General features: G+C 38.5%; 2 protein-coding genes across 3 annotated transcripts; both read right to left on the minus strand.

The window, feature by feature from the left end:
• Positions 1 to 7832: 7832 nt before the first annotated feature.
• BLOC1S5 (biogenesis of lysosomal organelles complex 1 subunit 5) lies at positions 7833 to 26203 on the minus strand. The gene is made up of 5 exons (XM_080364290.1): positions 25889 to 26203; positions 24574 to 24656; positions 22266 to 22395; positions 18652 to 18710; positions 7833 to 9894 (listed from the first exon to the last, which is right to left on the minus strand). Exons 1-5 carry the CDS (start codon positions 26001 to 26003, stop codon positions 9715 to 9717), a joined length of 567 nt encoding a protein of 188 aa, XP_080220416.1. The 5' UTR covers positions 26004 to 26203; the 3' UTR covers positions 7833 to 9714.
• A 7185-nt stretch (positions 26204 to 33388) lies between these two features.
• On the minus strand, positions 33389 to 49889 carry EEF1E1 (eukaryotic translation elongation factor 1 epsilon 1). 2 transcript variants are annotated; one of them, XM_080339847.1, is made up of 4 exons: positions 49736 to 49889; positions 47826 to 48026; positions 40721 to 40816; positions 33389 to 34047 (listed from the first exon to the last, which is right to left on the minus strand). In XM_080339847.1, exons 1-4 carry the CDS (start codon positions 49835 to 49837, stop codon positions 33907 to 33909), a joined length of 540 nt encoding a protein of 179 aa, XP_080195973.1. In that variant the 5' UTR covers positions 49838 to 49889; the 3' UTR covers positions 33389 to 33906. The 2 variants fall into 2 exon arrangements, with proteins under 2 accessions (XP_080195973.1, XP_080195974.1); XM_080339848.1 differs by lacking the exon at positions 33389 to 34047 and adding an exon at positions 40296 to 40426.
• Positions 49890 to 72089: the final 22200 nt, after the last annotated feature.

A 72089-nucleotide genomic window follows, 5' to 3' on the forward strand; every position in this document is an offset into this window, starting at 1 on the left:
TTTGCTTTTATAGAAAATAAATTTTGGCCTACATTACTCAGTTATTTGCAGTGTAAGAAAAGGTGAAAATCCTGTTTTTTTACAGACATAAAACCAACAGATAATCAATTCCATGTTGTCTTAAAAAAAAAAAAAAGAAGAAAAGGTTGCCTAGGTTTTCTGGACCATATATCCATATATCCTACAATATGCTTTGTTTTCAAGCAAGCTGACACGTGAGTCTTCTAATGTAATCTTTAGCTGGTTACCACCAGGTTAATTTTTTTCTTTTATCAAATGGCTTAGCAAAATACCATTATTATAGAATATCAACATGTAATATTGACTCTTAGCTTGCTTATGTGACTCTCTGGGTCTTTTTATTTTGTCTTCCTCTTCTTCACAGATCCATAATGGAGTGAGGATGTGATTCTCATACCAGGCTTTAGCTAATAATCCTTCATGCACACCTAATTGCATGGGGTCACAAACAGAGTATTATGTAGGTAAACAACATAATTTTAATTGTGAAAGGTAGTAACTGAAATCATGTTCCACATTGTAAATTATCTGACTGTTCAGTTAAACATCTGTTACCAGCTTAATGGCCACTGAAAGTGTTTTAGTAATGGAGATAGTTTACTACATTTTGCTCTTAAGATTACATTGCCAACTTAATGAGCCAAAATCAAGCTGAAGCAACAGTACCTGTGAAAAGCAGAGCACTGAGTCCTACAGGAGGCTTGAATCCCATCATCAGTCACAAACATCTCTGAGACCATTTGGAGAGGATGGAGGGGTAAAGCTTGTTAGGTTCCAACAAAAGAACCATGGAACCTATGAGCATGTCACCTCTTTACTGTAAGAGTACAGAAAGCAAAATGAGAACAAGAATTTCACCTTTATGTAGTCATGTTCATGCATCCAGGGCTGGCAGGTAGGAAAAGTTCTATTTAATGGTAAATTAAATTTAAACTTACTTTTTTTTTTTTTTTTTTAATAGTATAAAGTCACTCTATTACAAAAAATCAAAAAATCCAGTAAGTATATTGTGACATGTGGGTATTCTTACTATCCACACTTCATGGGTAGTCCCAATACAGTAGGATGTTCACAAGGTGTGGTATGAGTCATGAAATATGCTAAAGGTGTTTGGCCACACAATTGATGAGATGCCTATCAATGTTGAAAGCTTAGAAAAAGCTAACATTGAGTTGTGATGGATTATTAAAGGCTGATACAGCAAGCAGCATCATAATTTTCACTTATTTCATAAAACAGAAACAAAGTAAGTAAATTACAAACCAGCAGCAACAGATCCAATTTGAAAAAAATCTAAATAGTATGGGCATGAAAGTTAAGTGGTGTGAGAATAATGAATACATTAATCACATTCTTCTTCATCAGGAGAGTGTTGAGGCACTGGAACAGGCTGCCCAGAGCAGCTGTGGGTGCCCCATCCCTGGAAGTGTTCAAGGTCAAGCAGGATGGGACTTTGAGCAGCCTGGTCTAGTGGAAGGTGTCCTGACCCATAGCAGGGGATCTGGGACTAAAGTGTCTTCAAAGTCCCTTCCAACCCAAACCATTCTATGACTGCTTGTGTTCATCCTTGAAGAGGCATGCCCAATTCCAAAAATGCTAGCTAAGGTCTAGCTGCAGTGAAACTGATGGAGTTTTTGCTGAAGTTTGCTACAGGAGCAAGATTTCGTCCTTCTCTTTCCCTGGAACAGAATGCACAGTGGATACATGCAAACCCCTTTGCTGAGTTCGGGTCTTTCTGGCCAAATGATCCCTTGTAAATGCCGAATCCACTTCAAGATGTTAACTACAGAGCTAGACTTGGCAACCTCTGCTGGCATGTGCCAAGTGTTGACATAGGAGGCTGGTAGGACTACTCAGTCAAGTTCTCGCAAGGGAGTAGCAAAAGAAAAACATCTCTCAGAAAAGCTACATGATGTGCGCATCTTCTCATTAAATCAGAATGATCACTTTTCTAAATCAATTACATATAATTTATATATTTCCCATTCACGACCGCTTTCTTCAAACTTCATCCAGAAGCAGGAATAAAAGCATGTGCTATTAAGAGCTTCTGGCTAAATAGTATTTTATTCTAATGTGCATCATTTTGCGGTCTTCTTGCTAAGATTTTGAAATTTTTTTAATAGTACCTTGCTAAAATGCTTTGCTTTGTATCCAAAGATACACTTCTTCAGAATTATTTTCCATCTGCTTATTTAGTACCAAAAGTGAGCTCCTCAAAGACCAAGAGCATCAACTCTTTTCCCAGGAGCAGCATTTCACTTTTCTATATGCCTATATAAGGTCTGTCGTATGATCCGAACTTAACAGTCCCAGCTAAGAAATATTCAAACTTGAATTCATGGGTAAGCTGAAAATTACGTTTGACAGAGAACCTGTGAAAGCAGTATTTGACTCCTCTTCAGTATATTTACTCTTCTTTCCTACATACTAAACGAAAAATGCACAAAATGAATACGGGCAGCAGATGTACCTGGTCCTTCCTGAGTGACAGAAATGGGACCAGAACAAGGCTGGTAGTAATTGCTTTCTTTGAGAGCACGAGAGAAAGTGCTAAGGATGCTTTTTCACTACTCTTCCCCTTCCTCCCCCATTTATTTTCCTGTTACAGCGCAGTTCTCAAACCATATTACTGACTTTATTCCACAGAAGTGAAAAAATAAATCTTTATTATCATTTCCTATCCCTAAACAAATTTTGTTCAAGGTACTTGCTGTCAGGTTCCTGTTTCTTCTACGTGTAATTCAAGCGATTGCTGCTAAAGCCCATTAAGAAAGAAGTCGAGCCCATCACCCGACAAAGGAGGATGTAAAAGCACTTTGTTGTTCCTGCTCTGAAGAAAAACAATTTGCCACAGCCAGACCCCCCTCCCAGCAGTGCCAAGTGCCCGATAATTTATTACCTCTGGATGTCTGATTCCAAGTGAAGGAAACTGAAATGTCATACCTTCATTCATAACACCGTCTCATGGAATTATTTTTTCCGGATTCCTGGGAAGTTGAAATATTTGAGAAGAATATCAGGAACTGTTGTTTTAGCCTGTTTGGCGAGTAGATAATTGCCTTCCAACTCTATTCTTTCAGGAAATGATGTGAGTGTTGTATTGTTCCTAGACGGGGGCAGCAACGTTTTTTAACGAGACACATACATATATATTTTTAAAAGAAACAAAACACAACAAAAACATGCAGTCTAAGCCACTGTACTGAACCAGACTTTTTGAATCTGGTGTAGATAAGAGGTTGGCCCAGACAACATGTCCACGTTTCACATAACTAAAAGCATTCTTTAGAAGGGATGTAAGCAACCCTTTTTGTGGAAGAAGAAGAAAAAAAAGCTAAAACAAAACCCTTTATGATGTGGGAGTAAGAAGCTCATTATGTTAAGTGATATCAAACATGACCAGAAAAGACCCTAGGGAGAAATTACACCTTTTTATTGGATTCTGTGGGACAAACTAGCCTGGGAACTTGAAAGCACTGAGAAGACGCACGTTGAAATCACATCATGTATGAAGAATAATTCCTTACCGTGTGAAAATTATTTGGAAATAGTTTTCAGCTAAAGTTTCTCTTTGTGGCAGCCATTTCAAAGGGAGCACGCTGAGGCAATGACCTACAGTAGCACTAATACAATAGCTGCTGGATAACCTCTTTGAGGAGGTATGTGGTCTTAGTCCAGTTCTGTGCCAACAAGCAAAATATAATCAGCACCGAAACCATTTAACACCAGAGGCTCGGTTGGAGCCACTCACTCTATTTTGAATGAAGATAATGGCAAAAGTTAAACTCAGTTTTTGAATTTCAATTTAAGTTTGGATAAAAAGTAAAACTTACCCTGAAAAAAAGAGTAAAGAGGGAACTACTATTTCTTCTTCAGGAGGGGCTGCAAAGAACAAATGGGCAGCGTACAGAAACTCTGCTGTGACTTTTCATGCTCCAGTTTGACCAGGACATACTTCTCTAGATCTTGTGTCCTCTAAAACCATACAAACTCAAGAAAGATTTTGCATTTTGTGATCCTGTGGTGATGGCGACTGCCACCTCAGTGACAAATGCCAACCACCATCCTACAGCAACCTGATGTGGTGGGCTGCACCACCCATATCCTCCCTACTTCAACACATGGCTAGGAAACAAAAAAAGCCCATAATCAAACAAGCCTCATTACACAAAATTCTATCTGCTCACAGATGTTTCAAAGTAGATTGCATTTGCTGGACCTCCTGCAAATCACAGCCACAAGAAAATTCCATCCTGGTCACCCCAGGAGGGAGTGGTGGTGTGCAGGATGTAGAGTGGGGTTTTAAACCAGAAATGGCAGCCGGTCCTTGTGCCCACTTCTGGACACAGAGATATGCAAAAAGCCTTACACAAAATGAGAGGAAGGTCCTGTTCTACACTAGGTATCTGTGCAGTGTTTGTATTCTGCACTGGAGGTGTCCTAGGCAATGCATTCAATAAATTTACCTAATACAATGAGCACCTCTAAACTTGCTCAGGACACAAATATCTAAGTCCTGATACCTGTGAGTGCTTCCTGTTTTCCACTCTTGTGATATATTGTGAGCTGCTTATTCTGAAAAAAAATTTGAACCATTTAGGCTTTGATAGTTTAAAGGATAATTGCTCCTTAGGATTCCAAGTGCTAATTAGTTGTTTGAAACCCAACTGCTATCTAGGTGTACTACTGTACTTCTACTTTACACTTTTTAACATTGCTTAGTAAATATGTTCTTAATTATGCTCAATTTTCTTTCAAATCTATACGTTGGATGGATGCACAGTATTTCCTATTTATGTAACTCAGCTTAGAAACTTTCTAGGTGACATAGTAAATATTGGAACAGATTTAGAACCATCTGGAGAGGGGATTTTCAGGAACGGGAATTTATTTAATGAGGGCTAAAAACATCTGGAAAGGACAAACTTGGGTCCACTCATAAAGGATTTCCTATGACCTCAAGCAATCCGAAACTAAATTTCCCGAAGCTACAGCTACTGAAAAGTGCTCTTGCATATTCTAGAACACATTACAGCAAGTGGCATTTTTGCATATCCTAGTGTGGGAGAGCACTGGCTAGGTACCACCCTACAAGCTTTGCAAATGTTTTACAATTAACTCAAAACAACTAAAACTTCTTCTCCAGGTCCTGCAGTGTTTGCTGTGGCAAGAACAAAGGTTATTTTTCTCCTGGTTACAGAATATAGGGTCCATATGTCATGAAACGCTGGATAAATTTATAGGTTATATGCATCACAAAATGTTAGTAATGAGTAACAAGTGAAAGCCATAAATAGTGCTTGGGTTCTCACTAAATTCCATTACACCAAGTTAAATGCAACGTCTTAAAAAACACAATGATACTCAGTTGCAGGTCTCCTTGTATCCACCCAGTGAGTCATTAGCAGAGAAGACTGAGATAATGTAAGATATTATTTTAAACTAGAGTTTTAAAATACAGTATTATCCCTCCTTCGGTGCAATCGTCTTGAAAGTTCATACTGAAAGGGTCAGCTTTTTTATTTAGAATCATTTTATAGACCGTGAATAAAATCTGAACCAGCCAGGTTCTGATTTGGTCCAGACAAAGCATTTAAAGCAGCCATTTGAAACCTAGGTGGATGGCTCTACTAGATTGCTAGTTAGGAAGCACAAATCTGAGCCCTGGATTTTCAAAGCTACAGCTTTAAGCCCTACCAGGACTTCTGCAAGCCCATCTTTTTTCTAATGCTCACCACTGTCTTGAATAAATGTGTTCCTACTTTGCTCATTATGATACAGAAAACTGCAAACACAATGCTAGACACTCTTCAGAACGGGAAGATACATATGGGGAGAGACGAACTTCTAAAATATTTCTTTCAACCCTTATAAAACTCCATTAATTGCCCAAAAAGAGATTCACAAGAGAAGGGAGAAGTCAAAAACGCTTAAGCGTCTACGTTATTTGGAATTTCTGAATAATCTTATGACTAAACTATTTAGGAAGTTGTGTTATTCATTAAAATCCTACTGCAGCAGCTGCACTCCCATCTTCCTGCAGATTCTGCTGTATCTTGACATACAGAGTAAACGGCAGACCAGCAGCACTGAGTATTCTGCTTCTTTACTACTTTGAGAAGTTCATTTAACTATAAACAATTAAAATAACGGGCCTATTTAAAAGTGCATGGCATGATAATTTTGTTCACATTTTTTTTTTTATTATGGTACAATCTGTATTAACAAGCACAGACTTTTGCCTCAGACCTTCAGAAAACCTGATCCGCCAAACTGAACAGCAGTACAATGCAGCTCTTGAAGGTTTTAATCTCTGTCATCGAGTATAACTTCAGATTATAATAAATCTTAACTAGAACACATAAATATTGTGAATGACATTGCTCAGATCAGCAGACCTTCCATAAATAATTCTAAGAGTGACTGGTTATAAGATTTTTTGAGAACTAATGGGGCAAAATGCTGCTGATTAGTGTCATCTTCTATTTAAAAGCATGTGGTTTCATCCACAAAAATGTACAAAATACTGTATTACAACTGAACATAAGCATTTACATTCTGTAGCTCACGTAAAACCAGACGGGCAGAATTTCTAACTTTCCTTCTCAGGCTTCCACTGACACCTACCGGCGAGCATTTGTAAATCTCAATATCCACGGGCTTGAGATGGGAAGCTTTTCAGCTCAGGAGTGAGCTATACATTATTCAATTTATTGCCTGATTATGCTACATACTTGGTATTTGACTACCGAAAAAAAATCCACAGTTTTTGAGGAAAGATTTAACCAGCCATAAATTAAAATATCAGAAAATGAAATGCTCCAGCTCTAATTAAGGAATTTTTCTATAAAAAGTATTACCTAGCATCGGGAGAGAAAGAAACAGAGTAAGAGCGAATGCATCAGCCATCTCTCTGCTAAGATTAAAAAAATCTGATAGGCATTAGATATAAAAGATTCCAAGGAGAACAACATATATGTCCATTGTTAAAACAAGGCAGTTAAAAACAAAACAAAACATTAACTATTTCTTTAGTTCCTCAGTTTGTTATTACTTCTAAATTCAGCTGAAGATTTTATATAGCAGTTCCAAGGAAGATAACAGTTTCTTGCTACGTATTCATTAGAATAGAAAGACTAAGAAACTATTCCAGTGATTACAGGACATCCAAATCCACTTCCAGTACAATAAACAGCACACTAATAGTTAAGCAAAAAGTTCTATGCATAGTCTGGTACAAAGACAGATTTGTAAAACTCACTTGCCACACCAGAAGCTGACTTAAGTGTTGAAGACCCTTTTCTAGCTCCTGTTGGAATCCAATGCAAACTTCCATTGAGTTTAACAGGGATTACATACATCTCAAGGTTTTTAAAACGATGAAATTCAGTCATGTAAATATTGCAAGTATAAAGTAAAACACTCCCTTCATGCACCAATGACATGAACCCAACTTTTAAACTATTAGTGTTTGGTTTTGTTTCTTTGTTTGTTTTCCCTTAGGCATTTGGACAGAATAGGTTTTCTTGCAAAGTTGGGAAGTTGCTTCACAGACAATTAAGCATTTCCAAGTACCTTAAAACCTACAGTGCATCATATGAAAAAAGTGAAAGTCACTGAATAAAATAATTTAGCAATGGATGGTTTTCAGGCAGTCCCCACGATGAATAAGAGTAGGACAACAAGCAGACACAGACTATGCAGAAAAGAGTTTTCAAAGGCTCTTCAGCATAGAAACACTTTTTCAGCGTTAATATTTAGCAGCTTTTCAAAGAATCAGGAGCACACACCCCAGACAATTTTGGAAATACAGCTTTATTTTCCAGTGAATATCCAACTTGCAACACTTGTATCATTGCTTAAGAGCCCTCAAACTGATGAAAGACTAAAATTTACAGCTCCAGTGCACAGTTAATTAGATATCTTAATAAAAGTTATCAGTGCAAAAGTAAAAAATAATTCAGTATGCAGTTAAATGCATTTTGTTATAAAGATATTCGGGCTTTGAGCGCATATACATCAAATAGTCTGGTAAGATAGAAGCCATCTTCACGCAGTGCTCAAAACAATCAAAACTATTCCAGACCCAGTTCTAAAGACGGGCAAGAACTAACTTTTTCTTTTTAAATTAAAGTCTGAGCTTAGTTACCACATTCATCATGGGTACATAAGCTGAAAAATATTACAGAGGTCACCTTCTATTCAAACAGAGGTTGTTCTACAAGAGGCTTTCCTATTTTTCATGTGTGGGATACTTTTGAGACATCTACATTTTTTCCATCCACAGCAGAGAATAAACAGCATTCCAGCGTGCCCCAGTGTCGGCAAATCCTCTTTTCAATCCAGATACAGCATGATGATTGATGAAGCTGTTTGGCCTACAGTAGTGGGCAGAGCAGCTTGGCAAGAATTCAGTGTTATTGAAAGAAATCTCAAATACTTATTCCACCTCGTCTACTAACTTTAATCACACTATCAACGTGCTGCCAGGAACGGAGCCTTGACACCAAGCCATAGACTCAGACAAGCAGCCACTGTTGGCATATTACTGTTGCAAGACAGGTAAAGCGCAAACTCTGTTTATTTTTACCTGTTTCCATTCTATATTGGACACCAGTTAAATTATGGAAAGATATTTCCTGTAGTACCAGTTAGCTTGCAGCAAATTTCATTAAGGTACTGTGTCTCATTTTGCTTGGTTAATGAGCTGGTTAAGTTAACTTCTTCAGTTACGTTGGTGTTAACTGCAAGTTGTAAATAAAGGAAAGCAATACAGGAGCTTCCATACCCCGTTAGGAGTAACAGTTAGTAAGAAAACAGATCAGTACTACAGGCATTTTACCACTAATCTGCTCACTTGTTATGCTGACAAAGAAACAAAAATCTTTCCTCACCTGCCCTATAAAGCTCTGACAAGCTTATCCTAAGTAAACCAACAGCATGTCAAATATTTAAGGTAAATACTGTACTAGCTACGAAGCTAATACAAAGCCTGATATGCTTCTCATGATTACTCTTGAGTTTGTTTTGGCTTTGCTTAGAACAGTGAAGCTTAAAAAGAGAGGTCCAAGACATTTACAGGGCAAGAAAATAAATGCAAGTTGTTGTCCAAGCTCATTTAGCCATTTCTATGTTAGCAAAAACCATTTAGATCTCAACTCCAACTCTCAACCCAAAAGTCGGAATTACAACTGGATTTGAAAGTCTGTAGAGACCTTTCATTGCTGAAGCTTCAAAGTAAAGTATTCCATAAAACAAGTTGGTTTTCCTGAAATCTATGAATGGGAGTTGCAGTTTTCCAAGTGGCTGGAAACTTTTACACCGACTTTTTGGGAAAGGGCTGTGGCTGTACACTGGGATAGCTAACGTTACATTAGTCTCTGTTTTCCCAAATGATACAATGGAAGAGAATTCCAGTTTGCAACTCCCTGAGCTGATGTAGTCACACAAGGTAATTTCCAGTCCCACCTTTCAACAAATGAAGAAATACTGGCATTCCACTTGCCCTGAACGAAACAAGCATAGGGAGGCACTTAAGTTGAAAGTATGCAAAACTTTTCTTCCCATACTAAATCTGTAGAGGAAATTCTCCTTTTTTCTTCTTTGTTTCAGCTTTCCAAAAGAATCTCAATTCAAGTCAGAAGCAACAGAGTATTGGCACAAACCCAGCATTATTAAAAAAGAAAGGTCTTAAAAAGAAATGTATTTGGCCAGTTCCTTCTCCATCTCAGAATACTGCTCTTTGAGGCGCTCCATAGCTTTTCTGTGCTCCTCATCCACCTCGGCTCGTTTGTTTTGTTGTTCTTTCATGAACTCCTCCCAGTGGGCTGCGCGCTTCTCTTCACGAGCCATCAGCTTGTCCGCCTCCAGCTGCAAGGATGAAAAGGTAAAGTTTTAAGAATCATTTCCATACAAAACCAGAGGGTTTAATGAGAGCTATACAATGTTATGGTATCAGAGAAACTGGACTTTTAAGTTCAGTAGAGGAAAGTGAAACAAGCAAGAAAACATACAAAAAGGTGAAATTAAAAAGAAAACACTGAATTTTATAAAGCATACTCCATCCAAAACAAATGATAAAATATCTATGATACTATTAACGTGATAGCACCAGTAACAATGGTTTTCCTAGATAAATAATTTTCTAAATAAATAAATAAATAAGTAAAAAGACACTTAAACGTTACTACCTCACTTAGTTCGCTTCTGTTAGTTTCTAAAGATCATTTCTTCTATTATTTGCTCCTCTGATTACTGACAATGTTCAAAGTATTGTAAGTAGCTGATACAAATCCATATTATAACACAAACATTTTCTTTCAAAATGAACTTCTGATTTCAGGTATTCAGTGTTTTTAGCCCCTTAGTTATGGGAGGGGGAGGGAAAAACAATCAGCAAATGGACACTGCTTTTTAATTTATTTTTTCTCTTAAATTTTTTTCCTGCCTTTCTTGTGTTCACACAGAAAGAAGCCGCCTACTGTCATGAAGAGACTCAGAGTCCACTGTACTGAAAGTAACCAAAAGAAAAAATAACTTTAATAAAATACAGCTAATTTCTGGTTAAGTAGTCTTAAAGAACCGACAATCTGCATCTAGTACAAGGAGTACGGGCAGGCCTGTGTTATATATGACAAAAATGCACTGGAAGCATTACACAGTCTGAGTTACAAGGAAAACACCAGGCCCACTATATTTCATAGTTGTGAGTGCTAGAAAAAAAAATTTGAGAGTTATGTATGTCTAGTATTTAGGACTAAATACTAAAGAGACTAAAGGATCCACTTCAACACTCAAGACAACACCTGAGATTTCATGTCGAGTACATGCAAACAGAATGCTTCTATGTTTCAAATCAAATTATGATAGTCAATAAAACTCCTATAACTTATATGTCAGTCAATCCTGCAACACATTGTTCCTCTTTTATTGATATTCGCTACTTTCCCCTTGAATGTCTTGTTTGTTGAAATAAATTGTTTTCTACATTCTTGAACACATTTTTAAAACTAGAAACAAACCTCACTTCTATTTTACCACAATGCTTAGATTCAGCATAGTCATCAGATACTAGTCTTGATGAAAAGCCTTTAATACAAAAAGGAAAGAATGAAATAGAATATAATGACATAGATATTCTATGTTTTGAAACCAGCAGTTAGTGTTTCTGCTTTAGCCAGCTAGCTCTCACTGTGATTGTCTTCCTTTATAAACATGTTATTTTTCCCTTCATATTTTCATACTGCTTGGCTTCTAGTAAGTCTGATTTCCTTCACTCTCTGATCTTGAAAAAAGAAATCTAGCTATCTAGAAAGAGACAGCATACATACATTGAATATACATGTCAAAATGAAACATACTTTTGTGGATTCCTTGCACACAGTATCAACAGTCTGGCCTCCTCCTATTATAGATGCTGAAGTCACAATAAATCTAGGCAATTGTTCTTATAGTTGTTCCATCTTCCAGCAGAAGAGAGGATTAATTTTTTATTCCCCCCCCCCCCCCCTTTTTTAAAACATCAGCAATGACTATTTTCTATGTACAGTATTTCTGTGTAGGAACAAATATTATCATACACCTTTAATAGACATCTGCCATTTTTGTCAACTCAAGGCAATGGAAACCCATTTATGTATTCTTCAACACTCTGTCAGCGCTGCTCTGTAAGATCACATATGGTGGGTTAAAGACACTATTTTGGCCATGCAGCATTTTCTGTACATTGTAACACACATTTTTTGACAGGATGAGACAGCAGCTACCCAAACCACACTTCAGCTGGACTAACTCATGGCCCTCACAACATGAACAGTTTGCAAGGAACATGGAACTCATGTTACTACTTTCTATTTTCATTTTCCACTGCACCATTTTTACACCAGGATTTAAATTATTTACCTGGTAAAACAACCAAAGACACTTCTAGAACATGAGATAGCAAAGTTTAGTTTATCTAAAGTCTGCAGTCTAACTCCTTTCTTCTCTCAAAATACCTCTTGCCTCCCCCTGCTCAGTCTTTAGCTTGCTGTGGCACAGGAGAAGGAACGTGGTGAATTAAAGGGATATTAACAGCCAGGCTATGTATATTGCCTAATCTATGCCTAAATAAACGTGAAAACAGTTGAGTAGTGAGAAGCAATTGCTCTAAGTACTTACTCTTTAAATACAAAAAGGCGAGCAGCATTCCACTTAAATAGTAACTAAGTCTATAGAGTAAGACTTACTGGAAATAAAGTAACTCCAAATAATTGCAATTTACACCTTGAACAAAAGTAAAAAGTTGCAGATATTAATAAACACTTTAGAAATTAGAAAAATAAAATTAAGATATGCTAGAGCAAACAAGTAGGAGTGACAAGAAAACCAAGTACAAGACACCAAGGATTTGAATACTGTTTTCACTCCCCCATCCTGGTAACGCTTTGGAAAGCCCCACTGTAGAAGCTCAGTGCAAACCTAGGGCACTGCACCTCCCTCCTTCCTAGAAAAATTCAAACCCAGCTGTTCCCAGCAGCACCTCCAGATCATTGACATTGACAGCTGACGAGTGGCTATGTTTGTGTGTGCAAGACAAGTCATCATCTTGAAACCAATATTCCTGTTCCTACCAGCTGAATAGCTGCATGAACAGCAAAAATAATGAAGTGTCATTCTTAATGGATGCGTGCCTTAGGATACAGACCATTCCGCCAAAGCATATGTTACAGTGTAAAGTTGCTTCTTATTAGAAGTTAAGAATCCATGAGGGAGAGACCTGTGGATGCTATTGCTGTGGGATAAACTTCAATGGGCACTTCAGTCTCATTAGGCATCACAGAACAATACGAGAGAGAAATCCTGACCAAAGACAGGTTCCTCCTATGCCCACATCCAACTGCAAGACCCAAGCTACAACAGATACCACCCCTGGAGCAAAGGTGCCAAAAGGTTTCCCCCATCCAAGTCTTCTCCAGTGCCTCGTAACAGCTGCTACTGTGGTACAGCCTTTTGCTTAGCAGAACATCACTAACAGTCTCTTGAGGACCCAAGCTCCCACACAAGGACACTGGCACCTAGCGCTCCAGCCACAAAAAGATTCAGTTTCTCAGAATAGAAAAATGGCTTTCACAATGCAGGGTAATGACTCAGCTCTGCAAGTACCCTTCAGGTTTGCCCTATATTGTGCTTTCTGACCACGATGCTCCCTACTCCTACCACATCCTCTTCACCCCCAGTGCTATTAACTTCATTGCTTTATCACACAGGAGGAAAAAACCTAACAAAATCAAGACGCTATGCAAAAAATACTGTGCCCTAACTGTAGTTGCAGCTGTAGCAGAGCTAGAAAACACAGAGGTCCACACATGTAGATAAACAATCTCTCTTGTTAAATATGCCACTGACAGTAATGAAAAAATGTTTAAAATCCAAAGTTTTTCAAGATGTATAGACATCTTGGCATATATTTGTGTTGGTTAATCAAAAGTTGCTCTCAAAAAGCAATTTTCAAAAGTCAGCATAATTACGTATAGTAGTGATCTGTAGAGACAATACTGAGTGTAATTTATACTATAAATTCATAATTTCCAAAAATTTGTTTTCCAGAAAACAATACACATAGAATTTGATAGTGTGCCTGGCAAATTAATATCCAGGGTGATTGCATAAAAGTGAGGAAAATAACATCTTCATTTTAAGACAACAGAACATCAGGTTATTTTCCATTGATTTGTTATTTAGGAAGCTTTCAAATATCATATCAAATTTCTCACTCATCAAGGTCTGACTACTTAAAACCAAAGAAATAACCTCAATCAGTTTAAACATTAATACAAATTGGTGCTGCTATCTTAAGCATTAGGATCCCTAGTTATAAAGCATTAATCCACTGCACACTTAAACTCATGCTGAGTAGAAAAAAGCATGTGAACATCATTTAAGAGGAGCAATCTTTGAAATATATACCTTCTCTTGGTAAATATGAACTGAAAATTGGAACAAAAAATTAAGGCTGTTGGTATCTCCTACAGCTTGCTGACACAAGTATGACAACATTAAGAACAATCAATTTCTAGAGATCTGTATCACCTCAGTGAATGCTTTTTCTGAAGTCCACTTGCAGTAGTAATAAATAACTTCAGATCTGTTGAAAGGAATACTTCTTTATTGTAATTAAAAAGGAAATAATTCCTGCATGTTTGAAAATGAAAGTACATTTGCATGAGAAAGCAATTAATTTTTTTCCTTTAAAAACAAACAAACAACAAAACCCCACCACATTTGGGTGAACAGTAATTCAGTGTTGATTTTCATTGTTTTTAAACTTGTAACTTTGCAAGTGCAACCCAACTTTGTAAAATATAAATTGAAATAAACTCTGGCCCATGCAGAGTCAGAAAAAAACTTAAAATGAAATAAAGATTTATACGATTTGCAAATTGATGAAAACTAATCACAAATTTTTCATTGCTGGTACTCTCTTTCCCTACCTCAAAAATATGCCCTAGCATAATTTTTCAGGTTTTTTGACAAGGCTCAAAATATAAGCCCTACTCCAAAAATAAGCCCTAGCTACAGTTCATTAAAAAAAAAATCCATTTAAATAGTGTCCAGGCAGCTGTACGTGTAAAAAAGTAAAATTAATTGGCAATAGAATGCAACAGGACAGACAGACCCTTCACCAAGAAAAGATGACACCTGATAGACAACTGACAGTTGCCAATGTGCTATGAGCAGGCTACAAGGACAAGAGGTGCCAATGGTTCTAAAGGAAATAAGAGTCACAAGAAATTCATGATGGAATTCAAGGTTTGGAGAGTTATGATGATGTTCCAGAATGTGATGACATGACTGTATTTGAATAAATGTTGATTTTTTGTTCAAGAATAAACACTGACTGTTGTTCATGGAAAAATAAGACACCCTCTGAAAATAAGCCCTAAAGCATCTTTTGGAGCAAAAATTAATATAAGACCCTGTCATATTTTATGGGAAACAGAGCAATGACTCAAAAACCAGAAACAGGTGAATTTGTGGTTTTGGTTTTCAGTTTTTTGTTTTGGCTTGGTTTTTTGGGATGTGTGTGTAAGTTTTTTGTTGTTGCTGTTTTTCATTCTTCTGTTTCCAGGGCTGCTAACTAGAGAAACTGAAACCTGTAGACTAACAAAATATCACTAAGAACAGCACATGCAAACATGAAAATCAGTATACTTTCATAGAACAATTTTTCAGAGGATAGCCTAATTTTAATTCCTACCTTTTGTCATCTCAAATGACTGCTAAAACAAGCAAACAAATCTGTAAAATAAGTAAAACCCCAGCCAAACAGACAGAAGTCTCTTCAAACAGCCTTAATTATAATTTAGAAATAGCACCTAATCAACCAAACACAGGCACCTCAGAAAACATGTAAGTTTCCACTGGTCTCCTCAGACACTCAAGAAGTGTCTAAAAAGTTATTTTGGTATTTAATTTTATAACTAAAGCAATGCAAGATAACAGAACAGAAGCCAGTATTATGATACCACACCCAGGCTTCAGAACACCACATTTTATTCTTAGGTAAAACCTTTGTAATGTAGGAAAATTGCTGAATGAACTAAAGTGTGTAGACAGATGTACCTGAACCAAGAGGAAGCCTGAGGCAATTCATAGTATCAGGACAAAGGAAATTACCTATAAATTATAATGTTTTAAGCATTAAACAATCCAACACTTCTTGCCATGCTGTAGATTTCTATTTGAACCAAAAAATGGTTAAACTGTCAGCAACAGTATATTATGCTTTAGGCTTTTATCGTGTTACTGACTGGCATTTACTATCATCTACTGCACAGAAAACAAAACAAATTTACCCCACCTGAAAAGATCACCAAGGTAGTACAAATGATATTTCTCCATGACTGTTAATCTGACAAAATTTGGATAATTTGTTTGTTTGTTTAATCAGAGAATCATCTCCTCACCCCCAAACATTCTTAGAACTCCAGCTCTATCCTCCAATAGAGTTTCCAGCTCTGGACCTCACTGATAGAGCTTTTGCCTGCCTTTGACTGCTGGTTACCCATTCTTCCAGCAATTCCGCTTCTCCAAAGAGCATTTTAGTTGTTCTACTGCAAGTTCCTGCAGTCACCCAACCAAACGCAAGCCATAGCAAGCTGCTAAACTTCACTTTTCACACACTACCTGAATACTTGGCCTCACTGTCTTTTAGTATAACTACATAAATACAAGAGTTTGGGAAATTCTAACTAAACTGTGTTCATAACAATGCCTATTACATTTATGAGTAGTTGTTTTCTAAGTTATTTAGACATTATTACATTTTCAGCTTTCATCTTCATATAAAAAGATGAAATAAGTTTTGATTTAAAGTTTCATAATTTGGTTTAGATATAAATCAAAGCTTGTCTAAATTACAAACATAGCTATTGCCTTATTAATTCCTGTCCTGGGGATTCCCTTTGGTGTGTTAGCAAGTTTACATATTTTGGCAGTGACATCTTTCGTATTCCTTTTATACCAACATCTAAGTTCAGACATTAGTTATTTGGAAAAAATCTAATCTGCTTATGAAACTATTTTTTCACTCAATAGCACATACTGCTTGAACTTGCAAGAAAGTAAAGCCACCTTGTATATAGGACAGATTCACATGAATTGGTTGCATTTATTTATATCCCTGTTTTATTGTCGTTGGTTATGCAAGAACTTAACATTTGTAAAATCATAAAGGCTTTCAGTAAATGTTGTTCTTAGTATTACTTGGGCTATTTTTCCTGAAACTAAAAAACACAAAGAAAAACCAAACACACATCAGAACCCAAACCAAAAAAAACACCACTTGAGGCAGACACAGGCTTTGAGAAATGCTACCATACTAGTTCATGCCACAGGCAATTCAGAGGTAGGACCATATGACAAGTGTTAGGTAGCTTCCAGTATAAGTCTGTATCCTTCTACATAAAAATATTTAAAGTAAAAAAACAAACAAACAAACATAAAAACCCACCTAGTATACAAAACCATGTTTACAATATTTCTTTAAGTCTTCTCTAGTTTCTCCCACAAGCTTAAAGTAATCCACAGCTTGAACTACTAAGTAAATATCACTGATCTGGATGGGCAGACTAGTCAATGAGACAGGGGATTCCAAGAACACTTCTTACACTGACACTCCTGTAATCTCAAATTACTTTACACCATCAGTGAGAATATTGTAGGGACAACGTCATTTCCCTTTTGTTACTTGGCTGATACTAGCAGCTGAAAGGAACTGCAAAGTAAGAAAGAATTAGTAAAACAAATAATCTTAAACCTCATTCTATTCAGCAGAGACTGAATTCATTTCACTGAGGGCTGCTCACACTAATCACTTGATACTAGATCTTACCAAGATAGTGGTACCCCATAATTTTTTCATAACACATGATTTTAGAAAGGAAAAAGTATTTATCCTCAAGTGGCTCCACTATCATGACAATTCATATCTATAATTTCTATAATTCAAAAAAAGTTACCTACCTGTTCTGACTCACATTTGGAAAGTTTCAAGCCAAGAAGTTTTACTATACAAGCTTAAAGAAATGCTACAAATCCTGAATATCTCTTAGTATTCCTCCACTGCATATTAAAAAAACCCCAAAGAGTGGAAATATACAGCTAATATTTAAAAAAAAAGAATAGTTACAATTCTTATTGAGTGTTCATTTTATAAGTTATAATTCAAACGGTGGCAGAACTATAAGAATTTCCTATTTAACTTCTCTACCAATATCTATGCTAGTGTTAGACAAAAGCAAACTTTGTCAGGGTTCAGCAGCATGCTATTTGCACAGTACCAGTATTCAATGGCAACTGGACTGCCCATCTTCATCGATTACTAAAAGGAAAGAAAAACATGACTATCGGCTTACATAAATCAATGGGCAGCCTGTTTCGCATGATGGCCACAGAAATGTCTTTGGTTTTTCTGAACTAAATGATTATAAATAACATTTTGCAAGTCAAAAGATAACACAGGAACACAATCATGAAGGAGTAATGGGAAAACATAATTTCTTATATAATTTTCCAAATTTTAGATTCAGAACACATGTATTTCAAATGAGCAAAGTGTAGCCAACTGAAAAGATTCCAGTGATTCACATGTTCCTGTAATATAGTCCTTCATTAAATAACCCATCCACAAGTGAAAAACACACTTCCTTTTCAGCAAGCAATATATATAGTATGGTCAATGTTCTTAGCTAACTAGGAAAGATTTACATTTCCATTCTGGTAGGTTAGTAGGTGCTTTTTGTTCCACAGAAAATAATTTTTTTATACTGAAGCTTTCCCTTTTTGTGACAAATATTATAGTCTGAGCTTGGAGGGAAAATAAAGCAAAGGAAATAGAAAAAAATAGTTTCCATACACCAGGAGATTATAGGAAGAGCTAGCAATCCCTTAACTCTGCAGTTGAATACATATATGGTGCTGCAGTATGCATTTTGTAAGTGCAGAAATCACCCCAAAAGAAATTTTACTGCAAGTATATAAAATATACTTTTAAGTTTTGGTGTACTGAAGGCAGATAGACTTGCTGTAGAAGCACAAGACTCTTAGTTAGATCCCATTATAAGAATCTAGCCATCCATCCTTTACCTTCCTCTCTTCATGCTCCCTCTCTTGGAGTCTATGCATCATTTCATTGGCAGCTTGCACTGAAATAACAAATTGCAGTACATCAGTCTGTTGTTCTAAATCAAAGAAACTTGCCTGAAAGGGATTTAAAAGACATGAGGCAGTTGCAAGTCAAAGACTATATTCCACTGTGTCACTTAACTCTGCACAAAAAAGATTTGTCAGTATTTGCTGGAAATGCTTTACACTGATAACTGCATGAGGGCATAACACCAAGTTCAACTCTTGTGCATTCTAGAAGCCAAAAAAAGAAAGGCAGCTATGTCCTCTTGTGCCCATACTCCTTAGTGTTGCTGATGAGCTAGAGTGTACTACTCAGCACCTCAGAAGACAGGAAAAAACCCTCAAATCACTAAGCAGAAACAGGTGACCAGGCTCTATGTTCAGTTGAGTTTTTTTCTTATTTTTTCCCTATCAAATGTAAGAAGTGATTTAGTATAAATGATATACACGAAGAACATCTTTATGATGGTGCCAGTCTCTTCTCTTGTGAGACTAAGCCTAGGAAAATTTGTCAATGGAAACAGGAAAAAAAAACCTGCATAGGAAAACAGTTCCTAACTTATTTAACACTTAACGCAGAATTAAATAAACTGATTTTCCCAAAGCAGACATTTCTCCCACTAATGCATCCCAGTATTGAGAAATACTGTACATCATCTTAAAGCTGGTGATTTCTCACACCGGGAGGCAGCCCTTGTAGCTGATCAGGAGCTGGGAGCACCATGAACTGGAAGATCTCTGCTGGCTGACTCTGAGCCACTCAGGACCATTAGAAGACAGTTGCAAGTGACAGTTATAGCAGACTCCCTACAGCAAAGGATGGAGGCTCCCCATCTGTTCATGTGATTTGTCTGTCATCTAGAGAGGCTTGCCAGGATGTTGCAGAGAGGCTACTAAGGCTTGGACTGGTGTTCTTCCATGTAGACACCAGTGGTACTCAGGGTGATCTGTGAAATATCAGGAATGACTACAGGGATTTGGGTGCAGCGGTCAAAGGCACATCGGGGTCCAGGTAACGTTCTCCTCAGCCTTCCTGGTGACGGGGACTCGATGGATCTTTGGGGTTAAAAGCTAGTTGCACAGTTGGTGTTGGCAGCAGGGGCTAGTTTCTACAATCATGAAACCCATTCTGAGCATCAACGGTTGCTTGGAAGAGATGGGATCTACCTGATTAAACAGGGTAAAAGTATCTTTGCCAACAGGCTGGCCAGCCTAGTAGGGACGGCTTTAAACTAGAAATGACAGGTCAGGGAGTGAATAAAAAACAAAAACCAACCAAACAAAAAAACATAGCACCCTTTCCAAGGATCACCTCCTCCAAGCTCAAGAAAGGTCCATTCCAACCAGTAGGTAATCAGCAGAGGGAACAGGAGATCTGCATGGATGAACAAGGAGTTTCAAACTGAATGGAAACTTAAAAAGGAAGTGTACAAGAGGTGGAAGCATGGGTAGGTGAGCCAGGAGGAATATAGAGTTGCTGTATGATCATGCAGAGACAGGGTTAGAAAAGTCAAGGCTGATCTGGAGTTGGATCTGGCAAAGGATTCAAAGGGCAACATGAAAGGAGTCTACAAGTACGTGAACAGCAAAAGGAAAACTAGGGAAAATACAGGTCCTCTGCTGAAAGGGGCAGGAGAGCTGGTGACAAAGAACATGGAAAAGGCCAAGGTATTCAATGCCACCTTTCCTTAGACCCTACCATAAAGACCAGGCTTCAAGAACCCCAGGCCCCTGAGACGAAAGGAAAATTTGGAGCAAAGACAACTTACCCTTGGTGGAGGAGGACGAGCTTAGGGAACACTTAAACCAGCTGGAAACATTTGAGTCCACAGGGCCTCACAGGTTGCATCCATGAGTGCTGAGGGAGCTGCCTGATGTCATTGTAAGGCCACTCTCTCTCTCCCTCTCTCTGAAAAATCACCGCAACTGGGAAAGGTTCCTGAAGACTGGACTTCGACCCTTAAGAAGGGCAGAAAGGAAGATCTAGGGAACTACTGGCCAATAAGTCCACCTCAACCCTGGGAAAGGTGATGGAAAAAATCCTTCCGGAAGCATTTCAAAACACATGAAGGGGATAAAGTCATCAATAGTAGTCTGCATGAATTTATGGATGGGAAAACATCCTTAACTGGCCCAACAGGTCTTCTACAATGCAGTGACTAGCCTGACAGATGAGGGGAAAGCAGACAATGTTGTTTACCTCAGTTTCAGTAAGGCTTTTGACAGTGTCTCCTCTAACACCCTCAATAGACCAGCTAACAAAGTATGCATTAGGTGAGTGGACAGTGAGGTGGACTGAAAATTGGCTGAGCAGCCCAGCCTAGAACCTGCGATCAGCAGCACCAAGTCAAGTTGGAAGCAAGTCACCAGTGGTTTACCCCAGATGTCAGCACTGCAGTCGATACTGTTTAACATCTTCATCAGTGACCCAGATGCTGGAGCAGAGTGCGTCCTTAGCAAGTTTGCAGACGATACAAAACCAGGAGGAGTGACTGACAGATTATATGGTTGTGCTGTCCTTCAGAGGGTCCTTGAGCAACTGGAGAATTGGGCTGAGAGGAATCTTTTGAAGTTCAACACAGGGAAATGACAAGTCCTGCATCTGGGGAGAAATAATCCCAGGCAGAAACACACACTGGTGACCAATAACATAGCCTTGCAGCAAAACAAAGTGGCCAAGAGCATCCTGGGCTGCATTAGGAAAAGCACTGCCAACAGGTCAAGGGAGGTGATTCCTCCTCTCTGCTCAGTGTTGGTGAGGCTGCACCTGTGGTAGCGTGTCCACTTCTGGGGTCCCCAGTAAATGAAAGAGATGGACTTACTGGAGTAAGTCCAGCACATGGATGACTAAGGGAGTAGAGTATGTCTCATATGAGGAGAGGGTCAGACTGTTCAGCCTGGAGAAGAGAAGGCCCAGGCAGGATCTCATCAATGTGAATAAATATCCGATTGAAGGGAATAAAGATGAGAGACCCAGAATGTTTACTACACTGCTCACTGACAGGACAAGAGGCAGTAGGTACAAACTGAAACACATGAGAATCTATCTGAACACAAGAAAACACTTTTTTCCAGTGAGAGTGGTCAAACACTGGCATAGGTTGCCCAGAGAGGTTGTGGAGTCTCCATGAGTAGAGATATTCAAAACTCAACCAAACATAGCCCTGGTCAACTAGGTCTATCTGCCCTTGCCTGCACAGTGATGTTGGATAAAATGACCTCCAGAGGTCCCTTCCCACCTTGACCATTCTGTGACTTTACTACTAATGATCTATTGCACAGCTGACCATTAGAAAGTCAGGTAGTACTCCATTCAGAAGGCATTAGAACATACATATTAATTGCATAGCCAAACTTTAAGTTTCAGATATATTCCTTCCATTGTTTTATGTGCATAGCATTATCTACCATTTGTAATTCTGCCAGATGCCATACAAACAAGTTATATGAAATTAAATACTTATTCAACATGTTCAACATAAAATATAACAAAATCCACACACTGTCATGTTTCAACTGCATAAATTTGGCAGCTAAAGCTATAAAGCCAGAATAAGAAGCAATGTGCTTACATCTCTTGAATATTTCATTCAAATTGCCAGGCATGGCCTGCTCACACTTAGGAAGAACGTGTTCATTTGTTTCAAAGATTGTGTTCTTTAGATTTTCAAGTACTCGTAGTTCTCGGAGGCCCCGTTTTTCCTGCCAGAAGAAATGAAAGAAAATGAGTGGCTAAGAAGGAACTCTACTTTCCAAAATAAGATAGTTTCCCAGTTGATAAACAGATATCTTTAACTCAAAGACTAAACAGTTTTCTATTAAAGTGTTACTCTATTTATTTAGCACAATTGACAAAATTAGTTTTGTGAAAAAGTAATTATTCACAACGAAATACAGTAATACTTTGAAAGACACTTCTAGCCTTTGTGAGAAAAGTTAATATTTACTAATGAAAACATTATCTATACAAACCTGCACATTTTTCCACACAATGTAGAGCAGTGATGCCAAACTCATTTTCACCAGGGGCCACATCAGACAACCTTTGAAGGCAACCGCGAGGCTGATGTGGCGCCCAGTGAAAATGAGTTTGACAGCCCTGATCTACAGGATATCAAAAACAACAGAGAGAAACAGAGCTTGAAAGTATTACATTTTGTAACTCAGCTGTTACAGATAAATAATACAGCAGTGATTTTGCTTGCTTGATGTCTGACCTTCCAGATATAGCATGGTATGAAGTTAAAACAATGCAAGTAAAATTATTTTTACTGAAGTAATGCAATGAAGTCAACATAACACAGCTGACTAAAGAGGCAGCCCTTCTTCTGGCTCACTGCTGATCATGATTAATTACATGAAGAACAAGCTTTGCTTTATTGTTCTGAAGCTATGGCACTACTTCCACTCTAAATTTCACCTGTACTTTCCTTTAGATAACGAAAAAAATTCTGAAATCTGCTGCAGGCTGCTGCCTGCCCCCTTCCCCTTCTTCAGAGTTATGAGTACAATTACACACAAGCATTCCTGCACTGAAAGTTACTAATCATAATGCAATTCTAGATGATAAAAAAAATGCTTCAGCACATGAAGTGGGCAACTGGATCACCACGCCCCATTTTAAAACTTCACAGAGGCACAGACAAGTAAAGCTGCTTAAGTAAACAGGTTCCCAGCTTCCTTGAATGCAAATCTACATTCTTCACTAGATGCTGATCACTGAAAGAAGGACCTTACATCCTACTACAATTAAAAAATATCTGATGTCTCAAAGTTAGAAATGTGTGTATTTTTTTGAAGAAATTCTAAGTTGCAAAAATGTAAATAATTCTCTGGTTTTGCCAAAAAAAAAAAAAAAAAAAAAAAAAAAGAAGAAGATCTAATATATGAAATCTGTCTAAGAAATACAACAAGATTTTGGGTACAATGACAGAAATATATGAATTATAATTATAAACACATGAGTTATAATTCTGTGTCTGAGTTTAAAATTTTCCTTTCTATGAAAAACCATGTGAAATTATTTACTCTATCCTCTAACTTATATAGAAAAGTTTAGTTCACATACTTCTTTTGTACAGAGACAAATGAGACGTGCTTGAAATATTAGCTATGGGGTGGGGGGAAGACATTTTAATGTCATTTTTCATAAAAAAACAGCTCTGCACATTACAAGTTTGAGGTATAACTGTATTTTCAGGACTAACGTTAAGATTTTGAATTCCGCTTTCTGTAAGAATGAAAATCTACTTTGAAATAGCCTTTTGTTGACACAAGATTCTACTTTTCTAAACTTCTGCTGCCATCTTGTGGAAACCATATTACCCTTCCCAAGCAAATTTGGATATAAACACTTTTACACCTTCGGTACTTCAGCCTTATTTGCAGCCAATCAGAGAACATTCATTCCATTTTTAATCATTTTCTCATTTTGCATAAATTCTTGCTCTTCTCTTCTAGAACTATTATTTTCTTTCACAAAACAAAAGTTGAAGCAAAATTAAATCACAGCTATGCCAGCCAAGGCAGAAAGCAGTTTCTTAGTCAAATGTGAACCTGTATCAGCCAACAATATTTTCCTTAAACCAACTAGATTTCTCTAAGACATTAGAATTACATCACTCTCCTACATCAATATTCTTCCCAGACTTTCACAGTCTGTGACCCCTTCAAAACTTTTTAAATAAAAAGACTTAAATTACTGCCTTGTTTACTAGAGTTGTAGATATATACCATAGGTGTGTCATTTTTGGCAAGAAATACACATCAAGTGTTTCTGAGGAAAATTACCTGCATATTATAATCTCTAAAAAGATGCTAACACTGTTTAAGGTCTCAGATTCTGAAAATTACAGCACCCAGTAATATACAAATACTTACTTCAAATTCTTTAACAAAGTAACGTATTTCTCCCTGAATTACTGGTCTGTGATCCAGTAGTCTTGAATAGATTTCCCCAACATCTAGAAGATTAATGAAAGTCAGATTTTTAGTTTCTCTCTCACACTACATACACTAAGCCAAACGACACCAGGTAGCATGACATACTTGCAATGCAATAGGCACTACTGCTCACTAAATACATGCAAAATCAGAAGAGCACCACAATAACATTTGTAGGCTGCTCTACCTAATCAGTAATCTAGCGGTTTAGATAAAATGCAATGAAACAATGATTTAGGTGCCATAGACACCTTTCTGTGAAACATTCTCCTCTGTTTCTCAGCACCCTGTGTTTCAGTCCTCTTTAGTACAGCTTCCATATCTGACTGTTAATGGTGGTAAAAATTGGATGCAGAGCAGAAATAAAGGCTACAGCTCAACAGAGATTCACAGTTTAGGATATGGGAGTTTTCTGCAGTGAAAGACAAGAAGAAAGCTCACTACCAAGGAAGCCTCTTAGCATTTTTTTTTTGTATTCCAGGGTCAAAGATTTAAAACTTACTCTTGAGGAAGAGTATTAACAACATAAATATACATATGAAATAGTCTTGGCTATCACAAATTAAAAAAAAAACAAACCTACTCAATTTAAAAGCAATCTGATAGCATAGCATTTAAAGAAATACACACTGTAGTTCAAAGAAGCACTTTAAACTGATGCTGAACTGGTAGTACCATCCGAAAAACAGTCCAACTTTTTCTCCTGCCACCAGCTGTCTATTCCGGCCGTGTGGCTCTCCCTGTCCGCTGCACCCATGAGGATTTCTTCAGCAACCTGAATCTCACCCCATTCCAAAAACAAAGTGCTGAGCGATGACTTCAAATTGGGGAAACAACACGGTTACAGTAAGCAAAGCACAGGCTAAACCACTTCCAAGTTCGAACGCTCCTGTGTACAGGTTAACTAGGGCAAAACACGGGTGCTTAAGTGAACAAGGCACAAGAGTTTCCCAGTGGCGAGGACTCAGCTTCCCGAAACAAGGCCACGCAGCTACTCGAGTGTCAAACCAATAAATAGGTTAAAATAAAGCCCGCTGAACTTCTTAGGAGCCTCACGTCACACTTCGTGGCGCCGCGGAGGGCCGGGGAGCGGCTGAGGGGCCCGTCACCGCCCGTCTGGGCCGGGACACGCCGCCCCGTTGAGGGGACGCGCTTCCCCCCGGGCCCGGCAGCCCCTCAGCGCCCACCCCGCCCGCGCACCCTGGGCTCGGCCACCGCAGGGACTCGCTACCGAGCCGGTCCCGCTCCTCACCCTTTATGATGGGCTGAATCGGGGATCCGGCCGCCAGCGTCTCCCGCTTCCTGTCGCTGGGGGGCGGCGGGGCCGCCCCGCTCCGGCGGGGGGACGCGGGGCCACCCTCGCTCATAGCGCCCAGCGCCCCGGCGGCGGCCCGCGGGCAGCACGGGCCTTTCCCCGGTCGCCGAACTTCCGCCTCGCCCCGCCGCCTCGGTGTGAGGTCATCGCGACGCGCCCGCCGCCCCGGCGGCGGCGGCCGTTGCTGCGGTAACGGTGGCGGGACGGGACGGGCGCGGCGGCGCCCGCCGGGCTGCGCTGGCAGGAGGATTTTCACACGGCCGCGGAAACAACGAACCCGCGAACGAACCGAGCAGACAAAGCCCCGCCGAAACAAAACAGGGATGGCTTGCTTGCTGGGTTTGGTTTGAGCAGAAGAGATGAGCGTTCAGATAAATCAGTTTGCTTCTGGGTGTTGAGAACGCGAATAGCCACTGTTGGACTTGTGGTCTACAAAAATTAAGAGCAGAAGTTTTTTAGTAACTATTAACAAACAAACAAGGCAAAAAGTACTTAAAAGCTCTATAGGTTTCTTTTAAAACCATTTGACAGTGTCAGGGTATTTTCAACATACTTCCCTCCCTCCCCTTCCCCCCAATTACAATATATTGACTTTCTTTTAGTGTTGTGTGTTTGCTTGTTTGTTTGTTGGGGGGGTTGTTCTATTTGTTTGTGGTGTTGTTGCTGGTTTGTTTCTTTGTTTGTTTTCCCATGCTACACATACTCAATAGAACAGTTTGATCTGCCTTTAGGTCATTCCATCTATTGTTTTATTTATTTAGATATTTTTACACATTCTTTGTACTTGCAGTTCAGACCCTGTTTAGTGTCTGTGGTAAATGAAGGAAGAACTGGACCACTAATTCAGCTAAAGCTGCTACGACCGACAGTGTCATGACCTGGAAAAAGCCACTTCAGCTGGAACAATTCCTGGTTTATTAGTAGAACACAGGAGTAGTAGTATTTCTTTGTCAGAAATTAGTTCTGCCCATGTTGTATTCTGCAAAACTTTTATAAGTAAAAGCAATTGCCCGGCTGAGGAAAATAAAACAAACTTTTTATGTTTTAAATTGTATGAAGCTATTATGACAGTCACAAAATGATCCTATGATTAAATCGTGTCACATCATCAAAGCTCAGAAACTGTTCACTGAAATCACTATAATGTTTTTTGACAATACTTCTAAACTCAGCCTTGAGAATGAGTGAACTAGTTTTGCTGAAATGCTTTCTCCCAAATCAGTCAAAATATGGTTACAATCTGAATAAATAATAAATGAATTTTACATTGGCAAGTGTTGAATGCTTCAGCAAACATTATTAAATTAATTATAAACATAACCCAAAATAGTTTTTCATTCCTTCACTGTTACATAGTTCGCAAATACTAAGTTAAATAGACAATAATTAACACAGAAAAAAAATACTGTTCCCTTTCACATATCTTTTTGTCCCCCAAAGTAACCATCTTTTGCAATCTATAGATTAGTATTTATATTTTTCCACTTCGATCTAAAGTACGTACGCACCTGACAATCACTAATAAATGGCATTAGTGCTCATATATTAGTAATATTTGGAGGACATTCCAGCTGGCCTAAGGATCACTAGTAATGAGGGATAGAATTGTTCAAATGTTAATTTTATTCCCTTCCAGTGTAGCTGCCATCCTTTGCTAGTCTCTCTCTCAGAGAAGTTATTTCCCCCTCTAAGCCCTGTACTCCAGCTATCTTTTTATTTGCTAAGGAGGAAATCCTGTGGCGAAGGGGGTTTATAACTACTGCGTTTCTAGGAAAGATTTTTTACATCACGAGTAATGTCAGGTTCAGAATTACGGGACTGCAACAAGGGCAAATCCTGTGGCAGATAAGTGCATTGGTTTCTAGGATTTCTGTCCTGAAACCATTTCTCCTCTTTGTTTCAGTACTGTTTGCTTTGTTTTTTTTTTTAAAGGAATATGCTTTATTTGCTGCATTTATGCAGTTTTTTGTTCTCCCCAGCTTACACTCACTGCCCTGTCAAGTTTATTCTCAAAACATATTTAGAAAAATTAAGGAAGACTTAAAGAGGTGATGGCTATAAAAAGACAATACTTGCGGAGCCCCTAACCTGTCAGTTTGTAGGAAGTAGTGATCAAATCACAAAAACATGGAAACAGCTATGGCTTGGAGCATGAAAATCAACATATGTAGTCATCATGTATTTTTTTGGAAGCTGGGCTAAACAACCTCTGTCACTTTTGCCGTGCAATGGAACCCGCTTTCTCTTTGAGGGATCACCCTGCCACTCCCCATTAGCGTCAGCCACACTCCAAATTGCAAAAATCTCAGGCTGACCGTGCCGAGTCCTGTCATTTCCCCCACGGGCTGTCTGGCGACGATAATCCACTAAAGGATTGTTTCCTCCCAGTGGCGGGGTCCGAGTCAAATGCCGGCAACAGGCAGGGAAACCCAAACCTGTTGAGGCAGACGTCTGCCCGGACAGAAGGAATCGGAGCGATGGACCCTTAAGAGGGCGAGGAGGGGGGAGGATGGACAGGCTTTGCGCCAGCAGAATAATTCCATGGGCTGCATCCGAGATGGGAGACTGAGGCCGCCATCGTGATGGCTGGAAGTTTGCAGGCTGCGATGCCGGCCAAAGTGGGCCCCAGGCTGGGCTGTTTGGAGGAGGTGCCTTGTCAGATTAGCTGTGCGGCCGCTGTATTTGATGCTCGAGCTGGACGGACAGGCCTGCCAGGCAGAAACTGCTCAGGCAGATGATGCCAGGGAGGACAAAAATTATCCAGCGCCAAGACTAAGAAGACAGATGACACCCAGCAGGAGCAGCAAGCCAAATCTGCAGAATCCACAATGCAGCTGGCTAGCCCCGGGCTACCTGCCTCTTTGAAGTGGAATAGACATCAACGACGAGCTGTCAAATTAGATCACCAGCCTGGAAACACTGAAAAAGGTTTAGTTCTTCCAACGGAGAAGGGAAAGTTTAATAGATGAAAATCTTCCTAAAGGAGCCAAGGTAATGTGGGAGGGGAAAGGGGAATCCTTCAGATGCAGTAACAATGAAAAATTACTCACCATGCCTGCCTGCCGAGCGAGAGACGGGACGCGCGGTGTTCTGCAGAGGCTGTATTCACCACCAGAACCAAAAATAAAGGCCATGCCTGCAGGAACGTGCACAGAGCAGCAACAAGTGATCCTTGCTACAAAATCGATTCCCCTTCCCTCCAAATCTGTGATATCTTGATATGTCACCCTGGAGCTGGGCTCTGAAGTACTATAATACTCAAGATGTGCAGCGGCAGGATACAAAGACCCAGCCTGAATCCAACAGCTCGGCGCAGCAGAGGCACACGATGGCATCTCCCCTCACACATCTTTTGCAATAACATCCAAGCACAAAAAAATGTGTGAAATACAACTCAGTTTCGATAAATCCAGAACAAAAATTAAGATTACCAAGTGAGTAAGCATGCGCTAAGGTGTATGGTGAATACGAAACCTGGCGTTTCCATTAGGGACAGCAGCAGCGCGATCCAATTATAGATGCAAAGAAGAAATATTGCTCTTAGGAGGAAAATATTAAACGTATGAATCCATTAAGCAGCTTCATCATTGCAATTACACTTTGAAGTTAAAGACCGTGAAACAGACCGGAGATTAGAAGTGATAAAATAGAAATCCAAAAGAAAAAAAAAAAAAAAAAAATCAAATAGGCTTACAGATCCCTCTTCCTACCAAAAAGCCAAAAAGGTAAAAAAAATTACATGAGTCTCTCTATACACATACAATTATAAAATCAAGATAATGTCTCCATTTCCAACTTCAGCATTCATACAGCAGATAAACCATAAATCACCTGCAAAGATGCAAACAGAAGATGGTAGCAGATCAGAAAGAATATGAACCAGACCTCTGAAAAAAAGAGTATTTCTTGATAATGATTTCAAAGGTGTTATGAATTCCTTTATTTTAATTTCTCTCAGCTAATCCCTTTTTAAGTACCTTGTCTTTGTCTCTTTCAAATCCACAGCACTAAGGAGCAACGTTCCGAACCATCTATTCCTTTTTCACCAAGAGGAAAATAAAGACGTGCAAGTTTTAGAGCTCTCATCTGTAATGTAACCTGGGTGTATTTTATATCATGGACAAAACAGTGTTAACCCTTCTAGGCCACATTTTCATATAAAATAGTTAATATATGTGGGTGCCTTGAACTGCAAAGTGCTCATGTCCATCTTAAACCTTGGTCTCAACCTCCTGCTAATAACCCAGGATCCACACCCATACTGAAGAGTCTAGATCACTCTTCCCTCAGCTATAAGAAATGTGTGTGTAAGAGAGAAAGAAAGAGAAGCTGAAGAATTACCTTATCAAGACGCTTCAGTGAACTATAACACCTACTGGGAAGTTTAAGATTTACCTTAAAAAATAAGTTCCCCGTTTCCATGCCTATGTTCTTCCAAAGATTCAGATGGTAGTAAGGAATTGCTTGATGGGACTGTTTCACAACTGCTAACCAGAAGTGGTATCTCCTAACTGTGTTTCTGTCAAAACTTGGATGCCAACCTAGTAGGTAAATCACTGATGACATAAAAGGAACTTGACAAAAAGTATGTTATGCATTTAAGCTATCATAAAAAAAACCACTCCTTACAGTTTAGCTGCTGAAAAGCCTACACTTCAGTTCCATCTGAATAGCCAGATTTTCTTACTATCTGGGTCTAAACTAGAACTATTTTTTTGTATGGTGTAACATAGATCATCGCAAATTTCTCACTCCTATTCACTCTTCTCTAATCCCATATTAAACGTGGATTTGCCTATAAATCATTGTTGCCCAGTTTTAGGTGTCAGTGCAAGAACTGGCCCTAGAGACAAAGTGAACTCTGACACCTCACTTGAAAGTGAAGTTACATGTACAAAGATGACTAAAAATCATCAAGACATTTCTAACCTGCCTGATGCAATACTTGAACATCTGTTTCCACCTGGATTGCCTGCAAGCAGCGGTCATCTCGTCATCACAGGGAAAAAGACAAGTCAAAGTGGTAAGTGTTAAGATTTCACTGAACACTTACGATTATCGTATTTGTTTCACTGTTGAATTCTTCAGTTGCTGAAAGGTTGTCATGCGGCACTATCTCACCATATGGCAACAACCTCAAGTCCTAGAGGCATATACTTAAAAGACCATAACATGTCAGGCCCCTTGAATAAATTAGATAGAACAATTATGCAAAATAATAATACTGCAATGATGAGATACATTAACACATGAGTGTCACTCTTCATGAAATGCTGTGAAAATAAATTCCACACATCACCGTGGTCGCCATCATCATCAAACTGCAAAGCAACAAAAGTAAAACAACACCACAGTATTTACTGTGCCCTTCAGCAAACAAAATTTTAAGAAAGGAGGTTGCAAGGGAGGAAAGTCACTTTTAGTAACGTTCGAGTGAAATAAAATATTACAGAAAGACAAGCAGTAGTAGCTTTAAAAACAGCAGAACATTTACCCATGCACACTCTCTATACAGGCCATCAATGTTAATTTCAGAGCTCATGCACATACCTCATCTGTGAATAATTGGAAGCATCATCTTAAAAAGTGTACCCGACACAGTCTCAGATAGGCCAAGCTATTTTTTTATGATTTTGCATAAGTTTGTTTACAGAAGTAGTTGTCCTTGATGATCAAAAGGCATTAGACAAAGGGGGAGAGGGAAGAAAAATCAGCATCATCTGCTTTTCCTGGTCAACTTCCTAAAAGCAAAGTCCTTTTGCTTTTATCCTCTACCCCTTTCTGCTTCCCCATGCAGGGGAGAAATAATTGAATTAGTCAAGTTAGCATCGGACAATGACCAAATGACTTGTAGGCAACATAGAGTTAAATTTTGCTAATCCACTTCTAAACATTTCACCTGTTAGCTAAACGTTTTAGTCCCGGTTCTATTTTAGTGTTCTCAGCTGTAACGTAAGCTGCTATGGATGAAGGCTTGCACATACACTTTCCAAATGAGAATTACTTCAGTTTTGTAATAGGATATATAATCAAACAATCTTTAAGATGAACATGAAACTTCCCCAAACCCTGACCAAATGCATGATAATTCCTACTCACACTCCCCTTCAGGAACAGAAAATGGCTCATTAAAGTAGAATTCAGTGGAAGAGCAGGTATTTGTGTCTAAGTATCTAAGTCTCATTATCATTTGCTCCCAGTCGTAAGTGGGGATAAAGCAAACTCACATACATATTACTAGGGAACAAACATTTAAAGAAATTTGGACTTGAAATTGGAAACTGAGAATCGACAGTAAAAACCTGAAGCCCTGCAGTAGTCAAATTTGAAAAGTTTGGAGTATGAAGCTTCTAATATACATTTGCACTAAAGCTCACTCCACAGTTCTTGCACAGATCTCAAAGTTTCAGTGAGATCTTCATAATTAAGTACATAAGGGCTGCTTCTAAATAGCAAAGAACAAGATTAACTAACATGAAAAATGGTACAGGATGAGAATTAAGTCCCCTGGGAAATGACAACTTTTTCAAACCAAATGAGAATATTTTCATTTTTAACAATATGAGACATTCCTAAATGTAACACTGTGTGCCTGTAAACCCTCTAAAGAAGTTCCATATATACAGAAAACACCTACTTGAGAGCCTAGAAATGTCTAAGCTCAGCTTACTCATGCAATTTTCTTCTGTTCTTTCACATGTTAGGATATATTTTAATTACCTCATCTCATTATCTACCTACCTTTTTCCAAAGGCCTTGTAACATTCAAGACACTCAAACAGCTATTCAAGATGTCTTTATATCTACCTTACTGGGTGGGAGGCTTCTGAAGTAGCACCCGAGTTAACACAAAAGAATGTATATATGAGACCTTGGTTGTTCAAGACTTGTAGAAACTAACACAGAAGTTTATCCATTGAAAGAAATACAAAAATATTTCGATATTTTAGTGTTTTAGAAATGTTAACTGAGTTGTGCAGAAGGTAATTATCTATTTAGATGCATCCTTAGGGCATTACGTTAACACTTTTAAATTTGTTAAAAAAATGGAGGGACCCCATTGTACAGTGAAATGACATGTCCAAATGTCCGATTCAACAACAGTGTCTTTGTTTTTAAAACAAACTTTAAAACATTTAAAGTAAACTTGACAGACTAGCTCATTATTATCTTAAAGCTGTGGAAGGGGGGCTTGGTTGATTTTGCTTTTTTTGTTTGGGGTTTGTTTGCCAGGTTCTTGAAAATTGCATTTGCACATGTGAGACATGCAAAAAACTTGAAAAACCCTGGGTTTGTTACCCAACTTGAAAGAAAAGGCTGCTAGAATCTAAAAAAAATCCAGACACCACAAAATGAAACAGCAAGTGAACTAACCTTTTACAATCTTCATTTTGCTTACTGAAGAAAAACTAAAGAGTTTCACAGCCAAACTAAGACTACAGTTTTTAAATAATTTATTCGGTCACATAAATATTTTGTAACATTTGCATGTTCCCTTTTTCACATCCTTGGCACACAATATAGCTCTTTACTTTTACAAAACTAGTGTAAACATCCATGGCAAAAAATGAAAATAGAGCAGGACACATGTAAAAATTCAATAAATAGCAAAAGGAGTGAATAACTGAAGGAAAGGAATTCCTTTCTACAAAGACCATGTAATTACATTTGAATGTTTACTTGAAATAACTTTTCATTTTTAAAAAATAGTGAATTAAAACTCTATTTCCATCTTTTTACCATTGTTGCTTTTAAGCAGATGCATGATACAATTCATTAACCAGTTCAATTTCTTGAAAGAACAATAATGATTCAATGCAATTGTATTAACTGAGGCATCAACAGTTTTGGTTCACATACAGAAGGTTACAAACTAGTATTTGGAAGTTAGTGGTTTTGGACAGCATAACTTCTAAACTCTGAAACACCCTTCCAACATGACATTAAGATTTTCTTTAATGATCATTAGTATATAATCTGTTCTTGATAAAGATGACATTAGACAGATGTTGTCGCACACCTGGATAATGCTGAATGTGGTTGAACCAACGCGACACATTCAGGTATTTCTCCTTTTCTTGCACTGTGAGGTCCACCTGCACGGGGAAGAAATACAAGGCACCAATAATACAAGGCACTGCAATAATAACATTTGGTAACATAAAATAAAAGTGTATAGTTTTACAGCTGATTTCCACTCACATGAAGTTGTTACAGTCTGGCAGTATTCTATCTTAATTTCACATACTAAAATTCACAGCCCAAAATACATATTTACTTTTAATTTACTCCAATGAAAAGACCTGGAGGGTGGAACATACATTTGTACAATAGAGAGGGGCAAAAAGGGCCTTAGCTTGCTTGATTTTAATGCATCTATATATTCATGGGGTTTGCATGCAGTATTGGGGGGAACAGGTAAGAGTTGCACAACATGAGCAAGTCTTTCACATTAATCCAGCAGGCAGTCTTGCCTCACAAGCAAAGTGACAACTTTGTATTTCAAGGTGTATTGTAAGTACAAGAATAAGTTTTTTCAGGCAATTTCAGACTGGATAGAAAACTTAGGTTGTTCCCCATTTTGAGCAATAGTTATACAATAGTTACTAAGAAACAGCACAGCTTCACACTGAACTGTTCAGACATACTGGCTCACATTAAGATAGCAATGGCATGACTCAAGTTACTACAGTAAAACAAACTGAAAACCTGTCCATATTTCATAAGTGTATTTTAAATACCATCGCTCCTACAGTTTGAGGTCCTGTTTTTCACCAGAGTTCTGAAGTCAACAGCACACGCTTGTTTTAACCCAGATCTAAATGCAACAGCTTCTTGCCACAGGAATCGTGGCCAAGATTAATGAAGGGCTTCAAGCCTACCTTTACTTTTGTCTGAGGACTGGCATGGCTGAAGTCATCTACAATTATCCATCTTAACTATACCTTTCTAAGTCATCTACATTCAAGTCAGCAACATCCTCAAAGCTTCACTACAAAGTCTCTCATTACTTTGGAGTCTTTTGAGACAGCTGTAGAAGAACTATTCCCATGCTGCATCACCTGTATTACCATTCCTTAATGAGCAGTTCCAGGTCTCCTCATTCCTCTGGAATGAAGTTCGCTTATCAGTTTAGACAATAACCAGCTTCCTCACATTAACCTACTAAAACTGAACGGTAAGTGAGGTAAGCCTCAAAACAGACTACACAAACTGCAACCAGAACAGAATGTCATCTTCACATGAACTACCCTATCTTATCTCACCAATGCTTAAATCAATCAGTGCAAGATTCACCTCACTTCATTTTCAGTTAGCTAAGCTAGCCATCAGGCTTAACTTAGTCATCTTGACAACGCCTGGAGTCAACAAAAAAAGGGCACACCTGTAGAGGATAGTTTTAAGAGACAAATCACTAGACATGCCTCATATTTTTCATGTTAGACTTCTAAAGCCAATGAAGGTTAACCCCCTCCTGAAAAGCTAGCCAGATGGCATATTCCTTACATCTTGTTCTACACAGACCAGATTCATGGGTAATGGAGGTTCACTGCAAATTTGATCTTGGGTACAGGACAGCTAGAAACAAATATGTTCCAATAGACTTTATATCACATACTCATTTACTCAGCTGTAGGAGTGAAAAGCTGGTGTTCAAAACTAAGTCTCATGATGAATTTTACCTCATAACATGCCAGCCCTTTCGATTTCAAGAGCTGGCTGTAACATTTGCCGCTTCTCCTTACTGTTCTCTCTCACAGCCCAGCACTTGGCTTAGAATTGGAAAGCTTTAAACATGTAGAGGTAAAAAGAAGATAAAGGATATATACTAGAAGATGAACCACTGGAAAAATACTGAGGAAGAATTTCAAGAAGTTGCAGGAAGGAATTCTAAACCAATGCCACATAACATTAGAGCTCTAACAGTAACTTAGAGCATAGTAATTGCACCAACAACTGAAAAGCAGGGATCTCGCACCTGCTCCTAAACCAAGTAGCTCTTCTTCCTACGGAACTCACTGATAAGGGGAAAAACTCCAGAATTTTTAAAGGCATTACAAACAAGAAGTGGAAGCTATCAAAATGCAACACCTGAATGCTTCACAAACTGCCTCAGCTTCTGCACATACAGCACTCTCAGGACAAAAAAAGCCCATGCAGTACCATTTAGGGGAAGATAATTTTGATCACCTGCAGTTTGTTGTAAGCAGCGGCAGCTGGAAGCTGCTGTTTGGTATGAATCCGTAGAACCATTTACAAAGCAGCTCAGAACACGAAAAGAGCAACACGTATATCCTAAAGACATCTAAAATTACTGAAAGTATTTAAATATGAGTATGTACTAAAAATACCATAATTTTAAGTTCCATGAGTGCTGTACATTAAAGTTATAATTACAATACTCTTTATCAGTCTTTAATAGGTAAGCACTTGGAAGTTTAGTTCAGCATTTTCACAGCCAATTTTGGAGCAGATATTTTCTCCCCGTAATTTTATACTGATAATTCTCAATCTTCACATTTCTCTGATGTAAATTAAAAATGAAGTCTAGAAAACTGGTCCTCCTCCATTCTGTTAGCATAGTGAAAAAACATCTGAAGGGCAAAACAGACAGCTACTCTAATAACAAAACCCTTTTTGTACTCCAGGCACAACAAGCAAGATATTTTTACTTATTTACATAATGTACTCCATCAGTGAAATATATTAAAAAGCACTCTGTGGCATGCTCTACTTTTTACTCTGAACATAACTCTTAGGTTAATTGTTTAGAGATCACTTCCATGGCTTTTTTTTTTTCCCACATTTTGTTAGATGGGTATTTTCTGTTCTTCCTCATTAAATTAGATAATTCCCCCAAGTTAAGAAAGGCTGCTGTTCTGCTGTTAAAATAATTATTTGCTATTAAAGCAATTATTTTAATAGCAAAGAAGCAGACACTCAATTTGATAGGCTTTTTTTCATGTAATGGAAAAAAAGTCTTATTCTTCAACCACAAAACTCAAAGGGTAACCAAGGTGGTCATCATACAATGCAGCTAGAAGAGCTTCTAGAAAGGCTATAAATACACAAACTTTAATTATATCTGCTTTCAGAAGCATTGGGGATGCAGGCATAAATTCCCATTCCCACAACCCACCTGTGCATGGGAAATCTAAAAGTACCTGCCTGCATCTGCAGTTCTTATCACTACTCTCTCTCTCAAATTTAGCCTTTAGATAGGAGGGAAAGACAAAACACAAACAGTCAAACTGTGTATTTCTTAAAATAGTGTACTTTGATGTAGTTTTGACTAATTTACTGATGTTAAAGAAACATACTGGAAATCTTTTATTTGAAGTAAAACTGTTCTTTGTTGGTTTGGGTTTTTTTAAAATTCTGTTTAAGCACTATGTGTAGCATAGAAGGAAAGCCTGTTTTCCCAGCACTAAGATACAGAGCTTATCAGTGAATATCAACAAAAGTTCATGGCAATCTGTTTATTACAGGAAATGTTCATCATGGAAAAAAATAACTGGGAAATAAACTACTGACCCGAGGAGAACTTTGATTTGTAGTTGATTTGACCCCAAAATTTTGACTGAGGCTTCCTCCATTGGCAGATACAAATTTTACCCATAAGTTATTTTCCAGCCCTTATTAAAGAAATTTCCAAGTCAGACATAAAAATTTGAGACTACTTCTTTGGTTTTGACAAAATTTTCAAAGCATAAAAAAGATCAACCTTTGTATTGATTATTTCTCTTAAGGATTTTCAAACAGCAGAATAAAAACATATGGGAACTCTTTATTTTAAATAATAATAAAAACCACCAAGTTAATTACCACAGGGGGAATTTAATGCTTACTGATTGCCTTCACTATCCTCAAGCAATGCTCCCAAATTCACGCTTTCTCTGCAATCCATGTTTTACCCTAGTAGAACTTCACTGTTCATCATATTTATCCACATATATATTTAAGTAATGAAAGTGTCTAAAGACAACAATATTTATATTATATAAACTACACATGACAATGTAAGTCACACTGAAAAGCTCCTTTAGGCAGCTAGTATCAAGCATTACACTTTTTGGGTGCTTGTGACCTATATTACAATGAAGCACAATGTATACTATTTAGTTCCTGCCTCATTATTACAAGCATATATTTCTAATTAATAGATTCAGTCTGCAAGAAGCCTGAAACGCTACCTGTGAATCTGATTCTCACTCACTGAAATACTAATTCTTTTCCCACAATATGGATTTTAGACACATAGTACTGTTGTGTCAATTTAGGTAATTATATAGGAGAGGAAGAATGAAAGGCAGGCATACAACTGCAAAATTAAGAGTTGCTGCTGTTCAGTAAGTTCAACTGGATGAACCTGGGCAGTGAAGAATCAGGTTCCACAATCCCCCCAGATAATGGGAAGGGCAAAATGAAGGTGGGAATGAGGAATACAGAGATGTACAATTTATATTCAGAAATGCTAAGAAAGGGAAGTGAAAGCCCAGCTGAAAAAGGGAGCAACAGGATCAGGTGGTCTTAAAAATATTTCCAATGAAATGTGAATCAGAATGTTTTTAAAGTTTTAGTAATATTTGCCTCATTCAGTCCAATCATGGCACACCACTAATATTGACAGTATTTTATGCCTGATGTCTGTGTTAGCATGTAGTTATTGATTTGTCAAAAGCAGAGAGAATAATCCAAAAGGTCATTATCAGTAACACTTTCAGATCAATTTTCTAGACAGCCTGACAGACAGCAAGAACTGTGGGTCTGGTCCCCATGCCCCCATTTTTCCCCTCACACCTTGAAGGATTATAGGAAACATTTTTTGATATTTTGCATGAGGCTTAGCTGAAACAGCACTGGATACAAGCAACTGTAACCATGGACTGTATCACATTATGAGATACAGCAGCTTTCCCTGTCCCCTCACCTCTTAAAGCTTAGGGCAGAAAAGCAGCTCTGGATATATTCTCTTATCACAGGGAAAATAATAAAAATCACAGGATTCTACAGGTCAACATGTTACCTCTGTACTTAAATACTAACAATAATCAATTCTGAAACCTTCAAAATACAATTCCTAGCTAATAGTTTCTAGATTTTCTTCTTTGTTTAGGATAGTTGCCCCATTATTTGCCCTTTATACCCTTCCAATTCAGAAAGTTATCCTCCATAAAAATCAAATGTTTCAGAAACAGATGTTATACTATAAACTTGTCCCAAGTAGTGTCTGGATAGTTGCAGGCACCCAGGAGCACCAAGTCATTTGTTTTTACCATCTGTTCTATTTCCCAAAGCAATAACTCGTATCTTTTCTTCTTGATTAGGTGGCCTACTCTAGAGCAAACTCTAAATTTAAAATACGCTTCATTTTTCCCCTGCCTAAGATTTTTTAAAAAGTCTCATTTGAACTTGTACTCTCTAACAACATATACAATCATATTTTTAGAAAGTACTTACATGTTTTTTCTATGCCTACATATCATATGTGAAAGGTAAGCCATTCTGACACTCTAGTCAACACATCTATCCTACTACTTAAGATAGTTTACAAGGCAAATATGACTTAACAGAATTAATTCTAAGTGACTTACTCTAACATGTTTTCAAAAACATTCTGAAATAAAGCTTCCGTTCCCTCTCTCCTCTGCTTGACACTTTCTCATTTGAACTTTTACTCCTGGACAGTCAAGATTTTATATAAAGTTCTTCCTCATTTTTTTGTAGTATCTTCCCCTCCTCAGCCTCTATTTTGAAGTTCTTGCACACTTCTCCCAGATCCCTGCTTTTAAGTGTGTAAAGTAACCATTCACCCAGTTGATTGAATTCACCAATTCTCACATGTACGTGCATTTGTCAGAGGCATCTTTTTCTGTATATCCCACTCCTCCCCGATTTTCTAATGTAAAACTGACCCACTGTATCATCTCCCAAGAATTTAGCAGATTTTTTTGTAGAAGTCCTTTGGTTTGTTTAATAGTACCTACTCCAGAGAAGGACTGCTCATTTACAATCCCATTCCAGCCACCAAAATACAAATAACTTCTATTGCTTCATCTTTAAATAACCACTTGAGGCTCAGAACTGAGATGCAATGATTTAGATGCACTCTGCAGTAAACCCTGAGCTGACTGGGAAGAATCTTGGCATCTTCTCCACTTGGTACCAACTTCCTCAACTCCCTGCCTCCTAAGAACCAACTCCCCATGTTATTTTCATACTCTGTATGTTATCAAGTCTTATCATTAAGTCTTGAAAAACAAATGACATTTTGTTATGGCTGATACTTTTATATGCCTTCACCCTTCAGGAACTTAATTTACATCCATCTTGCAGAGCACCAGCAGCATTTCTCTAATACTAACAAGGTTAGTACTTCCAGTTGGGACACATTCTTTCTGTTTCATTTATCTATTTCCCCACGTAGTTCTGTTAAGGTCATGTTTCAGACTTGAACAGATAGAGTCCACGTACCTAGAAACACAGGGATAAGTATCCTCCTTGTTACTTTACACATAGTAAACTAAAGCATTCTGGACACTACAGATATATTTCTTTCGACAAATCTATAGCTAAATATTTAAAAAGTAAAAAATGAACAACTTAAAAACAAGCTATATTTGAAGTTCTTACAAGAAATCTCTCAATTTTTATTCTGTTGTTGTCACTGATCAATTTAGCAGGTCAACTTCTACAACAATCAACTGCCCTTTAGACAAACAACAATTATGACAGTAGCACATATAAAAAAATGCAAATAATACTTACCATGATATGATGCAATCCATAATACATCAAAATGTCTGCTAAGGTAAAAGTGTTTCCTGCAAGGTAGACTTTATCTTCCAGGTGTATGTTAAGATTCTGAAAAAGAAAGAGTCATTCTGCTGCTGTAGTATTGACATTGTAAGACAAAATAGAAGTAGTAGTTAAAAATAACAGCAAACTTCCTCTGGATACCATGCATTTAAAGTAAACACCAGTTTTAGTGTATCCTAGCTCCACAGAGGCAAAAAAAAACAAAAAACAAAAAAACAAACTCTAAGAAGTGTCAAGATAATAAACTAAAATATTATCATTCTTTGACAGCGAGAATTTAACAAAATTTAAATGTTGGTCTCTAAACAAAGTGCTAGCCAGCTTGCTGCTGGCACATAATTTTTCATAATGCCCCCCTTAGATCCACTCAAATTTTTGTAAATAAAAATGCTGATTTATTTTACATATTAAGCTGGCTCCACAGAAACACGTTAAAATCTGTCTTTTCTTGGCTTCAAATTACTGGAATTAAAAAATGCAAGACCTGTGTATTTTTTATTAGTGCATATGACTCAGAAGCACTGCTGTTACAAGTTTAACTTCTGATACATGGAAAATGCAGTCCTATGATCAAAGGAGAGCATATTGCTCTTCCAGCAGCAGCTTCTCCTGTCCTCCAGGGCTCACGCCATGCAGGTGGTCAGCAAAGTGCTGGAACTGCAAATATATAAGGACCAGGGGAACACAAAGGGGTGGGAGATAAATAAGATGTTTCAAGCTCTATGCCAGAAACCTGATACCCATCAGCTGGTATCATCTAACATCTGCTTTTATTAATGTTGAAATAACTGCCAGCGATTCTTAATGACTGATACTGTCAATTCCGTTTGCTATCTAAGTCCATGTGAAGAGAGCACTGCTTCAGCATTTTAAAATAATCTATTAACAAGGCTATAAGGGTGGGTAGTAGAAGGCCTCCATTCAGGTTCAGTGAATAAATATTTCAAATCTGTATTACAGAAAGACCTTCTTTCATGGCTTTTTGTATGCAGTTATTCTCTGCCAGAAAACAGGAGGCTGACAGACTCATTGTTGCTCAAATGCATTAGAGAACACAGCCATGACACATCAGCTCTACCTCTTTTCTTGTCCTCCTTTTTCTCCACACTTTACCTACTCCTTATCCAATTTATGCACCAGTCTGTCCCCTACTTCTCTCTAAAGAAAGAAATGTAATGGTAAACAAAATTATGTACTTTAACTATCCCAGCACAAAGAAGCTTTAGTTTTACGATATTCTTTTCAGAAATGTAGGAAGACAGTTTCCCAGCTTTTCCTTACATTTGGAAACTCTCCCTGATGGTATTCCTCTGTTGGTTGGAAAAGCTTATATTAAATGCACTCCTTTTTCCTCAGAGATCTCCTTAAACCACTCCCTTCCCCCAGCCCAGAAACAGTAGTAAGCAGCTTAAGCATAGCTAACACTTTTCAAAATGTCCTTGAAATATTTTTTTAGTCTCAATTACAGCACGTTCCATTTTAAGATAACCTTTTATTTAAAAATAAGAAGTCTAGGGCAAGGGGGTTAATAATTAGTAAACAACTTAAAGTTACATTTAACCTTAAGCATATTGCAGGTTTTGTGGTTCCGTAATTTTACTGATATGGAGATCCCCTACAGTGTGGGCATAAATAAATAAAACCAAACCACAAAACTAAAATGCTGAGACTTTATGACACCTGACCTCACATTTGAATTTGACAAGTTTGACTCCATTATGCCACCTTACTATTTCTTTGATAACCTCTTTATGACAGGATGCCTGTACTTCTGTAATATTTAAACATCCTCACGTCTGCTTGGATTTCTTTTATTAGAGCAAATCAGGGAAAAATATTAACCCTCACATAGTTAAAATTCTGTAAGGTCATCTGCCCCTGGCTCTGTAGCTTCTTTTCTTTAAACTGGCTTACTACTTTGTTCATGTTAGTTCTCAAATTACTTTAAACATGTAACTACAGTTCTGTGGAATTTCACACACACAACACAGAGACAAATGCAACGTTACAAAGAAAAAGCTTGCAAGAAGAAAAAAACCCAAAAAACTAGAGATCTGTTTACTAGAAAAAAAAATCATAAACTCATCTATTCTGACACATTCTCTGAGCACCATTTTTCATTTTGATTAACCAGAAATTCAACATGCATTATAATGAGAAGTAATGCCACTGAAATTATATCATCTCCTCTTTCTTCTTAGCCTTGGCTATGGAATCAGGATTTTGTAAAGTAAAAAGTTCACTATCGCTGAAGGTACAATCAACACTATTTCCCTGCTAAAAAATTTGGATTTCTGCATCAAAGTAGTTATGGCATATTAACTCTTAGTTTTACAGATCTTCAAGAGTTAGCCTACTTTCCATATAGAAATATTGTTCACCCACTTTATCAGGATGGGTTAATATCATACAAAGAATAAGTTTGTTCTTTGAATGCACTGTACAGGTATAGTAAAAATATTTATCAACAAAAAAATTCTAAAACTGTAAAGGCAAGGTAAGCCATTACACTGTGAACAATCATTTATTCTGGTTCCTCAAAATTTATGGATTCAGTTAATTGAGCAAGTGGAATTTGACAAAAATGGTTAGTCTTGGACAACTTCGTGTCAGTTTATAATTCTGGTTTTAAACATGTCCTTTCCTTTCATAAAATATACTGCTATTCCAATTTCATTCTGTAAGACAAGCTAATTCAGAAACACCATGGTACAATTTTTTTTTTTGTGTGCACTAGGCACATCTAGGTATTCTTGCCTCATGGGTTATGCTTCCCGTAAATTATTACATTATTGGCTAATAGCCAACTGTGTTAAAATTCCTGAAGATCAGGCTTTTTTAAGTGACCATGCTATTAGACTGAAATAGTATTCCTGTACTGGAGAGATTAATGAAAATATGAATACAAACCTGTATTTGAATTTCTCTTATGTTCAGGAAATTGAGGTCTGTTAGCTGTCATTTGTATAATTGTCTTCATGTACTGAATGCCACTACTTAAACTGATTACATATACATAATCCCAGCATCACATGACTGAAACAGTCTTGCAAGTTGTTTGTAACTATATGAACTTATTGTTGCAATCCCTCAGGAAACCCTTCTCAAATTTCAGACTGGTATTTAAGGCATAACTGCAGTTTGATGCACTAATACGCACTGAACAATTGCAGCAATTCAAATTCCATTTTTGGCTATGTGGGGTGAAAAAGCAACAGAAAGATGTTAGCATTATTTTTAGCCTAACTGATTTGCTTGTTCTATGGAAAAATATCCAATTTGCAGTCCATATCTAGAATGACAGCTCAACACATCCCATCCACAGCACACTTCTGGCTACCCCACAATATTCCTTACTATCTCCATAGTATGCAACCTAATGGCCTGTAATCCAATTCATCCATTAAGGTGACTGAACCCCTTCCAGTCGCAGCAAGTTGAGACAGCAGCTCGGGCAAGTAACAGTTGCTTCTTGCACCGACTAAATAGCTTACAATGGATCTAATCATACTCTAATTTTTTTTTTTTTGATATTTTGTCCACAATAACACTCTGGTATATGTGCTTCTCTTATACACAGAAGCACATCCCTTCAGTCAGTAATATTCTCGAGGTCATTTATGCCCTAAATGCCTTTGTATCACACCATGCAAAGACAAAGAGCTGAGCACTCTCAAATGCCCCAGGCAAACCTCTGACAAATGCAGAACCCAAGAAAAGGCTTCTGCAGCCACATCCAAGCAAAGCACAATTTCACTGCTGAGGCATAGCTATATTTTTAATTCTAATGCAAGACTCTTCTGTTTAACTGGCAAACTATGAGCTAAACCTGGCCTGGAAAATATTATATTCAACATACTCAATTTGCTGTAAAAGACATAAGAAAAACAATCAACCAATGTTGCTCAAATAATAACAATTCAATCTTCTACACCTGTAAGTGCACAAAAATACCCAGGTGCTAACAGAGAAGGGAGAGTAGTCAATACAGAAAGTCAAAATTTAAAAATGCTTGCTGGACAAGCTTGCCAAAGTGGACAGGCATCCCATTTAGAAGTCTGTCAATGAACAGTGTATAAGAACTGTGAATTAACAGGACAGACAGAGCATGGATTAAGCTGCTTACGTATTTTGGAAACAGTGATTTTCAAGCAAGCACATTAAATAATAATTGAAGCTTTTATATACAGATTTCTAATAGGATTTCACACTTACAGTCAGAGAGCACAAGAAATTAGGACAAATTTTGTCCTGTACAGGAACTCAAATCAAAGTTACACAAAACTCAAAGACCACTTTCATTGACCAGTTCTGAAGAGTAAGGCATTTGGTCTGAATGAATATAAACAGCATGGTGGAGATGGTCTTCTGACTACTTCATGAATGTGTTAATGTCAAGTAACAGCTTTAGTCAACATGTCAGCCAGAACAATTTAAGAACTTATTTTCCTAAGGCTAATGGAAACCCCTTACTGTTCAAATTAACAAACATTAAACCAATTATTCACTGATGTTTTTCAGAACCACATCACCTCAGTTAAGGGTTAAACAGAGGCAGTCTAAAGTTTGTAGCAGAAGTGACTGAACTGTTTTTGGCGCAGCTTATTATATATTGTGGCTCTAGGCTGCAACTGTCCCAAGACTGCCATTGTGTATTCCAGACACGTTGTAAAACTTACTATCTCAGACTTGCCTCCCTATTTTAGTTTTCCTTTTTCTTCCACCCATACTCCCTTTTGGCACAGTACACTTTAATGGTAGGCTGCATCTTCTTCTGATTAATCGTGGTGGCAAGAGAACAAATTAAAAAAAAAAATCTTAATTGCTATACTATGAAATTATTAGTGCTGGAACAATTCCAGAGCTGCCCTGTGTCAAAAAAAAAAAGTCTGGCCGTTCAACATCTGCTAAGAAAAAAAAAATCCGCAGAAAAATTTTAAAGTGGCAATATCTATTAGAACAGATCTAAAGGCAGAGATTTTCCCTCAAGTGATACTGCCTGCTTTTCAGTAAGAAAATTTTGTTTGAAAAAACTTGACTTACCTATGTATTCATATTTCAGTATACTGTCTTTCCTACACTGCCAGTGTTGATAAAGCTAAAACTGAAAAGAGATATTAGCTTCAGCATGAAACCATCATCTCTCTGTCTAGTTTTAATACTCAAATGCAGTTCTGCAAATATCTGTTCTGTCAACACACACGAGTGTCATCACTTAAGCCATCCAGAATGGATGGATTTTATTATAACATGACAGAAAACTTGCTTTTGGTTTTTATATGATAGAAGGGTAAGAAAGGTAAATAAAAGTTACTTATTCTCATATGGTCGTCCCACAGTTTGGGAGAAAACAAAAAGCATCACAAGTTCATTTGTAAAATCTCTGAAATTCTTTACACAGTATTTGTCATAAAGGTTTATTTTTCAATTAATTAGACAAAAAGGACCTCTGAGAGACACCTAGTCATACCACCTGTTCAAAGTACAGCTAAACCTGAAGTTAAATCCTAATTAGTCAATGCCTCCTTCAATCAAGTTCTGAAAATTCCGAAGGGTAGACAGTTTTCATGCAATATCTCTAGCGTAACCTTGACTATAATGATTTTGATAGCATTTGCATGGAGAAAATAAGACCAGAGAGGTTACAAAAAAAAAAAAAAAAAAAGGCAATATAAACAAACTCATGCTTTAACCAATGGAAGAGATTCCATAGTTACAATGAGATAACCATAATTCAGATTATCTGGGCTGTAACAGAAATGGTTCTTTTAGGGCTTTCACCAAGCTGATCCTTGTAAAAAGCAGGCATGATATTCCAAGCCCTCACAATAAAGGAGGCTGCCAGTTTGAAAAGGATAACGGATTACCAACAAGGTTTTGCTTTGCACCATTTTAAGATGCAATATTTTCCTTGATTTTAAGTAAACAAATGTGTTAACTCCTGAGTGCTGCTTCAGTTTATCTTTCATTTCTGTAATAGTTCTAGTTGACTCAGAGTCATCACACCTAACAACAGTCAGGAGTATAAAGTAAGACTCTGCAAGCCTCAAGTAAAGTCAACCTTCCTAATACCTTGCAGCATACAAAGCTATTTTTAAACCCAGACTCACCAGTAGCACTGAGCATTGTGCACTTTCCATCTAAACCATACTTTTAAAACTATGCAAAGTAAACACTTTAAAATTTGATTGAATTTCAGTGCTGTATCATCCACACTTAGTAAACAGAGCCCTTAATATTTAATGGTGTAAAGCAAATTTTTCTTCAAGCTCTGTTCCCGCAAGACTGCAAAAATACTAATTGCCAGTCACAAGGAGTTAGAAGAAAAATAGAATAATTTTTTTTTTTATCTACTCCTTGCCATCTGGCTGCTCAAATAACTGGGTGACCCTTGAGATTCTCTTTTCTGCTTCCACCTGTTTTAGAGGAAGTAAGCTTCAGACTACAAGAAAGGTTCAATACAGGAGACCAAAGCCTCCATACCAAGTAGCTGGATATGATGGACAGTTTTGCAGAGGTTCCTTTATTATTTCACTTTTCTCGCACAATTCTGTCCAGTAACTCCTTTTGGTATCAATACCAATTACCACAACATCATGTACGTCTTTATTCCATAACTACCAAATCAATAAGAAGAACTCTTAAAACCATCAGAGCAGTGTTATCCTGAAATACAACGCGACTTGCATATAACTGAGATTTTTATGAAGATACTAGGTAAGTGGCTAATAGGAGACAAGGCACCTGAACAATTTCTAAACTATCTGGAACACCCTGGTTGGTTTACAGCATTAGAGGTACAAAACCCTATAAGAGCTCTGCTGCTTGTATTTCTGGAGTTTAAGCTGTTTTCCCTCCTGTTTCAGGTTGTCGGGTATTTTTGTCAATAAAAGTGAAAAGCAGCAAGCAGAATAAAAGCCAGTACTTAAGGATACTGTCAAGTCTTCAGTGTTTGCTCAGTTTTATTAACTGGCTGTTCATACACACATCAGCACTGTAATCTTCTTCAAGCTCTAGTCACTCCAAAATTCAGTGGCAATCAAGTACTCCTTACCTTCAGAATTGTTGTAGTATCTTCTTTACTAGAGCCTCCATCTACTTGAGTCACTCTATATTCCAACCACTGCTGAACGACAGCTTTCTCTTCTGCAGTACTTCCAAGCAGTTGGTCCTTCTTAGCCTGTTTAACTAGGTGGGCAGCAATGGTCATTAATCCTGTCAGACCAGGACCATTGTTTGTCTGAAGAACAGGAACCTAGAGAAGAAACAGAAGTGCAATACTAAACAACTCATTCAAAAAACAGTCTCTAAGAACAGCTACTGTTTTATTATAGCCTCTCAAAATGATCTTAAAAGCAATATATCAGAAAAAGCACACATTCTCTTTTTACTCCTTGGTGTGGTTTATTTTCAGTTTTTACAGAAGAAACTTATTTAACACATGCACAGACAAACCAAGACACCTTTAACTCCAATTATGCAAATTCTGCAATTAACAGCAAGAAATAGTACTACTCATTCTAACACTGGCAGAAATCTTATTCACTAACTTTTAACTCATTTTCAAATTCAAGACTCTGACTTCAGATTGTAAAATCAGTAGCATCCAATTTCTCTCTGAGTAGACTGCAGCAGTCAGACTTACTGAAATGCTTATTCATACTTACTGTTCTATTGCCAAATACAAGTTAGTAGTTCACTAGTTTCAGGACAGGACAACACAACACACTTCAGTTTTTTTAACAGGCCTTTGTTAGTGATATTACTGCATGTTAAACTGTGGGAAAGTAAACTGAGCCCCTAAGAGTCAGAAATGAAGTCAACGAATTGAAAGTCACTGCAACATACTAGAGCTCATTCAGTCATTTATAGCATCAAATGATAGAAGAGGAAGTCATTAAAATGGAATACTTTTTTTAAGTGTCTGACCACACAGAGGAGCCTATGTTCAGATTTAATTAGCGTAAGATTCAAGTTCAAAGCATAATATTCATTTTGTAGTTGTACCAAGAGTCTTTGACAACTGAACATGCAGTTTAACTGCATAGAGACGTAGTTACTTGATTTTCAAGACTTATGCTTTACAGTAATAGCATTAAAATAGCAATTGGGTTGTTAAATAATTAAGGAAGTTTTTGCAGTCAATGAATGTATATGTTGCTATTCAGGACTTCAATCATAAACAGTAAATAAAATCAAGAAAAAAAAACATATAAAAACCTTAAGTCAATCAAGTAGCTTATTTTCTCTGGTGTCCTTCTCTGAGAGAATCACCACATAAAAGCCCTCACACATTTACAACATTCTCAGCCCCACATTACATTTTTCACGCCTCAGGTACCTCTTAAACCATAGGATTAAATGCCACCATAAGAACTTAAAAATACCAAGACATGTACTTTAAAAAAAGTGAAGCATTTAAGAGCACCAGTTCTTCACAACAGATACATTTCTGATGGCAACAATATACTTTATAACGTATTTCAAGCGTATTTTTAAAGAATTTAAACATAATTTAATCACACCTGCATAGATATAACTACACTGGCACCAGGAAAATCCTGATAGCGTGCAGACAAGTATATATTTTAAGCACACATCCCTCCAACGACACACGACAACCTTTCCACAGGCAGAATGAAGAGGCTTCCAGAACCTGCGAGTAGACAGCGAGGCCCTACAGCCACAACTAAAGGGGGACGGTGAAGGAAGAGGCCGAGGAAGTGAAACCCCTCAAGGAGAACCGCTCAAGGAGAAGAGCGACGGTGCTGGAACGCGCAGCTGAGGCCGACACAAGGCCCGCCCGTCCCGGGGAAAGGGTGAACCCGGCCACCGTAACACCGGGGGGTGCGGGGAACCGTGGAGGCGGGAGGGAGGTGGCGAGGTGAGAAGCCGTTGGGAAAGGGGGGTTAATAGGGGCTCGCGCGCCGCTGGCCGCTGCCGGCCCCTCCTCGCTCCCTTCACCTTCCGCTCCCCCTGGACGCCGTACTTGTTCCCCCTCGGCAGCCCCAGCAGCTTCTCCAGCAGCGCCAGCTCCTCCACGCCCGGCCGCGCGGCGGCCGCCATCTTCAGGACAAGCCCGCCTGGAAAGGAAGGGCGGAGACAGCCGCCACCTGGCAACAACCGCCAGCCTCATTGGAAAGACGAAACGACCACACCGCCGAAGGAACCGCCGCTGCGATTGGCCTGAAGGAGCCAGCCAGCCAATCAGGAGCTCGGCTCAGCCAACTCCTACGCTCGGCCGGCTTTTGCTTTGAACCCCGCGGAGGCGGGGGAGGAGATGCGGTGAGCAATGGCGCATGCGCAGCCGCGGACACAGCGCAGCACGCGTGACTAAGCCACGCCCCCGGGGCGTGTCCTCAGAAGGGAGGGGCCGCGGCCGCAGGCGGGGGGAGGAGGTCTGTCGGCTGTTCGGGGTGCGGAGGCCCAGCCCGGCCCAAGTAGGGGGGAATATCGACGCCGACGGCCTCCTCGCCGCCCCACGGCCAGGCCATCGGCGGCGGGGCTAAGCAGCGCGCTCATAACCGGGATGGAGTCAGCAGCCTCCCTCCCAACGGAAATAGCGGCCGTTTTCCGCCCGGGAAGGGGCGCGATCTGTTGATGGGTTTGTCGCTGTGTCTCTGGCGGAGGCGAATAAAAGGAGGAAAGCCGGTGGCTCCCCCGATCCACGCCCCACGCCGTCCTCGGTTGCCAGCGCTGCTGCCCGGCCCTGCGGGTGTCTTGGGTACTGGGGACGCAGCGGGGCGACCCCCAGCCGGGGGTTCCCTGCCGTGGGTGTCCTGGGCAGCCCGGCCCCTCGCTGCCGGCTTCTTGATTCGGTGTTGTCGCTCAACCCAATTGCAACTGCTGTCTTATGATGCGTCTGGGATTGAACACCGCCCGGTGTGTTTACTACACAGTACGCGTCTCTCCGCTCAGGCTTCTCAGGAACCGAGGCTAACGACATTACACTTGTTTATCCATCTGTTTACCAGTCCTGCCTTCTTCCAACCCATAAATTTGGAACTTGTCCAAGCATAGCCAAATTGAGAAGGTGAAGTTTCAGAGCAAGTTTCGCTACTGGAGATTTTGTGAAATGAAGGAAGTATGATAATGCAGAACCCGAACCATTATACACACCGATCAAGGGCATCAAAGGAAGAGAACAGATAGAAGTAAAGCAAAGCATGTTCATGAACCATGGTTAATGTCAGTAGTGATGTCAACAGATAAAAAACCACAAAATCTGAGCTGGCCATAAAATAACCTCATCTAACTACACATTAACGTATTTGGGCTTGGTTCGAGACATGAGTTAATCACCTTTGTAATTGAAGATACTCTGCTGTTGATGTAATACCTCTACATCTGCTCATAAATGTTAGAAATAAAAACAATTTTAGATTGCCACGTCTATTCGTGCAAAATATCAAAGTGCAATTTTTGATAGAACACTATTAAATACCAAACTAGAATTTTTACTAGAAACAACAAGCTAATCTTGTCGTACAACGGATGATTGCAGACTCAGGGCTATCACTTCATTAATCATCTTAAATAAGATGATGCTGACAAATGTCCTGGTTATTCAGTGAAACCTTTTATCTTGATACAAGGTGACATTTAGATTTGTACCTTCTGTTGCAGAAAGTCTCAAAGTGGCCACAGAGCCTTCCTCTGAATGAGGAGCAATTCTGAAATCGCGAGTGGATTTTTAAGCCTTTGCAGGAGTTTGTCTGATCTTTTCTATTAATACCTGCAAAGCACTTAATTTAAAAAAATACTCTGCTATGAAAATGCCATCGCTCTTTGTGAAGTTTTTTTAGTTTTTCTGCTGCCTTCCTGCAGCAATATTTTGAAATGCTAGTGTTCCAGCTGTTTTCCAGTGTGATATCAATGAATGACTTAAAATTGTACAGAAAGCACTATTTTTCAGGCCCTCTTTTTCAGTGGGTGAACTGATAGAAATATTTTGCCACTTTTTTAAAAAGCTAGTTGATTTTTTCAGTATTGAAAAATTTCACTTTCAATAATGAACCATCTATCAGTAAATACATACCTACATTTAAGTGTTATTTTATGTATTCTTTTTTTGTGTGTGTGTGTGCTTTGGAACCTAGAAGGTGAGACATATCAGTGTGACATATTAGTATCAATGAATTGAAATATCTATCAGTAACAATAAAAAGAAGGTTAAGTTTCCATCTATCAGTAACAATAAAAAGAAGGTTAAGTTTCCAGTCACATGAAAAGATAAAGCTTTTTTTTTTTTTTGTCTTTCCTCCCACCTCAAATTTTTAAAGTTCTTGGAAGGGGAGACCTCATAAATTAGGTGGAGATGAACTGCTTACGGTTGTGTAGCAGTTTTCCCTTCATAACAATGCTTTAGCAGGGTTTCCCTTCTTTCTGTGCACAGTTCTCCTCTCATTCCATTAGGTGGAGCTTTGTGATTAAGACTGCAGAAGAAACTTGCTTCAAAGTGCAAAATAATTCACCACAGAATGGCTGGGGGAGGAGGCGAACGAAACCCACTTTGCTTAGAGGTATCAGTGTCCTGTACCCAAGCTCCATACACAAAAATCTGAATCAAGACCCTCACACACAAGGAAAATAACTTGAAAAATCGATTCTGTCAAATGGAGTGCTGCTCTAATCTGCTGTTATCATAGCCAAGTTCCAAACCTAAAATACCTTAGGTTATAAATTAAATGTCAAATATAATTAATTTGGCACTTGAAACATGAAGTGGATGACTGTCCTTTAGAGAAAGCCTGACAGCTTTATGTATGTCACATTGGTATCTGTTAAAACGAGCTTTACATGCCAGACAATCCTTGTGTGAATCATTTTGCTGTTAGCTGTACCAGAGTTTTGTCAATGTAATAAGTCTCACAACAGTTTTCTCCTTAATTGTCTGAAGCTTTTGCAAGACAATATAAATCAAGTGTCATCTGCCTCATCTGTGCGAAATAATGGTTTTATCATACATCAAATAAGCAATTTCTTTCTTATTCATTACTAGAGAAGTTATTGTTGAATATTTACATACAAATCTATATTTTATAGACATGGAGAAGGTTTTCTGCCCTGTGCCCTGTATGCACTGTGATTACAATTTGAATCCAGTTTTCCTTCTACTTTCTTAACTTCAGCAGCCGCAGCTGTAGTCCTGCAGCGCCCTTCTACCAGGAGGTCCAGCTTGTAGCTGCGTGTACCGCTGCTTCCCCAGCCCACTGCCCCAATGCATGGAGACCTCCTTTTTTTATACACTCTCTTACCCTTGTCCCAAACCAGAAGCAAAGGGGTCCTTCACTTTTTTTTTGCAGTTTGTGTCCCTGCTTTGCGCAATGAACTACTATGAATAAATAATCCTTAATGCTGATTTATTCACAAGTACCCCTGGGGAGGTGGAGAAGGCTGTTTTGCCCAGTGGACACTGTTACACAGTTGTTGAAATAAAAATATCAATAATCCACATTATTTTCCACTAACAGGACCAGTAGGACCTTCCTAATCCAAACCTCATAAAAATTTGCCAAGCAAAGACTTAATAGCAGAGTGCTGCAGCAAGGTTTCACCTCTGTAGTTTCGCAGTTAATTGTTAAATATGTGTAACAACCTGGCTAAATGTTTATGACTGATACCTGTTATACTGTCTGATCTAGAGCCTCTGTCAGCAGAGCTGTTCCTTGTTCCTTTAGCTTTAGAGCAAAAAAAAAGAGGCGAAAACCTTGTTTCTGGTACTCCACTCACTGAAAAGCGGGGAATGTGTGCTGTCGAACTGTAAGATGCAGACTGATTCTTGGTCCCTGCAGCGGCTGAATGAAGCAAAGATGATTTTTTTTTTTTTTTTTCCAAGTTCTCTTGGAAAATTGAACATAAGAAAAGAATGATTCTTGTACGAACCATCTCTCCTCTGCTGCAGCTTCTCTTTTCTTCTGTTCAACCTGGTGCCGTACAACAGAAACACAAGCCCCAGGTCTGTGTTAAAATTTAGCCATTCTTGTCTGTGTCAGGCAGAAAACAACTTAACTCAAAAGCAATATTTTAAATGTAGGAGGCACAATACTTTTATCTTTTTTGTCTCATTTACGCTATGTTACACCAACAGAAGGACTTGTAGTTAGAGGACTTTCTGCAGGCAGTGACTCGGAGATATTCCTGCCCCAGCAGCCAGCAGCTGGTTTTAACCTAAGCACGTATTGAAGGAATCAGGGAAGGGAAAGTTGCCATGATGTTACTGCTGTGATAGTGCAACACCAAAAGTGAGGCAAGGGAAACTTGTCATGCTCCTGAGAAGACTGATCTCATGAACATGCATCTCTTAATTTAGCAAAAAATGCTTATGTTTATATCCATTGAAGTTGGAGCAACAACAGGATTCACCACAGACTGTTACAAAATTCACTTAATTATTTTTTTCTTCTGTTCTGTAGAAGATGACTGTAAGTCATGGCGCTGCCCATGGCATTACAGTGATTTCAGGTCATCATCTTAGTTGCAAGGCAGTACCAGATCCACATGTGCCAGATCCACATAGCTGCATTACTGTGCTGCTGCATAAAAGCTAATTAGCTCAGGTAGGCAGCAATTAGCTCCACACTGCTGTGCCTATTCTTAATGTGTTCCCAGAGTTGACTTGCTGAAGGTTTTCTGAACTTTGTTATAGGTGTGTCTCCATTTGGATCTCCAAAGCATTGTGACTTGGTTTTGAGATTAAGCAACTGTTGAACATGTGTGTCAGTTTGGGATTGATAATTCCCAAATAATTTTGACTATTTTCTGTGGATTTGGAGACCAATCAACAGTGTGTATGTATCCATATATATAGATATATAGATATACATTTCTCATTGTTCCTTCAAAGTGTTTTTTGTTAGAAAGCCCAGAGACTTTACTGTTCAATAAGGAAAGAGTCAGCTCTTAGGAACTGATTATTACAAATTTGATTTCCCAGAGACAGGAAAATATGAACCCACGTGGAAAATTTACTGAGATCTGTAGAGACATATTGTACTCTCAGTTCCACCCTTGTTTCTTAAGTCAAATTTACTATCCTTTACTACTCACCTTCCAGATTAGATGATTGCATTAAAGAAAACCAATTGAAATGGATGGGTGTAGGGAAATGAAGAATTATTGAATATGACTGGTTGTTTGACACAGAAGGGAATGAACTGATGCCTGCTACATGCTAATCTGAGCACTAGGGTTTGGTGTGGCAGAGGACTACTACTGGTTAATTCAGCATTTGTGCATATCTAGCACAGCCAATTTTGTTCCAAAAAGGCAGCTAAATAGATGAATCAGATAACTAATTTTAAAAGTAGTATACCTAGAGCCCTACACCTGCTTTATCACGTGTACATGTGGCACATTTGGTTGTTGAAATGCAATCTGCCGCTTCTTGTACACCCGAGTGCTGGGTTTTGTCTGCTCTGTTTTTGAGGACAAACATGTTCATTGTAACTGAATTGCTGCTGGCAAGCTGCTTTTTGGAGGTATGCCCTGTTTACACAATGCAGGATCCTGGGATGAAAAGGCCAAGCTATTTCAGCATATGCTATCGGTGATGTGCCACGTTAGTCCAGACTAATTGTGTTCTTTGTTCTCCATTGATTGCAAGGATCATTGCGCTGAACTGGAAATCCCTCCTGAGCACACACTAGATGGCAGGCGGGTCAGGTGGCTGGGGAGGAGCCATGCCTGTTCACCACTCAGCCTTCTCTCCTGCCTCCAAAAGATCAATTGGTCTTCCTCGGACCTATATGAAAGCGCATTTGGCTCACTGTGCTGAATCCGAGCACACAGTCAGCAGACTAGAAGCTGATCTAGCCCTCTGCCCATAAGATGTTGTTTCCAACAGATTTGCTTTTGCCTTTTAGCCGACAAGGAGAAGATGCCTGATCAGTAACAGCTGGATCAGTAGCAGCTGTTGTTGAGAATAAGGCTTGTGTTAGAGAAGTGGATGTGTTAAAGAAGCGCTGTCAGCACCTGAGGCAGGCTCTGATGGCTTGTCTTCAGCAGTAGACTCCTGTATTTGCCCTGCAGGAGCTGATGGCAGCTTGTCGCAAAATTTTTGTAGCAGAACATCTTTCCAATGCTCTGTGTTGGCCCCAGGATGAAAGATGCCCTCAATGTTGCCCTTAAAGTGGAGATCACACTCCAATGCCAGCAAGTACAGCCTTGAATACATCAGTACTTACTGTAGGATCTTTTGGGAGCTGTCGTGACACAAGGAGAAATTCAGCCCTTGTGTAAACTGGTGTGGTGCTTACTTGACCCACAGCTCTGTCAGTGTAACAGAAGTGCTGTCAGCTTTCACCTCTCCTGATGTCCTTGAGGAAAGGACAGATTTGAAAGGAGATGTCACACCACTATCAGGTTATGCTAATGTCATTGGTGAGTCTCACAGGGCTTTAAAAGTAAACCACAGTAGTGATGTTTGTAGGAATGCTGCGAGGGGCTATCAATTGCTTTTTTTTCTCAAACAAAAAGGTTCCTCATTGTTGGAGCTGCAATCAGATGCAGTTAGGATTCCTGCTGCGGTATGCAAATTCCTGAACTGGTGCACCTCTTCTGATTTTAATTACCAACTAATCTGCAGATTTGAAGGACACAACTACTCTACAGTCAGACTCATGCTAATATAGTTATTAGCACAAATAAAACAAGTCTATACTGAGGATTTTAGGGAGTTTTCTTTATCTGTTGTTGAGCTAGAGCACTTTCAGAGAAGCAAGATAGTTTTTGTTGCCGGTACATCTAAACCCACTCAGCACATCTCTAGACAACAAATGGTGGAAAACCTGCTTTATTCCAGGGAAAAGCCCGGCTTTATTCCATACAACTGCACTGACTACGTGGTTATGCAAAGTTGTTCAGACGTACCTTGTTTTGGAGGTGTGTCACATGAAATACCAACCCTGCTGGCTCTCTAGGGTGGGTATTGCCTTTATTGCTGGGTACAGGATGCATTGTGGTTATTAATCGTTGTGAGAGGATTCTACCTGTCCCTTTATGCTTCTCTCCCAGATAAAAAGCCTTTATGGCCTTCAGTATTGCACCTTGTAGCATTTAGAGAACATGTTGGTTAAATCAGTAACAATAAAAAGAGGAATCTGCCTTCCATTGTTGCTGGTCTAACCATCTGACACTTCCTAGACTGTCTGTATATTTTCTCTAATAGGGCAGGAATTATTAAATACAACACACAAGGACATCTTTCTTTTGATCTTTTTGAGTCAATGAGGAATCACTTAATAAAACTATGAAATGTTGCAGAATAGAGAAATGAGCAAAAAAATAATACAGATATGACACAGTGAATAGGCAGGTGTATTTTTACAGTCATGAACACTGAGAGGGTCCCTCACTGAGTGGCAGCTTTTCCTCCAAACATGGTTTGAGACAAGTTGCATGAGGACAACAGGAGCAAACATCAGGACACAACCAGACAAATGAAAACATGGAGCAAGGGACTCACCGTAGTTTGAGTTCTCTCCCATGTACATGCAATCACAAGGTTTATCTGCAGCAAAGCACCCTGAAGCTGCTTTTGCTTGTGAAAATAAAAGTTATGTTCCTTCATTTGTTCTTTGCTTCTCTTTATGGAGTATCTTTCAACTTTAACTGCTGGAGCTGTAAATCTACAAAATAAGTAAACATATTCAAAATATAAAATTGTAATTAAAGCAGTACATTGTATAACTTTTAAAATGCATTTTTTCCATTAAAGCAACTTTCTTAAAGATAAAACACATTTGGAATATACAGGATGTTTCAAAAAGATGGACCCAGTTTCAAAGATAGAGCGATTTCAAATTGGATCCATCTTTTTGAAACACAATGTATATTACAGACCCAGGCCAACACAAATTCTGCCTGTGGGATGCTGCCTTTGTAAGAAGGAATTTACATTTGGCTTTTGGCAAGTGTGGTTTTTTGACATTGGTACATACACCACCCAAAGGAAAATCTATATTAGTGTGGAGATGTCACATGATGGTCTGCTACTAAGACATATGATACTTGACCCGGGTCTGAGGAAGAATTATGCAAAAAGCTTAGGAGTTTAAGAACTTCAGGTTATGTTGTACCATAATCTTTGAGTTTGATAAAAGATCTACCAGAAGAAAACAGGGCCCCAAATAGAAGATTATCCTGTCCTCCGGCACCTCTACAAAATAACACAGTTCTTCCTTTTCCCGGTTTTGGTATTTTGTTGCATTTTTTGTTTATTTTTGTTTTGTTTGTTTGTTTTTAATTTATGTTTTTGTAATGAACTCTCCTCCTCTTCCTTGCTGTTCTCTGGAATGATCCTCACACTTCCTTCCTGTCTCCATTCAAAACTTGTCAAAACCATACTCGGTAATGTTGACTTTTTTTAACAACTGTTTATTTGCTGCTGTGTTTTGGAAAGCATTTTGTGGAGGTGAGGAGCGAGGCTTATGTGATGATGAGTATTTGAATTGATTACAGCAAGGAAGTATAATGCAAAAGAAGAAGGTTATGATTATAAGCTGCTGGTTGTTGTTCAACACATCAATGACATTGTGAAAAATCTGGTTTAAAATTATTTGAGCCTACAATCTGGGTGACTGTAATTGGGTTTTACTCCACAGGAGATCACAGAGGTTCAGACAATAGTTTATAACATATACACAGAGATCAAAGTGGCTTGAAATTCAGACTGATTTTCTATCTCTTTTTTGGTGTGGGAAAATGAATAAACCCTCAAAACACTTTCATTTAAGGCCAGTTCCTGCCAGCAAGGGAAATTTAATCCACTCAAGCCACCAAATCATTGAGTACATTTATTCATTAAAGTAATCAATCAGTGAAAATAGGTTTTTCTTTTTATATATTAAATGGCAAAAATGATGAGTTCATAAAAATGTCAAGAAATTTTCATCTCTGCTATCTCTTTTCTTAGGTCAGCTGTCTTCAAATGTATTATCCCATTTGTAGGAATCTTACTTATTCTGCCTTTCTTGTAGAAAGCTGAGCACTGAGTATTACAGAGAGCTTAAAATTAAGTAGAAACTATAGAAAATGTCAAACATAGCAGAAATCATGACACTTGCTCTTTTGACTAGTCACAAAAGCATCAACAGTTGTTAATTTTTGAAGCAAGTACTCTGGCAGTGTTACATTAATACATCAGTCACAGCAACTTTTTGTTTACATTTTTGCTAGCATCTACAAGTTTGTCAAGATCTACCATCTCTTTCCCTTATGCGTTTGGCTTCTTTTATTTTGACAAATGGATCCTTGCCAAGAAGTTATGTATGTGCCTTGCACATCATCATTTGAAAGCAGGAGACAGCATTGTGATTATCATTTTTCTCCACTATTTATAACACAGGCTGCTTCTTTGAGATCTTTTAGTGGAAAAGACTTGGTGAAGAAAAACATCAACTGTCCATTTGCCACGGTAAATAAAGTTACATGCATTGTTTGTCTGACATTGACTAAACCTGGAACTTAAGCTTCTTGTAGTTTGGGAAAGATTAAGTGCTTCCTAGCTTCTTCTTCAAGCTCTTGTGCATCTAGGAAAGTAGGAATGTAAAGGGACCAACTCTGTGTCATGAAATTCAGTGTCTTATATCTGCAGGCAGTCCTGTAATATAAACTAATCAAAATTTATAAAATGTATAAGTCCTTTGAATGAAAGTATGTAAAATTGTTATAAAGGTTCAAATCCTCAAAAATGGTGTCAGAGGTAAGGAAGAGATGAAATAAAGGGCATTGCTGATATTTTGGATAGGCAATGTTTCCAGATGTTTTGGAAGTCATGGGACTATGGGCCGTGCCCCAAGCTCCAGAGGAGGAAGGACATTCCCAGCTAATTTCCTGAAATAAAATTCCATCCTGAAATGTGTTGTTATCAAATCTTCTTTTGCTACTATTGTGTTTGGTGACAGATCTAACCCCAAGAGTGTGAAAAAGACACGCTAAAGAAATAACTGATCTTCCTCAATATTGCCAGGAACATCCACCACCTCCACCAGCACTACAGCCCCATCTGTGGCCAATCTTCAGAGGAAATTGATTGACAGCAGCCCTGAAGTATGGACTAATTAAATATATCATAAGTAGGTTGCAGTGAACACAAATCAGCTTGACCCAAAAATTTTTGCTTCCCAGATGTCAGCAAGATTTTATGTTTAACTTTTCAATATGGTCAGGGTCTAGAAGCAGTGTCTGTAAATAACAGGGGCATCTTTCATGCGGCTTCTTACCACTCACCATTTTAAAGTTGACTAACAAACATCTTTAGAGCAAGCAGACTCTGAAGGGCAACCAAAGGCCTGTTTATATGGGGAAATCAGCGTGTGGTAAGGTAGGATGAAAACTGATGGTACAGTAGCTGTCTGCACTCATTCTTCATGGGGAGAGCGGTGAGCCCTCAGGGCTCCTTCAGGTGGCCTCTGCTGTTGCTCACTGAGGTAGCATAAGGGGTCACTGTTCCTGAATATCTGCCCTGTGCTTTTGCTAAAGATTATAGCCCCTATTCCACTGGTGACAGAAAGGAGCACACAGCCACACTTCCACCATGCAGCCTGCCGCCTTCCTTGTAATTACCAATGAAGGTGGATTTGTGTTAATGAGCTGAGCTGCTGTCGAAGGAGACTGAAGACCTGCACCATGCTGGAGTTTGCTGTCCCAGCTGAGGGAAGAAAACTGCTGTCAGAAGAGTGAGGCATGTGCCATAATTGGGATAACTTTTCAAAATGTGCCCAGGTCTTAAGAACATCTATTTTGGAGTGGAATAAAATATCATGTATTTTTTGATTAAAAGCATCCACACAGGCAATCAGGGCAGAGCAGCTAATGGCTTGCATATTTGTGGTTTACACAGGGTGTATGCATGGTCTTACACTAACTTCCTGGGCACATCAGCAGAAAAAAACTCTGGAAGTTTCAGTTATACAAAAACAGAGTAAATTTGTTCCATTTGGACAGAGTGACACCATATTGTTTCATCATTTCATTAGAACTCAGCAGTCCTCATATTCTTGATGAAATTAAACAGAGTAGAACTTTGCCTGAATAAGGGTGCGCTGCTAGAATGCATCCATCATAGACTTGTCTCCCTAAACAGGATAACAAAACCCTTTCAGATCCTGCTGAACATTTCCTTACATGCCTACTACATGCAGTGCAAAACCTTTTTATTTTCCCTTGAGATTTTGATGTGAATCTACGAGTTTTAATACATATCGTCACGTGCTGCATCGTCTTTGCACAAAGATGCAGTGTTTAGGTAAAGAAAGCAAAGAGGCTGAGGTGCAATCTCAAAGACTAACTATGCAACTTGGTGATCATGTTGTCATTTAATGAACACTCAGCAGAGCTAACAATATCTTCAATTGCTTGGCATTTTTTTAAGGAATTTAAGTATCTTATAAGTATTGAAAAACAGTCAAGTTTCAAGCTACTGGAGGTTGGGCTTGCAGCCTTAGCATCTTAGTTCACAGGCTCAAAAAGACTATTATTTGCTACTCATCAGGAATTTCTACAGATGAATGGTAATTAACAATGTTGTGAATACCACTTCATGCTTCCAAACTAAGGTTATCTTCTGGTCATTGCAAAAAAAAATTTGGAATATGCAAACAAAACTGCTATATATCTGGCTGTTTTAAATTCATCACTCTCCTCTATATCCATATCTTTGACTATGTGTAAACTAAAATACCTACTAGCAGGAACAATTCATGAGATTGAATCCAATAACATACCGCACAATGAATACTAAGGCTGTCTGCTGTAGCAACCTCACCAGTGGTGAAGCTTTCTTGACGAAGTTTAATTTGCACTTGGCTAGGTCTAGTCACAGTGGAAGATTTCAGGAACTCCACGAAGGTCTTTTGTAACCAGTTTCCTTATATTAAAAAAAAATACCTTGCCATGATACCAATTGTTTTATGCACACCATGAATTCCTACCTTTAAAGGCAGCTGGGTCAATATTAATAACAAGGAGGAGAAATCTAAAGACCTGCAGCCTTCCTCACATTTTTTCATGCACCATTGGTGATACTGAAGAGCAGCTGTTTGCCATTCATCACGTACAAGCACTTTGCTGCAGCGGAGGCACCCAGCTCTGCTGGCCTCAGCAGAGTTATTTTACATCCTCCGCTGATATCAATGCCAAAAGCTCAGTTCCAGCACATCGGTGTTTGTTTGATGTGCAAATACATGAAAAAGTCCTTGGGGAAGAAAGTGACTCTGGATTTTCTGAATGTTTTGTCTATTTCTATTCCACAGCTTGCCTGGCTTCTGCTGCATTTTATAACACCTGGACTCTGTACGGGCAACAGAGAGTATGTTGGTTGTGTCCTACGCTCTTTGCCCTGGAGCAACAACAAGTGGTGCTGGTCAAAAGACTCTTATTTTGTAGGTCTACCAAAGAGGGAATGTAAGTGGAAAACAGGTGGGAAAAAAATCATCAGTGCTGTTGGGAAACATTCCTTTCCTATTCCAATAGCTGGACTCAAGTTTTCTTCTTAAAATTACTATATCAACTGGAAATGCTTAGTGACTTGGTACAGAATCCCAGGGAACAGGAAATCCTGTGAAAACCCACCATTTCAGGCCTAGACCTCTTTCCACTCTTGACAAGGAGAGTTTTGCCACTAGTTGAAATGGGAGCTCTTAGAGTATGATCCAAAGCCACCTGCAGTCACCGATTCTTCTTCTCTTCTAGTGCTCGTTCATATGATAACAAAACTACACTAAAACAGAACAGAAGAAGTACTTAGGGTTGTTTGAAGAAACATGGGGCAAGCCTTTGAGTAATTAAATTAGCACAGTTCCACTCTAGGAAATACTCTATACTGCCAATTTGTCCCAGCCAAGGCTCAAGCTGACAGTGTGTGAACACATCACTGTTCCAGAGACTGCTGCTCTATCTGTACATCTAGGTGGCATAGAATCCAGCGGCCAAACGCAGACCTCAGGTAACTCTTCAGAAGTGTTAAAGAAGGCTGCATTACATGTTGTATAAAAAAAAAGTATTTTCAAAGTGAATTAGGTTCATTTTTTATCACTTAGTTTTACAGAGATGTGTAACTGCAGCTGGAGAATGTCTGTACTAACTAAACTATACAGCCACGGTGAGGGTTGAATACCTTAGAGGGCTTGAAAGTTCAGCTGGTAAGTCCCTACAGCCAGGTCCCTTGCTGCTTTTCAACTACTTAACCTCAAAGATGAAAACCAGAAACTTCTCAGCTGCTCAGATATGTCACATACATACAAATACGCACATGCGTTTATAGGCTGCAAATTACTTAAGTTTTTGAAAACAAACAAAGTGAAAGCAGACACACGATTGTGATGTACTTTGTGAAACGCACAAGCCTGTTGGAGGTAAAGCCCAGTTTCCAGAGGCTACTGACAGTTGCTTTGTGCCACAGGGAGAGGTGCTACTTTCCATAATGCCCAGAGTCAATTATACCAGTGCCTTGACAGAAGGGAGTGGCGAGAAGTCTTTTTGTTGACCCTCACAGATGACAAACTTGCACCCTAAACCTAATGTCTGATTAGTTGTTCAGGTTTTTTGCATTGCATGACTCTTCAGTAATAAAATAGTTTCTTCATAAGACCAGTAGCATTTAATTTACCAGTATATTATACTATTTGGTGTGTTCCTCTTACCTTATTTCCAACATCAATTTAAAGGTCTGTATCTCCTCTTTTGAAGATGCAGAATTGCAAACTGACAAGCCCTGTTAGTGGGAGCTGAGTCAGTAGTACCTCCAGGGATTAAGGGAGCAGAATATTTACAGGCAATCTAATGTTTCAGAGTAGTTTTCATTTTTTAAAAAATCTAGAAATTAGATACTAATACAAAAAGCACCAAATATTAAATTACTAAAAGGTCATGATTACATATGTTTTGCCCACTAGCCACACAGAGAAAGAAGTTAAGCATTTGATTCTACTCTGAACTTTATGCCTTTGATACATTTAAGATTATTGTTGTATTAAAACCATTTTATGTCCTCAGTGGGAGTTAAGGCACTCAGTGCTTGCAGGATTGAGTCTGAAGTAAGGACGGGAGCAGTAATGTGACTACTCTTGAATTGTACTGTTGAACATCTGAGAAGGATCAGGAAGACAATCTTTAGCCCTGAGCATTATATACAAATGAAATAGGGGTTATCTGGGGGCACCATAATTCATTAAATGTTCCTTCTAAATGTAAAACACCAAATTCCCTTGACATAGTCAGCCTTTCAATCTGCAGTCTGATTGTGACATAAAAAATGATATTACAGTAAGAGTAAACTTAAATTCAGAAAAGCTCAGAACTTCACTGTTAAAGCTCATTCTATTTTCTCATTGCACCTTGTAACAAATGGCCAGGAAAAACATTACAGAGATGGTAGTCCTTTGAAAAAGTGTCTAATTTTAGCAGATGGGACTCGATTCTCAGCTTGTGTCAATCAGGAGATTTACATTAACTGTAATGCAATTATGTACCTCTGTCAGCTGAGAATCTGATCCAGGAGCTGTAGCAGTCAGTTAGAAAGAAATGCATCCATGTATACCTTCAACTTCCTCTTATGCGTCTTTCTGTTTTACTTCAGATCAACACTGGGAAAATATCAAACAAATATCATAATGAGATTTTTATGAAGATCAGATAAAATGACATTATGACTGCAAAGCAGTTTATTTCAAGGGAGGATATAAGATGATCAGAACATACAAAGTTAAAAAAAATGCTCATAAATGTAATTGTACAGGAAGACTCTCACATCACTCCTGTTAAACAGGCTAAATGGTCTTCTCATCTTTGATATATTTATCCTTTCACCAAACCCTCTCATCACACAAGGAAGGATTATTTGTCCAGTTTGGTCATACATGACACAACTTGGTGATTTGCTCAAGGATACACAGGAAACATATGAGAAGAGCATGAGTATTCCTTGTGCTGGGCTAATGTACTGGTTCCCAGACCACTTTTGCCTGCCTAGTTTACCTTCTGTTATTCAATACAGGTTCTGTGGATAATCTGTAGAAAGTAAGTTATTTATACTGCAGGTTAACCAACACAGAAAAGTTGAAATGTCTGCATTGTGAGCTGCCAAATGGAGGTTGCTACATAAAGGCAGTGGTTATTGATTTTAAATATACTATCTATTACTGTGCTATTAACAGCAGTCCAGTCCAATGACTTAGGACGATTCAAAGATGCTCCTCCAGCTCCACTGCCCAATGCCCTGCTCGTATTTGGTGTCAGGCAAGACAGAGGCAGTCAAGTAGCAACGCTGCTCCCCCCACATTTTAAAGCCATATCTGTCCTTGCAAAGCTGGGGCCAAGTCTCAGGGTCTGAATAAAGGCTACTGCTGACCCCAGTGGATGTTTGGTTTTGCCCAATGACACTTGCTTTCATTATAAATAGACAACAAATTGTGAAGGAAAATTAAATAAGTTAATGTTAAGGTCCTGCATAAAAACTTTGTAGGAATCGTCCCAAATGAAAATATAAAAATGCTTGTGGAGAAAAAGGAAAGGAAAGACCTTAGTTAAAGAGAAGCTTTTATATTTCCTTTTTTTTTTTTTTTCTTTCATAATTGTGTTTTAAAATTTCCTCACGGAAACACTGCTGATTAATACACTCTCTGCCTGTTCAGTCTCTCACAGAGTAGGTCAGTCCTGATTCACTGTCCACTAAATAGAGAGTTCTACTTCCTTGCATTTGTGTTAAACGTAACCTGGGGATTTTGAAACTGTAGTGGAAATACACACCTAGGGTCCCTCCAAAACTCAGATTACATTTTAACTACAGATATAGCTTAAATCCTTTACGATATAGTGTATACTAACAACGATGTTACAAGCGGTTACTAGAAACGTTTGGCTCATTCTCAATCTGTCTGTAGCCATGTAGCGTTGCAGAAGGGCCCGTGGAAGAAATTGGTGAATCTGGATGCTTACTGGATTTTTGTTACTTTAACATAGCAAGAGAATGAATAGAAAAAGTATGCCTTTTTCTGAGCGATTCCTTTTTTATTCAAAATCCATGAGGGCTTACCTTAAAAATATATGATGCTATTGAGTTCAGCAAGATGCATGATTTATTAAACTAGGGTCACATTTTTTTCCTGTCAGTTAAGTATGATCAGTTATTGTAAGTGCCTATCACTCATTATATATTTATTTATTGGAGGTTAGAGATATCCTTTTAAAATACTTTGACGTGCAGATATCAGTGCAGAATACCCAAGAACTGACTTTCAGCTAGCCAGTGAAATAATTGTTTTGGGTCACATTATGAGTTTACAAAAATCCTTGTAGCCTCATGCCTTTCTGATTTACCTCAGCCCTGAGAGTCTGGCCTTTTGTCAGTGACCTCGTACCTGACTATTTTTGGTGCAGTTTTGCTCTGGCATAGTGTGGTGATGCTGAGGTATTTTCCCAGAAACAAAATGTTATACACCATCTCGTGTCAGGTATTCTATACCTCAAATTGGTGGAACAAAACATGTTATTTCCACTTAGTGGGAAGAAACCAACATTGTTATTTCTACTGCTTCAGTGTCAGGGCTTTTTATTTCCACTGCAGTGATTGTACAGGCTCTCATAACCAATAAGCCAACATCCACCCTGCCGAAAAACAACAACAACAAAAACTTGTCTGGTCTGAAGCACATTAGAGCACACAAAAGAAGACTAAGTCCAGGCTGCAGCTAGAATGAAAATGTCTATTTTACTGATAGCAGTGGTGGGATTTGACGAGAAAATGATGTTTTTCTGACACATGAGCAACCTCTGGATTCTTTCCAGTTCTCCAGATAATGCAAGCAAAAGTACTCCACAACAACCACAAACCAAAACCAAAGCAACAACACAGCAACAAACAAAACAACAAGCCAAGGGTGTATATAGGTTCCATGCTAACTTCAAAAGGGAGAAAGGAAATGTGTACTACTTATTCATTGTTGCGTAAAATAAATGCACTTCACGTTATAGCTTCTGAACACAACTTGTCTGACATAAAAGACCCAGATACACCATATCAGACAAAATAAAAAGTCATGTCTCTGTACAGCAGCGTAAATTTTAAGAGAATTTCCTCTGAATAAGGGACGTTGCAGCACTTCACATAGTTTCCTGCAATGAGAAGCAGCTCAAGACTCAAGCTGTGGCTCTCTGGAAACTTCAGGCTCCATTGTGGAGCCGACTTGAACCCATACACTGTGAACACTGGCTGTGCCCCATTCCCAGCCCCCTTATCCCGCTTGTTAACCCAAACTGGCCTCTGTGCCCAGCCCTGCCAGCAACCTTCTCTTACAGCACAGCTCGGAGCTGCGACCTCCTCCAGCTCCCAACAACGGGCTTTCTGTTTCACAGCATGTGAACCTGGCCCAGCAAAAGACTGGTTTTAGCTTTTATGAGGACTGCAGAGTCATTGCCCCTGTACACACAAAGTTGAACTCTTTCAGTGCAAATCTATGTCACTTAATAGATGCAAACAGAACAATTTTTTTAAATATTTTTTATTTATTTTTTTTTTTTTAGCTGGATATATGATCTGTAGATTCTGGGGTTACATGGGATTTATTTGCTGTTGTGAGAAATAAAAGATCTTGGATTTATTGCTTGTTAGTGGAAAAAATGAGTCCCTATTATCCATGAAACTAACAATTGCTCACATTTATGTGGCTTTATTAACACCTGATGGATTTTAAAATAAGGGAAACTAAAAGATGCTGCTTTCTGGTGAAAATGACAATTCTGTTATTTGTAAATATAATGTTGTCAGCTTGCTAAATTAGCACAGAATGTGGGCAGAAGTATGAAAATGAGCTCTTTGACAGAGATTATCATCTTTCACCTTGGAACATGTATGTACGTGCTCTTCATGGCATTGTTTTTTCATGAAGCTGTACTTTGGATTGTGACTTGAGAACTCACAATTCAAGAATATGATACAGAAAATTTTGTATAGCATAGCAATGGTTATAAGTAGTTCACAGTAAAATCCTCTATGAAGTAAATTCCTTTTATTTCAAGTCACTGCAGCCCTTAAATTTGAGACTGACATCACTGTAAGATGTATGCTGCTTATATTACTAAAAGTGGGGGACACTGCTTCAAAATGCCTCCTACAAGTGCCTGAAAAAACAAAAAAAAACCAAAAGCAAACCTAAAATTAATTTTAATCCAGAATAAACCCTTCTCACCTGGGCCAGCTAACATCTGCCCAGTTGCTCTCACACATCCTTACCCAGTGGCAAAAGAGACGTGGTCGTCCTGAACCCTGTTTTCCAGAGGTGATGAGAACAAGGAGATGGAAAAGATCTCAGTCCAGTACGGGCTGTAGCACCTGGATTTATGCCAGCCAGCAGAAGCAGTGCCATGGCTGAAGGCGGCAGGAACACACCGAGCTTCCTGCAGCTAGAAACAGGGTCAGGCAGAGCTGTGGATGCTGGTGCTGCACGGCCTCTCCGGCACCGGCTGAGGTCACTGTGGCTCCGCGCCTCCCGCTGCTTTTGCAACAGCTTTTTGCTGCTGGAAGAAAAGAAATGGCAACATATTTTTCTTTTTTCTTCTTTTTCTTCTTTTTCTTTTTTTTTTTTTCATTTTTTCTTTTTTTTTTTTTTTCTTCCCAGGCACATATAGTTTATAAAAATGGGGACTAACTGATGGTTGTAATTTTGATGGAGATTTACCTGTAGGCAAGACGGCAATCAAACCCACACTATTAACGGAAGGCTGATTGAGTTAATGAATATAATTGTCAACTCTACAAACCGATTCAGTCTGTCTAACCATCTATCAGTTTGTCTTTCCTCTTGCAGTTTGTCCCCATTTATATCTTTCTGTATGGTGAATACCTAAAATCCCCATAAATATAAATTTGTTTGAAGGAAGACGCATGGATGTTTGGGAAAGAAGAGAGGGTCTACTGTACAGGGTACATCAGGGGGTCTACTGTACAGGGAATTTATCACTGTTCAATTAAACACAGTCAATTTGGGCTAGGCAGCGGAACTGGTAGGTAATGTTACCTTTTGTCTCTATCATATAGCTCGTCTAAACCAAACTCAGGTGTTTTACTCATTGAACTAAGTCTGCAAATGACACATCCTTAAATTAAGGCACTTACAGTCTGATGGATGAGATAGTGTACAGGAAGCATTGTTTATAGATACTGGAGACTGGTGCTCCAAAATAATAATAACATCTTCTGGGGAGTGAGGAAGAGGAAAGGAGACGGGAGGAAACATCAAAAATGCCTTCTGTGGGTCAGAACTTCAGGGTTGGTAAGTCTGCAGCCTGCCAACCTAAACTGAGGCTGCAAAGGCCACCAACTGATCTGCATTTTCTGGATTTTCTTCTTCTGGCTCAAAGTTCAGAGAGGACAGAGTAAGGTGTTAGAAGATGAGAACTAAACTACTGGACAGTCAGAAAAGCATAATTCGCAGAGCCAAATCCAATTTAGAAGAGCCCTATCCAGATCAAACAGCACTTCTAGGAGCAGTGACTGTGAATGACCATTTCAGATATATCAGAAAAAGTTCACATTCAGGCATACATATTCTTCTGTCAGAACATGACACCAGTGCTTGGGGCTGCCATCGCTGGCAAGGTGAGGGACAGCATACAGCAAGAGAGGTACCTGCCTTTCCTCTGGGGTTGTGCACAAACAGGAAAACAAAAATTAGAGCACAGCCCATGGCAGTAAATAACACTGTAAAGAAGCACAATGTTGAAGTAATAATACATACCTTTCAGATTGCAAAGAACCCTTGTTCTTGCTGGAAAGTCACTTGTGAATACTAGCAATAAAAGAAAGTAGCAAGAACCCCTGGAGAGAGATCAGAATTACACTTTTAGGGCAGGAGTTGCTCTTTTTGAGGCAAAGTAAGAGATGTCCCTCACCTGCTTGAAAAGAAAGATCAGGTGGAATCAGATTTGCCACAGCTGTATTTGTCTGTGTGCTAGTGAGGCTCTTAGACTACTACCAATGGCAACACAGGCAAAGGTAGGTTGTCCATACCTGCATTTTTATAGAGGACACAAGGCTGCAGTGTGGGTCTCCTCTAGCTGAGCTCATGGAAGAAACACAAACATAGCTGCAGTACGATTAGTGTACAGATGGACTCTGAGTGAGGTATTGCCTCACTGGGGGACAAAGTTGCACATACTTGTATAATTTAAAGAAAAAAGAGTTGTTAGGAGACTTACGTATAGTCTCCTAATAAAGAGATAACCAACCCTTCTGAAATCCAATCTCATATAGCTGTACGTAGGTAATCAGCTAATACTGTGTTTTGTTATCTTCCCTTCTTCTACAACTCTTTTTCAACACAAGCACAACAATACAATATCTGTTTATGTTCTGACATGTATCTGCATTCTTAAAGCCTTTGCAAGCAGCAGATGGAGAAAGACTTATAATCCATTTTCTCATCTTTCAGCTTTACCTTAACTAGCTCTTGCCTGTTATTCATTTTATTTAATAGAAGAGTATTTTGCATGTCCTGTCATGCAACATTGCAATCTTCTTTCCAGCGTAAAGAATCCTCCCCCCTCCCAAATTTTCTTATGCTGCATCACTGTGTATGTGTCACAGCTAATAGCTAATTAATACACTTTGTCTGTACAACTATGAGTTTGTCTTTGAGTTAGTTGGATTAGACAGGGGGTTCCAGAGTCTATGCTGCCGTTGAATACACTTACTTCAAATTTAACATGAAGTTTAATCAATAAAAATAACAACAATAAATTTGTCTCATTCTACTTTTTTTTTTTAATGCTGTAGAAATTACTGAGTATAAATGTCTTTCAGCTGTTCCTCAAGAGATACCTTTGTCATTTATTGAGCACTTTGTGCTTCACAAGAATTCCCATCATAATGTCACAACTTGAATTCACTCTGCCCTGACACTCTTGAAATGCCCAGCCATCTGATAGAAAAGTATCTTTTGGTGGTTGCATATATACAATATCTAAATCACCAGTGTTTACAATTTATTTGCATATGCAGATGTTAAACTCCCCTGAAAATAGAAAAAAACAGTCAACTAAAAAAAAAAAAAAAAAGTCAAAAACCTCTACTCCAAAGAATAGAGTAGAACTGCTTGATAGGAACTTCGGTGAATGAGTCAATATCTCTTGCTCAAAAATGAAGTGTTAGCTAAAAGTTGAATTAACTGAGTAAGCCAACTAATTGAAGTCTTAACCATGACCCATAAAAATAATAGGATTATTTGCTTTTTAATTTTTTTTTTTATGCATGTAAAGACAGTCTGACAAGCATTTTTTAAAGGAAATGAGAGGAAAGCAGGGATTTAATGTTCACTGTTCAAGTCTTGTCTTGCCTGTCTGCTTGTGAGAAATAAAAAAATATTTAAATTTTAACATTGAAGGAATCAAGAGCAAAAATCTCAAGTGTTACGAGAGGATGTTTTTTTAGCCTTGACTGTTTTGATTTTTTTCAGTTTGTTTAATTTTAGTGACTAAAAAGCACTTAGAAAGAGGATGTTTTTATCTAAATTTCAGCATCCATAATACTTACATTATGGTGTGAAAGCTGCACTAGATGAGTGATATCTTGGCACGTCTCCCAGAGGCATAAGTGGAGCAGAATTTTACCCATGATTTTTAAAGCAAACAAGTATAGAGAAAAAAATAACAACAACAAAACATCCTAGAATAAAAATATTCAAATTTTTAATTGGGATAAAGTAGTAAAAAGAGCATCATCTTAACTTAAAAAAAAATAATAAAAATAAATCTTTGGCAGATCAGTCTTTCACAGAAGGAGTTTTGACAGACCACTGGAGCAGGTTAGTTGTCTGAAAATATCTGCCCTAAATATAATTCAGAAACAAAAGGGCATTTGGGGTGGTAGTAGTAATTGTTTTTTTGACTCAGTAATTTGTCAGAGACTCAGCCTTTGATTTTACCTGAAGGATTTACTAAAATTCATAATCTGAAGTAGCAGCTCAAATTCAAATAGTAGCTGAAATTCACAATCTGAATAGTAGCTCAAATTCAGACACATGAAAGACTGTTTCTCATTGGAAATGGCAAGAACATTTCTTCTCACTTTTAATACTTATTTAGTGATTTTTATGCAACACCAGTAACACCATTATCTCAGCATTGATGGAATGAATATATACTGTAAATTCTCTTCTTTGAGACATTTAAACCTTTGCTGGATAAAATGCTAGCAAATGTGATAATAATTAAGAAATAATCCTGCACAATAGTAAAAGACGTTAGATCTTTATGAGTAAAAGGAATTTCTCCATTTTTAATATTTTTTAAATCTGTGGTAGGCATAGGATAATGTTCTTAATTT

Source organism: Nesoenas mayeri (genome assembly GCF_963082525.1).
Source record: "Nesoenas mayeri genome assembly, chromosome: 2".
In the NCBI taxonomy this organism is placed as follows: domain Eukaryota; kingdom Metazoa; phylum Chordata; class Aves; order Columbiformes; family Columbidae; genus Nesoenas; species Nesoenas mayeri.

Bases quoted from the DNA above. Each gene is read 5' to 3' on its own strand.
- BLOC1S5 (XM_080364290.1), bottom strand. From the start codon at position 26,003: ATGAGCGAGGGTGGCCCCGCGTCCCCCCGCCGGAGCGGGGCGGCCCCG. The intron at 22,396-24,573 runs GTAAGTATTTGT...TTCTTCTGGCAG, and splicing joins ACTTTGTTAAAGAATTTGAA to GAAAAACGGGGCCTCCGAGA. The intron at 18,711-22,265 runs GTAAGCACATTG...TTGTTATTTCAG, and splicing joins GAATGAAATATTCAAGAGAT to TGCAAGCTGCCAATGAAATG.
- EEF1E1 (XM_080339847.1), bottom strand. From the start codon at position 49,837: ATGGCGGCCGCCGCGCGGCCGGGCGTGGAGGAGCTGGCGCTGCTGGAG. The intron at 48,027-49,735 runs GTGAAGGGAGCG...TTTCTTCTCTAG, and splicing joins GCGTCCAGGGGGAGCGGAAG to GTTCCTGTTCTTCAGACAAA. The intron at 40,817-47,825 runs GTAAGGAGTACT...TTTCTTTTTCAG, and splicing joins ATACTACAACAATTCTGAAG to AATCTTAACATACACCTGGA.